Here is a 72,089-nt window from a genome sequence, read left to right on the forward strand (position 1 = left end):
CTATAAAGAAGACGTGATCTTTTAAAACCTCTCATTAATTTCTCGATAGAAAATACTATGTAAAATCTTACAATACCAATACATAGTTAACGTTATGAACATATAATATAGGTAGTGGTTAAGACAAAAAAAACGTTAACGGTAGCATGAGTTATATTAAAGTTCACATCAATAAAGACGTTTAAAATTAGGTATTTAATTACGACTTACGTGTAACAGTAAAAGGTTTACAAAAATTTAAAGTGTTGTCACGTAACAATCAATAATCAAAAAATAATCCTGTATAACTAAAAATAATAAGAAATATATAAGAAAGTATAATATAACAAAGTAACAAAATACAGCGAGATCAGTAAGTTATAAATTTTTCCTTAATTTTTGGTCCTTGTGGCCAAATCATTAATGGAGTAAATATGTCTTTATTATTTCGGTTTCACGTGAAATGTCTTTTATCGCAGCTTAGCCGTCTTTTGTATTTTTACCCGAGATGAAACAAACATTTTGCCCTTCTCACATAAAGGAATTAGTGTTGGCAATAAACATTATCCAGGTTCCCTTTTATAATCAAAACCGTAAAAGCTTTATGTATAATAAAGCTAAACCAGTCTAGTTTATTAGATCTCAGATGTATATTGCATTTTTTTGAAAATACGGTGAACTTTCGCATTAAAACTTTAAAAATGACTTAACATAGTATCTTTTAATTCATAGAGTATAAAAAAAGCTGTAATTTTGGAATGAAATGCTTATCAGGTACAATGTTGATGAATCATAATATAAAATAAGTAACTATCAATTTAATTTTTTTGTTATTTTACCCTTTATGTAAAAATTAATAATATCGCTACGATAGTTAATAAACACAAACTGTGGGGTTTCCAGACAAGAAATCCTTTGTTCCACGTATCATGATGAACCGCAGCTTGATTTTCACCTGATAAAAAAAATCATCATTGAAATTTATTGAGATTTTAAAATAACAAAAATATCAAAAGTGTGGAACCTACTGACGTACCTTCTAATACTTTAGTGTAAACAAGGTGTAAAAACAAAGGTGTGATATCAATCATCATACATTTCTATTAAAAGTAGTTTGATCTTACACAATATAAATTGTTAACTTTTGATGTTGAAAAAAAGCAACAGCTTAGCTTCTTGCCAACTACTTCCCAATCTGCTTTCAGAATTTAAAGTTTATAAGATAATTTAGAAAATATAGAATAGAAAATTTAAAGTTTTATAAATTTAACTATAAATTGTGTTGTGTGGTTGAAAAGAATACAAAGTTAGAAAAGATGACGTACCAATCAAAACATGTACGTTGACGGTAACTTGCGAATGGTTGAGTAAATGACATGTGTAAGTCCCGGAGTCGTTCTGCGACGCTGATGTTACACTAATGGTGGCGCTGCAAAATGAGTAGAATCACGTATATTGAATCCAATCTTTCTTACATAATATAAAAATTAGCTCCCACTGTTGATACGCTTAGGTCTTTTAAACTAAATAAAGAATTCTAAAACAGTTTTCAGGAATAGATAGAGTGAGTCAAGATAAAGTTTTATATGTGGTAAATATACATATACTAGGAAAAATAGCAAAAAAAATCAAACATTTCTTATGAGATATCGTAACAAACACATTTTCGTGCGCTTAAATTGTAAACTCTGCTTTAACCTTACGACGTACATTTAATTGTTGTACCACGAATTTTATTGTTAATTATTCACTCCAAACTGCTCCACATAGGTATCAACATTGTACCCATGCAAAACCGGGTATATTATAAATGAAAACATGTGTCTTTTCCTTATATTCGTCCCTTCCTAACTGCACCAATATTAATGAAATTTATGTATAATATAGAGTATGTTTCATCCCGGAAAAACACACATTAACCATTCTTGCAGGGTTAAAATATATTCTTTGTCACCTATGCAGTTACGTTAGCTTAGTTGCTAAATTAACTTCGTATTTAGTCTTGTATCCTGTTTAGGAACTAAGGATACGTTTTAGCCCTGAAAAACAAACGGATTTCAAAAAACTTCAAGATTTACAGACAACTTGGTTTGTTACTTATTTGCTACATATTCAACTACGATATGATCCAAAGTAAAGTCCCCGTAAAAGGCTTTCAATATCAGCACATTCAGACAGAAAAAAAAGAAAACTAAACCGCTATGAAATTATTATCCGTTCATAAGACCACCATTGTTACGACTTATCGATTTCAGTGCCACGTCTCCCGGCTTCCATATCGAATGACTTTCACAACCCAGATTCCTTTGATATTCATTTCTCTATTATCTATCAAGGGAGTGAATCATTGATTTTTATCATCCTCTAATGATTACATACTACTATGTATAGGACACGACGTATGAATAGCAACGTATTTGTTTTTTCTAATGGGATGAGGCTGGTTTGTTTTTGGTAAAGAGAGTAAATTTGTAGCACTTTTTCATTTTTTTTAACTGAGTGGTCATAGTCTCTTTCGTTTTGAGTATGGACAGATATTTGTGTTATTGATTTAGGATTTTTAAATTTTCAAGACAGTATTCTTATTGGATGACAATAAATCTTTTTCTTATTTTATTTCACTCAATGGTCTGAATAAAATGATATGTTTTATTATAATACGAGAGTATTTAAATATATCAATTTCCACGGCTTATATGAAAAGAAGAGACCCACTCGCAAGCAGCGTAAGGAGTGCAAGATCAGAATGTAGAAGGTACGAGGTACCAAGAAATCGAAGGTCGGAGCAGCTGCTTAAAAGTGATGTGTCCGTTTGTAATTATATAAAAATTTAATTTCTTACCTCATATTACGCCATGAAACAGAATCAACAAAGTCCTTTCCTTGTTTTTTCCAAGTAAGTCCGTAAACATTGTTCACCACAGCTCTTGTGACCGGCTTAAGAGTAGTTAGTTCTGTTGTAGTTGTCCACTCTGTGCTCTTAGCCGTCGTACTTATGCTAACTGTTGACGTAATCGTCGTAGTCTCTACACTCCAACTTTTGTTCAACATTAAATCTATTCTATTGAATATTGTGCTCATTTTAGTAGTCAATTCCGTTGTAGTCGTTAAAGGCGTTGTTGTGGTTGGCATCGCTTTAGTAGTCGCCGTTGATTTAGTGGGTAGTGATGAAACGTATTCCTCTGATATAACGCAGGAAAGCTTTATGGAACTGCCGGCTTTATAGAACCTATCTTTTACGTCGTGTGTTTTATCGCCATTTATAGTTAATACGGGAGCTGTAAAGAGTAACGGTTTAAGTATGAGCATGACTTAACTCTTTGAAATGCTTAGAGATAAATGTAGGTAGGTTTATCTTGTTTTAGTGGGAAAAAACAGCGTATCCATACTAATTTAATGACGATTTTTTGTAAACTTATATTTAATACTTTATTTAAAAATTACTCAACTGGTTATATCGTTTTTTTTCTGGAAAGCTAATTGTAATTGATTTTTATGTTACAATATTTTAGTCTCTAACATACTCACATCCTTATCAAATCGACTGTATACATAACCCAAAACCATTTTAAAATGAATAAAGTTTTGTCATATATTAAATACATTATTCAAAGATAATGACATATCCAAATAGAAATATTGAAACGACTCTTTGGTATTTATATGCCTTTTTGATAATGGTTATTAAGAAAGTTATACCTTACATAAAAATGATTGCTCAATTGAAATAAATGTAAAATTTATTTCTTTATTCCTATAGGCAATTTATTAAAGCATTCATGCAGATACAGACTCAAACAATTACATCGTAAAGCGTTTATCCCTTACAATATTGTTGCCTTCAGCATTTAATCACTCCACGCTTCCATTTTGTATGTCGCAATTTTCCTTGTATGGCCGCTCGTTGTGCTCATCGCTTCATATATTTTTCATAAAAAGCAAATACATAATCGTTTTGCGACATGAATTTCATCCACTTTTGTGATTAATTCACATAAACGCTTTAAATGTAAAAATGGTTCAAGAATACATCTTTTACTTTACCAAACAATATTTATTACTTGGTTTGAGCCGTATGTTTTATGAAGGTAATCCAAGAAAGTAATTTCGGAGGCTGAGAAGCAATATGTGATTCTTTAAAATGTTTGGCTTCCCAGGAAATGATTTCGAGTACGCTGATCCTTTTTAAAACTTTCTTTGTTAGGACGACCTGACTATAAAAAATTGATTAATTAGCCTACTTCCTAAATGCCTATGAATTCTAAGAAGGTACTATATTTTTACACAACTCAAAGAAAATAATGTTCTTGTTTAGTCAGATGACAGTAGATCCAACCAATGTCTTACGCTTTAGCAGTAGATACAAGCTGCGTTTAAATGCGGAAGTCAATGATAAACAATTAAAATTTTAGTTTGATTTCCTAATACGCTAGTAACCAGACAAATCTGTTGAATTGTATATTGTACTATAATATATTTTATGTATTTTATATACAACACCTCAATAATTCTTCCACGAAGACTCTACAAGTGCTCTTAACCCGGAGTATCAGGAGATGTCGAATTTACAATGTACGCAAAGGGACTCACAATTCATTCAATTACTAATAGACATTTGTCCCGTTCTCGCGGGTTATACCAAATAAAGCATAGTTGTTCATAGATTGAGACTTGAAAATATAAATAGCAGTATACTTACATAGCACGCTAAAATTAGCATATATAATTCTCGGTGGATGTGTAGATATTTGGCACATATAAAGACCCGCGTCGGACCACTTTACTGGGTTAATACTAAGTCTCCAGTTATTTGGGTATTGAAATTTAACAGCTACCCGGTTATCTCCGGCGTAGGGTGCAGGGCCAACAGTGAGGAGCTGAGCCGTGTCTGTTGTATTCCTCAGCCACATGACCTGGTTGGCAGAAAATAAGCAATATTACGTAAATTAATGACAACTTTATATTAAGTAGTAGTAGTCGTTACTTCGCACGACTTGATATATATATCAGGTATATATATGAACATAAATAAACACACAACACACGAAGTGTAAACAGGTGGTATGAGCGGCAATTTCTCGAGGAATGTCACTAGCCACTTGTTCTTTGTAACTATTTGCAGGCAAACAAGATAGTGCAGAAATCGCGACTGTGAAAGAGTCTTATTTTCAATTGTAGAATTTACATTCTTGATGCTCCGGTGTCACGCATAGTGTATAACAGGTATTTCATTTTAAATGTACAAGAACTTTGTTTGTTTGCAAACGGAAAAAACGTGACACTGTGAAATGTATGCTAACAGACAATTACGCTTTTATTAAGCATTTATTACAATCACTTACACATTTATTAAAAGTCACAGATAATTAGTAAAAGTAGTGTGTTCACTTTTACATATAATAATAAATCTTTATTTGGAACAGTTACAATGGCACTTTAAATACTAGCAAGGGTGGCGCTGCAATAGTAAAAACTGTGCTACATGTACCACCGCCCACCTCCGAGTTATGTTACACTAATTATAGTCTCTAAATATAGGTATTTAGTCATAGAATAGATATTTAGCTTTTTATTGATTTTGTTATATATATATAGGGAGCTAAGAATGAATGTCGTGGTTAAAAAAGGATGTTCTAGGCTTATAAATGATACGGCAAACAATGTCGCTTCTGATGTCAAATAATATTTTCGTTGAAACCTTGCTAACCGACTGCCGACTAGTTGCAAAATTCCAAATTCAAAATTCATTTATTTCAAGTAGGCCTAATATAAACACTTTTGAAACGTCAAGTCTGTCTGTGTGTAGTGACTCTACCACCGGTTCCTTCCGAACCGGTGGTAGAGTCACTGCAGATTTTACCGAGACGAAGCCGGCAAAAGGAGTGCAGGGAGTAAACGAGATGCAGGGAGTTGCTAGATGCATGTGGCATACAACCGTGGAATTAGAAATTCTCTATAAAAGACATATGTGGATGTCCAATGGCATGATGATGATAATAAATCAGAATGCATAAATAATAAGTTTTTTAACTATATACGTATTATATAACTACGATTCAAAATTCTTTACGTAATAGTGTGAAATTATTAACGATTAAAACTTTGCAAGGCAAGTGCCAAATGCAGGCGGGAAATATAAAACAGACTCGCAGTTTTTATTTGCGTAGCCTCCCAGCATGATGAGTCTATTAACCGGCATTGTAAAAGGTTGAGGTTTTATGTTCAACTGTATGTTTTTTAATGTTTGTTGACAGATTTCTCAATCTATTGTAGACCAGTTTCAAAAATATTCTATTGTTAGAAAGGATATCACAGGATATCTCAAGGTTGACGCAATTTAAATAAATAAATATACAATAAATATACTACGACAATACACACATCGCCACCTTGCCCCAAGGAAGCGTAGCTTGTGTTATGGGTACTAAGATGACTGATGAATATTTTTAGGAATTATATATAAATAAATACTTAGAAAATACATATAAACACCCAGACACTGAAAAACACTTATGCTCATCACACAAACATTTTCCAGTTGTAGGAATCGAACCCACGGCCTTGGACTCAGAAAGCAGGGTCGCTGCCCACTGCGCCAGTCGGCCGTCAAAGTCACCAAAACACTATCTGATAAGATCACGTTAAAATCGAGGGACATTCTCCAGTTACGCAGTCATGTTCACTGCAGAATGTATTTGTTGAACTTTCAAATCAAATAAAGTCTATGAATGATTGAGGAGTTTAAAGCAGACATGTTACTGTTTTATAACAAGCACTATGGATTACAGATACATATACAATAAACAGAATAACCAGTTGATTGAATTGATAATTTCGTGCCAAACTTTCAATTCTTGCAAAACTTAAATTTAACAAATTAACTAGATCTTTTGTTTACTTTACTTATGTGTTTTGATATATACTGCTGTATTTTAGACGGATACGGCAATAAAAAAAAGCTCAGTCAGGTTTGGCTAGTAAATAATAATCATGAATATATATAACACTCGCAGAGATCTGTCATAGGAGGACTCACGGTTTTGTCTTTGAGCATTACGACTCGGCAATTCAATAGAGCTTCTGATCCGACATGCGCCGTCGCTGTAGTAATGTTCCTCTCCTCAAAATACGGGCCCCAGTGCCGTTCGTAGTGGTGATATTCTTGATATGGCGCATAGTGACGGGAATCCGCGACCTTATCTATACAACAAAATAGTCAAAGTTAAAGACATTTTGATGCGTACATATATTTTTTGAAATGGCTGTGAGATTATGGCAATAACTCTATTATATATAAACATATAAACTTAAAACTAAAGCTATGAGGACTCGAAATTTGCCTTGTTCTTAGAATAAGTCCTCAATAAAAGCCGGATGTTCATTTTTTTTATGATCATCTCGCATTATCTTTATATATTTTATCCTTAGTTACACGTGTTTGTACGCGTGTTTATAAAATATTGTGCGGCTATTTCAATTGATTACTGGATGGTTTAAAAATACAATTAGATCCGATAAGTGAGCTACCGGAAAGGATGACCTATGCCGGATCCGCTAGTACAACATATAACATATATATGATTCTACCTATTAGGTAAAATAGTTTTTCAATGCAAGCCTGTGGTCTAGTTCCCTACGGCATAATAATTTTCACACCTCACGTATCACGTTTTGTGACTTGAGTTTTGACACCTCTTCAAATGACTTTAAATATTTACGTCACAAATATTTGAGGTTAGGAATATAGGCGATATGAATCTATAAAAAGAATAGCACAGAATAGATCATTGTAATTTTTTGTAGTATATTTATACATCTATGTAGGAGACAAAACTATATTAAACATAGAACGTGATATAAAACTAAGTATAAAATAACATAACTCTGCATCCATAAAATCTGTCGTACCTTTATAAACCAAACTGCTGACATTTTAAAATTTAGACCTTGATATTTAAGGGAGTGGAAATTATTTTTCACTGTTCGACAGCGCCTTTTTTTTTTACTTACTTTGAAGCTTAATTACTATTCAGGTCATCGATATTGCTAAAAAAAGAGCTTAATAGACTCTTTTGGCGCAAAAGATTTTAAAATTTTGGTTAAATTTCATTTTTATTTTTGTTTATTATCATAGACATTTTTTTCCATAAAAATCTTGATTGATGTGTCCATTAATTTGTAAAAACTTCTAATTATCTTTCTACTAAATACACATTTTTTACCATGAATTTAACTTAGAAAATTCAAAACAGCCTCATAAACAATAACCGATGAACCTTCGTATTTTCATCAATCTACGCAACATTGGCGAAGTAAATGCTGGCGTGTGGGCGTAAAAGAGTTTTTTATCGAAAAGAAGTAAAATAACAGGTTTTTTGGACGTTTTCTCTCACTTTTTTACAAAGACAATTTTTTTTTAGATCGGCAATTTTGTATTAAGTTATATATGGTAATGAAAGTATGTGAAAAATTACGAGCATTTTAATAATATATTTAACATCCAAGGTACATTTATATTAGTAATTATAGTGAGTTCTCTAATTTTAGCAGCGCATAAAATAGGCGAAGTTTGTTTAGTTGATGAGGCTACTTGGGTAAATATTTTACCGTGAAACTACTCAGCTAGTCAATATAGCTTTTCTGTAAATCGCGACATTTGTGTTCTTATATTTGAAAGCTGTTTTAAAATATTTTTTAACAAATAATACATACATGATAAAAGAAAACTGTTTTGTTAAAATCCTCAATATCAACCTCCTTAACTTTTAACTTTAAATTAACCAATATTAGATTTTTTTATTCGTATTTAAGACGTAAAAGCAATAAATCATTTCACAAAAACTGTTTGTGTTTATCCTTTCAAATATCAGGCTATTTTAGATGCTTAAGATCTTATCAGACTACCACTACTAGTCAATCCTAAAGATATTTATCATAAATTAGAAAAACATGGCATTGTTATTTTGATTCAGTACGTTATTGTTTTTATTGTTTGAAAGCGATGTATCTTGCTAGTAATTTATTCCAAAAGATACGCTGGCGTACCATGCTATTTGGCATACAAAAAGGTTTGCGAAATCGATACTCACTGTGTAACAAATGATCGCTCCCGTCAGTTGCCTCTAGCTTAATATTTTCCCGCAGCTTCTTGGTAATGTTCTTAAATATTTCCCTGGACAGAGCGAGCCCGTCCTTTTCATCGCTCCGACGTGTTCGGATGCCGTTTGTGTGATAATCTTCCGGTATCAGTAGCGGTTCTAGGAATAACATTTATATACATTTTATACGAAATTTACACACCTCTTTATAATATTCCTCGCTCGACCCGTACTATCATCTGGGTATATATATATCTACTTACTATGGTTACTACACTTCGCAAGAAACTCACTTTGGCATTCATACTAATAGTTATTGATTTTTAGGTATAATAATCCATATACCAATAATCCTTTGCATTATTTTAAGTAATAAGAAACTCTAAACAGATGTTCTTATTGAATTATTTCGTAAAATAGTGTATTTTTGTAAAAAACACGAGATGTATATCCTCTAAATATACAGCCGCATCAACAGGCTTTATGCCAAAAGGCACGACAAACCATGGCTGTGCTGTAAAAGAAGGGCAAACTAGCAAAGCAATAGTTTCGAATCCATACTCCATTCATCCATCCATCCTCCATCCATCCATCCATCCTCCATTCATCGATCCATCCTCCATCTCCATCCATAATACAAACTAATATTATAATTGCGAAAGTTTATCTGTTTGTTTGTTTATTCCCGATGTTTATCTCAACCTTTGTTGTTAAAACTTCAGTCTCGTTTTTTGGGGGCAGGGAGTCGGTAACCCGTTGATAACCTTATACACTGGAAAAGTACGCGGATAACATTCTTGGGGCCAAATATTGCCATTCTTAATTACTATGTATTTCGCATGCAATACATAGGACAATTTTGATCCCAAATTATTTATTTTTTATCCAAATTGCACTTTTTTATAAAAGACATTACAGAACTTACTCGAGGAGTCATTTACAAGAAAGACGAATCTAATGACACTCTCGCCTCGGCATTTATCTTGTTATGAATAGATATTAAAATCATATTTCTAGATTCAAAAAGTTACTTGTGGTTTTGAATAAATAAGAGGATTTGAGCTAATCCCCCAAGTGCTGTCTTCAACGATTATGTCCTGACTGAACGAGAATAACTGGTATTTTATGCGACTATTATCTGTTATTATTCTGTTCCTTGCAACTTTAATGTATTTTTTACGGCACTTTTACACTTTTTAATGTCGAGCTTAATTTTATTTATCTTTTTCAGATATTATATCTGTTGTAATTATACAATAAAATATGGAGTAAAACGTGTTGTTCAGTAAAATGTTTACTTCGATTTTAATATCATTTCAAGCAAAACGTTTTTATCGATATTTTAATGTGATATTCGAAAAATGTAGAACGAAAGCTGCACATTATTAGGAAAATCGTGCTCTTTAATTAAGAAATAAATATACTACGACAATACAACATCGGCATCCAGCCCCGAAGTAAGCGTAGCATGTGTTATGTGTGTTATGGGTACTACGATAACTGATGAATATTTTTATAAATAATATATAAAAATACTTGTAATATACAGATAAAAACCCAGACACTAACAAACATTTTCAATCATCACACAAACTTTTGCCACTTGTGGGAATCGAACCCACAGACTTGGACTCCGAAAGCAGGTTTGCTGCCCACTGCAGTGTAGACACATTTTTTGGCACAATTTTTTGCCTAAATAAATTTCATTTTTAATTTTTTTTCCCAATCCAGGAATTTTTGTTTTCGAATCAGATACTTCATTATTGGTTACGGGTCAGCTACTATCTTTTTATGTTATTTCGAGATAACTTAGCATTGGAGTAAATATTGGCGTAACTGATTAGTTCCTTTTTCGTTTTGTCAGAGATATACCACGTGGACGTTTGCGAGTTCTAAGTAACATTAAAAGTCACTAAGCTGCAAGTTAGGGGTCTGGCAACAACTGCGAACCAGTTTAATTACAGAACAGCGACCACAAAATATACAATTAACAGTAACTGTTTATTATTAACCTCCTTCAGTTCAAGACACGTTCCTTTGATAAAGCTTCCTTTATAATTATTACAATAGCCGTGTGGCCTTAATTTTACCTTAAAATTAAGGCCACATTTACCTTAATCTTGGAGTAGAATTTCTACCCATAATATTTTTAAGTAAATGACTGATAATAAAACTATACTATTTTTTAATGCTACGTTAATGTTGATTTTATAAATTTAAAAAATCAGAACCTTTCGTTCGGTTTCGGAAAGTTTCAGAACTTTTTTTTTTTAATTATTAAAATTAATCTTTTATTAGTGTTTTTACCTCCAAGTGTAGGTTAAAACACTAATAAAAATTATAAAAAAGTTAATATTGATATATTTTTCTGATTATAATTTTTAGTTTTGGAGTAATTAAACAAACTATTCAATCAAAAGTATTACTTTGTTAAACATAAAACTTTATTTAAGTACCGCTATCTACCGATATTCTTGTTCCAGACAATAATTTTGCGAGAGGATTGTTGAGGTGTTGTTGTCAAAGAAGAAGCCTCATTCGAATTACTCCTGACAAGTTCTGTTCGTTCAATTATTGTTTGTCAAAGTTACAAAAGTTCGACAGAACAAAGCCCGCTGGGTACATAATTGGGGTTACCGGCCCCACATTAGCAGTGGACAGCGTTTTAGCAAAGTCTAAAAAGCATTAAAAGTTTCTGAAGTTACGAGTCCGTTGCGGTCTTCGGATATTACGTTAGCCTAATTACAAAAAGCCAACAACTAAAGGTTTTTTGTTTTATTGATATCTTTAAACGATAGCCTATCTCTGTCCTACTGCTGTACACAGGATATAGAGGTTTTTAATCTTCGACCCGCCAGTATTTTTCTAATTTTTATCTATACTATCATTTAATTTATCTAATGGGAGTTAAGTTGTCCCGTTTTAGCTCTGAAAACATTTACAGTTTAATATTTTAAGTAATTGTTTTCTAATTTTCTAATTTTTATTAGTATTTTTACCTACACTCCTAAATAAATATACTACGACGGCACACAAATCGCCATCTAGCCCCAAAGTAAGCGTAGCTTGTGTTATGGGTACTACGATGACTGATGGATATTTTTATAAACAGAATACATAAATACTTATAATATACAGATAAACACTAAAAGTTTTTTTATTATTTAAATACGTCTAAGAAGGCATTTTTATATAATATACATTTTTACATTGTATTGAGATTATAGCGATAACAATAACTCTTAGGTCTCCCCCAACCTAAGAAGCCCAAAAAATAGCCAAGTATTCTTATTGTTCATACCATTGTCACTTATAACTTTCGTATTAGAGGAATAATCATTGTTATAAATTTAATATGGATATATAAATTAAACTCTGGCTATAGCGACCTTTTTATTTGCATTTTAAATGTATTGTTTTCCGACTAGTTTAGTAACTGCCTCATTGAAATAATGGTAATCATTTTTAGACCAACATACCATGACGGCCTGTTGACTCCCGTGTCTGGTAGAGCACATTCAACGTTTGCTCCCGCTATTATCATTATTAATATAAGAAAATTATTAAAAAAATCCCTTTCACATACACTGAAACTTACAACATACTACAACTAAACAATAGTTGTGTATAGACCTCCACGTGGACAGTTTGGGTAAGCAGTGCGTGCAATCTAAAGACTAGCGTTGGGATACAATCCCAATTAATTATAAAAGATAAGGCAGCCTCAGAAGCGTTGTAGCCTATTTGAGACCTATTCGCACATTATTTAAATGTATAAAGTTTGGAAAGCGGAAGTTGGTATGCCCATTTCAGATCGTTTCATCGTGCAATTCGAACGAGAAAGCTTCGCACATATCCAAATGATTAATAAACGTATCAAATAACATAACATTGTTTGGAGTAAAAAAGAGTTTATTCTCACCTGACGCAGTATGTAAGCAGCATAATGCTAGACACACAAAGTAGAGGCCGCCCCACTGCATATTAGACCGGACATCACAGGCGTTGACGCATCACGCCGCTCACCTTAAAAACAAAGGTCACATGTTAAATAGGAGCAGATCTACTTTTCCGAAATCTACGATGTACAATTATGCTGTAGTTAAATGATACAACTCGCTGTTTCCTACGTCTTCGTCCGCGATTTGTGTTTTAAAATTTGATATTGTACTCAATTTCACCAAGATAAGCTTACCGGTCAAACCATGCATGGGTAACAAATACTATTTTTTGAATCCCACGTTTTTTTGACCAGCAGATTTTTAAAAATATTACAAAACGTCCAGGATACAGGCTACATACATAATTTCATCAAGGTTGATTCAACAGCTAAGCCGAACATAAGTAACAAACAAACAGACAGACTTTAGCAAACATAAAACAAATATTAGTATGAATTTATTATGCAAAGTTGTGTTATGTTTCAAGTAAAGGTTGGCGTATAATAAAATATGAATCCAGTTAGTTATATAACTTATGATATTAAAGCGAAAGTTCACTGACTGATTCGTCATGAAATCTCAGGAACTAAAAGAAGGTTCCTTCTAGGTGCCAGCTAATAAATGATTAAGGGGGTTAAATCGGGGTTGGAACTTTATATGATGCCGATTTCCACGTATTTTAATGAATTTGAATTAAAATACGTGGAAATCGGCATTCGGTCGGCGTTCGGACGGTAAAATAGGGAATAAAAGTTTTTGTTAAGTCTACAATCCTGAAATATCGTACATACGTTTCTTATATAGCATAAACATCAGTTTAGAAAATATTTTAAACTATTTATCTGATCTTAAGGATATTCGTCGTTTGCTTTCTTTCTTGAGAAGGGCATTTCTTCTAATTTCAGGGCAAATTAAAATTTCATCGTGGACGAAGTCGCGATCCACAGCTAGTAATTTTGTATAGGGTATAACACACTTTTATAGAACTTTTATTTGTATTTGAAATCGCCAAATAGAAAATACATCGCGAATCTATTTCGCGGGACATATTGTGCACCAACCGCACTCTCACAATATCTTATCGAAGCTATTGTACTGGTAAGCGGTAATAGTCTAGTGGGTGGGACTTCGCTTTACTTTCTGGGGACCAAGTTCGATCCCAGGCCACTAAAGTTCCTGTTAAGTGCGTTTTAAGAATTAATCATCACTTGCTTCAACGGTGAGTGAAAAAATCGAGAGGAAACATGCATGCCTGAGAGTTGTCCATAATGTTTTCTCAAAATCATGTTAAGTCCACCAATCCGTGCATGGCCAGCGTGATGGACTATTGTCTAGACCCTTAACATCCTGGTCAGGTCCGGTAATGGGTTGATGATGATGATTGTATTGGTCGTAAAATGTTTGACAGAATTAAATAATGCGACAGACCAAACTAATGCATTGTGATTTGGTCTCCTTATTAAATTTTTATGTTCCATCATTAGTAAATTAAACAGTACCTTTTGATTTTTTTTAACACCACAGAACTTAAACAAGTAACAAAATATTATTTAAAAAAAAGAAAACCCCGTGGAAAAATAAATTGTTTGTCGCCTGTGAAATATACCGTTAACATAGTGTGTTGCAACATATGCATCGTTGGTTTATAATTTTAATTTAAAACGCTCAAATTAATAAATTATTCAAAATTCAAAACATATCTTATATAGTATATAAATTCAATATTTTAATCTCGTGACCTCCCCCTCCCTTTAATACCACAACGCTCTCTACTCGCTAGCCACTCTCGCTCGCTCTACACTGCGGCATGAACTATTGAACACACGTGACAATAATATTTTGTACAATAAATTTAGCACATACTTCTTTAAAGCACATATTTTAAATTAGATTCTTAGTATATGAACATGTTGGTAAATCAATGTCTCAGGTGATAGAGTTAAAATGATGTATATGTGTAATACACTGCTGAGAACAACCAATGCGTCTGAGTTATTGAAATATATAAACCAATACAATAGGATTTATTGCAATAAACATATTAGTGTTCCACATTATTAAAATAATTAAAAATTTCAAACATCACTGCACTATTTACAGTTTTTATAGATCAGGCATTGCTACATATAGTTTGGTTGGTTACAAAATCTTTTTAAAACTTATGTCAACATTTTCAACAACGTATTATAGAATCACTTGGAAAGTTATAGTAGTTTTATTCAAAATAAAAATATTTTGTTATTCATCCTAACTACACCTGCGTTTGTATCTTTAAGTCTACCATTATGTGGTGATTCTACTACCACGCAGACCGTTTTTGACCGCAGATACTGAAGATAAGAAGCCAACAAGAAATTAAACCGTAGCTCATTTCCAACATTTTTAAGAGCGTTAACGGTTTATGGTAACCATAAATGATGTTAGCTGCACAAAACTGTACCTACCACGGTAATAGCTAATAGTAAAATTAATGCCAAAATAAACATATTCCCCTTGTGTACAATATACAGAACGTGTTTGTAGAATCTTGCTCATATTTCATTTTATGTTGCGTTCGTGTATAAAATAGTTCATCAAATAATTAATTATAATAGTTAATAATTAATTATTTGCACATGCACGTATATGCAAAACTACGTTTTCATATAGCCCAGTTTTTTTTAACTTCAATCAGCTTTTCATGATAAATATACTCATTCTCCTAAGTACTATTTTATTATTTAAGAATTAAGCTACTGTTAAAGCTCCCATTCCAAGAGAACATTAAGTTAAGACTGGAGTAGGTTTTTTTATTGCAATGTATGAGAATCAGAACAATTTCTTTTAACTTCGTCGACACAAGGTAGTTTAATATTTACAGTATTAACGTGTATGTACATAGGTACACACGCACCTTCATTAGCCTACGTCTACGAACAAATTGAGTTTGCCAACTTAGATTACTCCCGACGGGATTTTGTAAATATATTTATATTTCATGAGTGTAATTTGTAGGGATATGGTTCGTTTGAGTTGATGCAGGTCGTAACTTCTAGCTGTAAGATAAAATCTACTATTAACAACTTGGTTAAAAGTTGTTAATAGTAGATTTTATCTTACCATTATCCCTTTCTGCTCACTGCTGGGAAACTACCTCTACTCTGAAAGTTCAGAACGCGCAGGCGTTTTTTTAATGACAACCTGTTGGCGCAGTGGGCAGAGACCCTGCTTTCCGCGTCCAAGGCCGTGGGTTCGATTCCCACAACTGGAAAAATGTTTGTATGATGAACGTGAATGTTTTACAGTGTCTGGGTGTTTATCTGTATATTATAAGTATTTATGTGTATTATATAAAAGTACTCATATAAAAGTACTCATTAGCTATCCTAGTACCCAAAACACAAGCTACGTTTACTTTGGGGCTAGATGGCGATGTGTGTATTGTCGTATTATATTTATTTATTTATATTTATTTAATGCATCCGTCACAGGTTTGGGTTTTCTACTACTCTTAACTACGAACCGGTTATATTGTAGGTGCTTTTAATTATCAGGCGTTGGTAATAATGACTATCAGAATCGATAGCGTAGAGAACATTTAGAGTAATTTAGTATTTATGGTTTGCGTAAGTACAATCATATGTTTAATTTCCTTTCTAAGTTAGGTTGGCTCAAAATACGCTTTGGCTGAGATATGCACGTTTTTTCTTATATATATAGAATTCTTAAAGATCCTTGTTCTCCTAAATACCTAGAATACCGTTTGAACCTGCTGTACGACTTTTGAGCTAACTCGCAAGATGGAAGCCATCGTTCGTCATACTTGGCTTCCCTAAACATAACTCGACGCTAAAAAAATTAACCGTGGAACGCCATTCGCGAAAATATACGAAAACCACCGTAATTAAATGTAACCACCGTTATTGTTAAATCTCTTGTACAAAAACACTTTTAAAACCATGAGAATTCTTTTTTTAAGTTATGTTGGGTTACGTCAAACATCTCTTCTATACATTTTCTCGACTTGACGTCTGATTGAAGCAGTGGGCAGCGACTCTGCTTTCTGAGTCCAAGGCCGTTGCAAAATGTTTGTGCGGTGAACATGAATGTTTTTCAGTGTCTGGTTGTTTATCTGTATATTATAAGTAATATATTTATTTAAATTATCAGAACAACAAGAAAAAAACAAATATATAGATTTATTATTGTTTAATATCGATATAGATTGAACTTGGCCACTAAGAACCTATATAAATCATTATCATTCTAAGAGGAGACTTAAGTGGGCAGTAATGGATTAGATATTCAATAGAAAAATGTAAATAATCACCTTCCTATCTTCACCTAAGGAAATATTGTCAATAGGTACAATATGCAAAATATCACGTCTTCGTTTTATTTTTTTATTGAAGTTCGTCTAAGCAAACGCAACAATTTAATAAGAACTCATCTTAAATTCCGTCTTCCGATTTCAATCCGAATAGCATAATTTATCTTTGTACCGTATTTTCCTATACTTTTATAAGAAAATTGTTTGCTTTTTGTTTTGCTTGTTACGGATCTTTAACAAATTTATTTGGAAACAAAATGACAATACGTAAAACCTAGAGTTTATTAGGTGCATGTAAGAACAGTAAAGGTAGTATTTCGCCGTCATAAAAAAAAAATGGCCCGTGTTAAAAGTGGATATTTGTTTATAATTTTGTGCATTTAGCAACACAACCAGAAATCTCAGAGTCAATGGCATTCAAGATACCTATGCTATACCTAGAATATCTTCTTGAAATCAAATAAAAAATGAGGAGATCCGCGGAAGAAGCGGAGTTGCAAAACTTAAGTGAAAGTAGATGGGCCACATAGCTATAAGGTCCAAGGTTAAGAGTTTCGAACTATATACTGTTATGATTATGTTATGGTGACGGCCGATTGGCGTAGTGGGCAGCGACCCTGCTTTCTGAGTCCAAGGCGGTGGGTTTGATTCCCACAACTGGACAATATTTGTGTGATGAACAGGAATATTTTCCAGTGTCTGGGTGTTTATCAATATATTATAAGTATTCATGTATATTATTCATAAAGCTTATTCATTAGTAATGCATAAAGCTGTTGTCATGTTATTGATAACGCAGTTTGTAAATTAATTCATTGCTCAGTTTTCAACAAGGTGCGGTGAAACGCGAGTTATATCGTTGGCAATTAAAAAAATATCAATATTCGAGATTCAGTTTTGAGCGGGAATCTACGTAAGTAAATAAAGATGGCCGTAATCCACAATATGGTTGGAAAACCCTAAATTACTCGTCAAAACTGCGCATCCTTCATTTTTCTCGTAAGTTCTTTAAAAACGGAAGAATTCCTACAATACAGTTGGTAGTTATAAGGGTAGGTACAAAACTACGAGAAAATCTATTTGAATAATCATGAAGGAATAATGATACATTTAATGAAAGTGCCTTACCAAACAAAAATTATTTCTAAACCTCGGCATATGAATATTATTTTACCTTAACAAAATATGAAACTAGTTTGATATTAAAAACAGAATTGAACTCGAAGCTTCGTGGTAATTTAAACTTTTCCCGGTACTCAGATCTGTTTTCCTTTCTACTAAAAAAAAACATTAAATAACTCCCAATACCTATAAAGCTATTTCTGTATTTCAAGAAGTTAATATTGAAGTCTTATTTGTTTGAAGAACTATTTTAGAGTTGGGAATTAAAATTATATTTATTTATTTTATAAAACAAGTATACATGAATATATAAAATTTCTTGGCAGCGATTAGGCCGCCAATTGTACAACTAGTATTTCAGTATTTCGTTTTATGTTATTGTATGTGTTTGTTTATGTTCAATAAAGTATAGTTTCGTTATTTACTGCTTACAGCTTTTTTTTACTGCTTACTTTGGGGCTAGATGGCGATGTATGCATTGTCGTAGTATATATACGAGTATATACTTTTTTTTATCAAGTCACACGAAATATTCTTAATGCCAATTTGAGAAAGGAATGAACAAGGGACCGCCAGTGTTATAATTACACAACTAGCTGATTCCTGAGGTCTCATAAGGCTTAACTAAGAGTTGAAACGTATTTTTATGCTATTCTGAAAAACGCCTACCAATCCTCGAGTCACGACCTCAGCCACACGCACTTAGCAAACTGTGCGATCAAAGGCCACAGAATTGAAACGAACTTTTTTGTACTTTGCATCATCTCCTAAACTATTATTTCCATAAGATTTTTGTCTTAATGATGTATTTTTCTTAGGAAGAAATAATATTCTATGCCTACAAATGACGATTGAAAAGCAAGCTTTCATTTCAAAACTAAATTTCGATATGAAATGCGTCATTTTGGCTTGTTTTGTATTTTATAGGTTTATAGGTACTTTGAAGTTGTATAATAATATTGGTCTTTAGTTGGTGTCTTAACACCAACTAAAGACCAATATTTAATTGTGTTACCTATCACTGTGCTATATATATATATATATATAAAGCAGCTATTTAGCGCTCCTTCTTGTGGCTTGCGTTAGAAATACCAATATTGGAGACCAAAATCTTTTAATAATTACTGAAATAAAATATCGTCTTATATCATTCACTGACAATAAAGCTTTATCTCTATAAAGCTACATTGTCAGTAGTACGAAGGATTTATAAAATAGGAAATGTAGTTTTTGAGTTTATCCATTATTTTCGAATATACAAAAAAACTAATCTTTCCTTATTTATATTAATTTAGATGAATAAAGATTAGTGTAGAAAAAACAAATAAACGATCCCTCGATTATGATTACTATAAATATTTAAATCTGATTCGGTATGATGAAATAACAATTCACATACAAGGTATTTTGAGTTCGTTAAAATTTACTCAGTTATTTTACTATAGTATCCCATAATGATCTTCACAAGCCTATGGGAACATTATGGAGAAGTCTCAGGCATACAGGTTTTCTTACGATGTTTTCCTTTACTTTTAGAGCAAGTGATAATTAATTGCTCAGAACGCACATAACTTAGAAAAGTTAAAGGTGTGCACCGGGATTCAAAGTCAGGCCCCCAAAAGTTAAACCAAAGTCCAAATCACTAGGTTATCATCGCCCATAAAAATCATTGAATAAGTAAGTTAACAATGCGTTATGGTTCATCCACTTCTGAAACTTATGACCGAGCAATGTTCACTGTTGCAAATACAAAAGTATTTAGTTTTCGAATGTATCAAAATAAAAAGCTAGTAACTTTTATACCAAATATTTTGGACAGCTTTTTAGCTCAAACGCGTTCACGATACTAAAATGATTGGCTGCGGTACGTGCCACTTGTTTGCCCTTTATGATCTAATATTTATCTTAACTGTGCGGCCGTTTGCCAAAATAACGTTATTGTTTTTATATTCTGTATAGATTGCTTTTCTATAATAATAGGTTACACTTGAAATGGAGGAGTGGAGTTACACTTGGAATTTTGAGGAGTTCAACTATCTATGAATGTTTATGCATACAGACAGGCAAAAGGGCAACTATTAATTCAATCTAGATTTAAAAAAAGGGAAAAATCGTTTTCACCGTTAGAAGGACACATAGCCTTATTATCATTCATCTGTTGATACTTAAAAGGTTCGACAAAATTTACTTATGTGTACATTTATTTGATTTATTAAATACTAATTTCTAATGTCCTGATTACATCAAATATCCAGTTACTTGTATCCAAAGTTCAGAACTACCGTATCGATATCGTTACATAACGTTTCATATAGTCAGTTAAATCTATAAACAAGAACGTTTCTCAATAAATCCCATTTAATTAAAAGGATTTTTAAAATAACACTTTGCCATTAAACAAAAAAAAGCTTGCGACCCATTATTTCACACAATGGAATGTAATAATATTTGTTATAAATGCGAAAAGGTCTGAATGTAATTCGCAACTTAGAACCGTGAAAGTCAAAAGAAAAGTTAAAATAACAATGGCAAGTCGAAACTAGGGGAGAAGTTAACTTATAAATTGGGGCTTAACTAAAGTATAATGCTCTCAGCTTTTAAGAAAACATTGTAAAAATTCAAACGACCGGCCGGAGGTAACATTTTGAATAATGAATGTTGAGAGTAATGCGACTAAGGCTTCCTATAAAATAAAGCAGGATTACTGTTTTCCACTTACTTTTCACAAAAGCATTTCATTTTTATTTTCTAAATTTTACTTTCGATCTTCAAAGATGATTACGGCTAAATTTTGTAAAATTATCACTTAATCATCATATTAACCTATTATCGGCCCATCACAGGCCACGGATCTCCTCCCACAATGAGAAGGGTTTAGGCCGTACTCTGCCTCGCTGGGAAATAGTGAACTTAACATGCCTTTGAAAACATTATGGACAGCTCAAAAGTATGCAGGTCTACTCACGATGTTTGTCGTCCCTGTTAAAGCAAGTGATATTTCATTGCTTATAACGCCCATAACTTTAGAGGTGCGTGTCGGGGCTCCAACTTGGCCCCCCGAAAGTGAAGCCGAATTTCCAACCAGTAGCCTACCACTGTTCAATAATTATACAATATTATATTTTAGTAAAACTATTTAATCAATAAATTAAAAAAACGTAGAACAAATCGAGTATAGCAATGACACAGAAAAAGCTATTACATTAAATTTAAAGATAACAGAGACCAGTTTTCACCCACTTATAATTACAACCATCTTATTACTGCTATTTACATTGGGCTAATGGAAACTCCGACATTTAGACCCTAATGGTACCCTTCTATTCAGTTACGATATTACATTTATGCCATCGCCATTTAAGAGCAGGATAATGTTAGCCATTAGGCGCTATTCCGATCGTATTGCCGTTCGCGACGAAGCTAGGGTCAATGAAAAACAATGATTATGATATTGATAATAAAAATCACGCTATTAAATTGCGGAATAGCGAGGCAAATGCTTGGTGCGTTAGATGCTGATCTATGGGTGATTATGTGTCTCACGAAAGGCTATCGACATGCATTAATCTTGCAATCTTTGTGTTTTTTTGTATGCAAAAGTGACGTTTGACAGCAATGATTGCGAGATTTGCGCCTGTCGCAAACCTGTTTTGAGATACATAATCACTCTGGTATTTATGTAGACGTCAACAGACTGGTTGGCCATCTTGTGAGGTGTTTACTTTTATCTGGTAAGAGGCTTCGGCCATGGTTGGCTACCACCGTATCGTCAAAGCCATGCCGCCATGCAATTTAGTGATCTGTTACGTTGCTGCGTAGAAACATAGGCATAATATAGTTGCCCAGATTAGCCCACTACTATCTTAGCCTGCATCATGGCTTAACATCAGGTAAGAAGGGCTAACTCGTAGTCGAAAAAAAATTAAATAAATCTCCGCTGACACAATATAAAATATGACATAATAAATTTTTCAGAGCATGTTAATAAAACCTATCGCCGAAGAAGGATCTTGTGTAAGTCACCGCAAACTAGTTTTAGAACCAAATAAAGGCGGTGACTCGTAGAGAAATATATTGGAATTGGAGTCAAGGCAGTGTGAAAGTAGATAAGAAGCAAATCACATGTTTTGCCTGTTCAAGTTTAAATCAATTCTCGCATCGGTGGTTCAGAACCATTTACGAATCTGTAACAAAATCATATAAGTATGTATATTATGCTGTTTCAAAACAAGATACATACTTCAGACACGTTTTTGTACGTAATAATTTAAGTGAAAACTGTTCGATAATGTAATCATTGTTTGTTTCCCAGTTACTGAAGAATTTATTTTTCTAGAACATTGAATGTTCTAGAATTAGTTTCACTTCTTCAATTTATTTTTATCATCATCATTAGCCTCATACCTGTTCCGTAGCTGTGCTCGGGCCTCCTAAATCCCTCTTGATTATAATAGAGAAGGGTAGTTCTTACCAACAGGCTGACAGTTTTCATACCAATTTTAAATTTCTATTTATTCGAAATGATACTCAAAAATCCTTTCTTTGCGGAGTGTGTTATATTCCTATATAACACAGGACGAATTCCGCTAAGAAAGGATTTTAAAAAGGCTAAGAAGGTCACTGACTTACTGACTGATCTATTAGCTCACAGATCTCTGTGCTAATAGATCAGTCAGTAAGTCAGTGCCTTTTTGTTTTCTACCTATATACAAGATCAAAAGCGGTGATAGCCTAGTCGGTAAGGCTTCACCTTTACTTTCGTGGAGACCGGGTTCGAGCCCCGGCACGCACAACTGCCACCACTGCCACTGCCACTGCTCCACTGCCACCACTGGCTGTTCGGAGTTATAAGCGTTTTTAATTTATGCAATTTAAATATCACTTGTTTAAACGTTGAAGGAAAACATCGTGAGGAAATCTGCATGCCTAAGAGGTATTCATAATGTTCTCAACGGCGTGTGAAGTCTACCAATCAGCACTTAGCCAGCATGGTGGACTTAGGCCTAAACCCTACTATTCTGAGAGGAGATCCGTGCCCTGTAGTGGACCGTTAATCAGTTGACGACCGGTGATCACTATACAAAATCACGATAAATAATAACAACGCGTTTGGAATTGGTTTGGAAATAAGTATTTCGTAACACCAAATTTAATTGATGTTTAATAACATGTGATTAAAAAAAATGACAACGAGTGAAACGCACGTCTAATGATAATAATTTTGATAGGTCTGGTGCCAATGTTAGAATGTAAAGAAAAAATAAAACAATGTAAATCTCACTGTGCCGCGCGCAGCTTTTTGCTTTATATAATAATGAACAAAGCTTGAAATTACTGTTAGGCAAATCTTGCTAGAAATACTCTTAAATTCACGACAATATATGTGTTTTTAAAGATAACAACCGCGTCGACTGAAAATATTTCGGGTATTTCTAAAGGAGCTCTCAGTATGCTTATATTAAACAAAATATAAGTACATGCCTTTGTATGAGCACACGAGAATTTCAACGGCTTAGCATGTTTATTCAGAGGTATGTAAAGCTGACTGATTGTCTGAAGGGATTATGTTAAAGAGTTTTTTTATTCACTTTATGATATGGGTACCATTCAGCATATAATCGTTATACAGCTTTTTCAACATCCTGTAAATTGTTCTCTGCAAGTCGCAATGCTGGGCAACGGTTTCTTCTGTCTCATAAGAGACAGGGCTTAAGATTAAAGCCCCATCACACAGTTCCAATATGGTTTCAAATGTCGGAGATTATAACTGGAACTGTCGACTTAACGCGTTTTCCTAGGAAGGCATAGGGGTTGATACCTCTAATTTCCTGGCTGAGATTTTTTTAACAGAGAAATGTTGAACAACGCCTAAGTCAGGAATGGAATCGAAACCGAAAAACCGAACAATGGATCAAAATATATCATCACATCAAAATATATAACTCTATAGAATGTATCTAACTGTAATGTGGTAATCGTAGTGTGAAGTAATTTTTAAACTGCATTGATGTGACCGAATGAAAAATTGCAGGAGAGCAGATATCGCTAACGCCAGCGATCAGTTATAAATATAAAATATATCTTCATAGAAAGAGCTGAATTGTATTTTATTTTTTATAGCAATGTGAAAGGTCTTATCTCTAATTCCTTTCTCCCATGAAAGAAAAGAGATCAGTGCTGCCCAACCGAAACCATAAAGTGGAAGGCGAAGATATCAATTTATTGGATATGTTATTGTCGCAGGCAACGAAATACATATTCATACGTTCGTTAACAACCACAAACATCACATATTTCTAAATCCACACGAAATAAAATGGAAAAGTCAGTGTTTTATTTGAGCGTTAAAAATTGTTTAACTACACAGTTCTTTCCGTTTTTTATTTGCAAAAAGCTTTGAACAGTAAAAAATTGCCCAACCATTGTTTGTAAATTGGAGAATTTCACTCACGGTTATAACACTCACTGAGTTTTTCATATTGTTTTCAAAACGCTCAAGTTTCAACAATAACAGCCAGTCAATTGGCCTAATTGAAACAGGTCTTTTTGTTTTCGCATTTTAAATGCCCTTGTGTGTTTGTTATGCAGCACAAACATTTTCATTGCTTTAAGAAAATGTATCTTTACATCAAAGTGATTTATAGATTTCAATCTAGAAGTTGTATTATAATTATAGACAGTTAGATAGTTGGTTTAGTAAAGGTGACATGATTTACCTTTCTTTACTGTATGAATATAAGCAATTTAAAGCAGTTACGAATGTCGTAATGACCACTAGTTATATTACTTTTATAATTGGAACTTATATGTACTAAATGTACTTCAGTATCTATAAGAAAAAAGGAATAATTTAGCTAGATTTAATATAAATAGAAAAATTGGTTGCCAAAGTGATCCGACTAGATCATCTTACTTTTAGTATATCGAATTTTCCGTTCTAATTTATTCAAGCTACCAAGTTTCCTTGCTCACTAGTTCATTGTTATATGATACTCAAAGTGCGGGGAGCTGAAGTATTGCTTCATGGTGCAGAATCGATAGTATCAATAGCACACGAGGCAGCGAGTTGTCAAGAACTGTAAACAATTATTGAGAACAACAATTTACCAATGAGTCACTTTAGCAATTGATCTCTGCCACTTTGTTGCCGGTGAAATACGGTGCACGGAAAATAAAATCTTCAAGCTTCAGGAACTGTGATTGGAAACACTTTGATATCCACCATACTAATTACAAATAATGGACAACTTTATTTGTAATTAATAGGATTAAATATCTAAATTATTTCTACCGAATATGGAATGGAAAGAGCTTTAAAGAACTTTGTAAAAAAAGTAGTTAAATTGTGTTAGATAATAGTTTTTAACAATATTAGGTATACAGTCTCATTTATCAAAAAAAATAGGTAGCAAGTATATAATATATCTAAGGGAAGAAGTCTTATTATTTTTTAACCAGAATTTTAATAAAGATTATCCTTTTTAAAACAAAAAAATACTAAAAATGCCTGATCAATAAGAAATGAGTCAAGACACCTGGAAACAATTATTTAAAACTTCCACCTTTTTTTGCCAGTAGATTTACTATTTACTACGGATACATTTCATTTTAATACTTGATGCATCTTTGTATACTGCGTCTTTGCCTTATATGTAAGCATTTCCAGTTTCCACACAGAGCGACCAAATAAGATCGGCCGACGACATCGACTTCACGCTTATATTTCGCTTGAGCACTCCTACAGCCAGGCCACATTTCACTTGCTTGACAGTTGAGCGTATAAAAAGAGGTCACATGTATATAATGTGTTATTTTATGGAAAATAAACTCATACGCAAATGAAAATTGATTTTATTCAAGTTGGTTTGCTTTTGAAATCTATCTCATTTAAAATCAAAATTTCGAGGGTTTAAAATACGTCCTGGTCTAGGAAGTTGTCCACAACAATATTAGCAGAGTATATATAATTATACCCTAATATAATAGTATTTAGCTATTTACAGCAACGTTTAACATTTAACGTTTATTTATTCCTTTGGTTTTAATAATATTATTCTTTAAGCTTACGTTTTATGTAAATGTTAACATATTGAGAGACATCTCCAGATTTCATTCGGTAGTTCATTGTAAAATAGTATTTGAATTAGTTTGACCTAGCAATCGGCTGATGATATAAATTCTCTGAGCTTTAGAGCGTAATTCTAGTATCTCGTCTATTCAAGTGAGTAATGTAGACAGTGACCCCAAATTTTGCTCCTTTGTCCGATACCTTTGTCACGAATATTGTTTGCGTTCCACAGCCAAATATCTCACTTTCTTTTACAATATCAGACTGCTATGGTGCATAACATTTTTAATTTTGCCTGTTTTCATACACGAGGCTGCAAAATGGAAATATGCAATCTTTTCATTATAACCGGCCTTATAGGTAACTAAAATGGGCTGTATTTTTTGAATAAATATCGGATAGCTGGCAGGTGGAAAATTAAATTTCGGTAATATTGGCAAAATTTGCATACACTCTTTGGTGTACTTGTCTCTGAAAAATATATTTGATTTCCTTCAAACTACACGGCATTTTAAAAGTGCATTTTATTTGTTCCGTTACAAGTTAGTCTTTGACTGCAATCTCAACTGGTGTTCAGTGAGTAGAAAGGTATTATAGATAGAAGGTTTTTTTTTTGGGTAGGGTGGGTCCCCAAAGTCTCCCACCAGAACATACCAGAAATAATTAAGGATTTATACATTCCGAATTGCCTCTGACGGATCGAACCATAGCAAAACGTGGATTGGATTGGATTGGACGTGGTTGCCGGTGTCACTTAGCACTTACGCCTTACGCACCAGGACGCGGCACGGTGCAGGATGTGTTCTATGCATACCCTGCAAAGTGTTGCTTTATTTATCAGGTAGGCCATCTACTTGTTGCGTTAATTATTAATGTAGCGACAAAGTCGCATTGTGCAGGCCTAATTCAAAATAAAAATTGAGAAATAGGCGTGGTTCACCCGCGTGAAACAGTGACTAAGTAAAAGCCCACCAACCTAAATTTAAGCAGTGCGATGGGTGAGCTCTCAATCCCTTTCTAAGCTGAGAAAAAAGCCCGCACCTATTCATAGAGTCATTAATAGACTGAGGGTGAAAAGTCATACAGCCAAACAAGATGAAGTTATCAGAGTAAAAGCAAGCGTTTTGGCTAACATTGAATTAATGGGAAATACATAGAAAGAACTTTCAACGACGAACTCAATTTTAGTACTACAGCTATTTGTCCTACTTTAAGCTTAATAGACAATCATCAATCAACAACATTTTCACAAATACGAAGGCAAAATTAATTTGTTAACTCAAACGACGCGCTTTGGGTACGCTTCAACTGCTTTCATTCATGTAAGAGCTCTTTTCAAGCAATGTAAATGTTAAACTGTTTTCCTTTCGTGATGTTCGTCTGATGATAAATCTGATTCTAATTTTTATGGTTTGGTACCAAAATGCTTTTATAAAACGATATGTTGGATCTCAAGCCCATAGACCAAGTGAGGCAGGCCTGATAGTTTACTAATAAAAATATTGACTAGGCCCTATAGATAAACAACCAAAAAAAAAACTTAAGACGAATATTTTTTTCTGTTTTTACCCTGCACACTGACATTATTTAGAAATTATTAAGTAACTACAAACCTTTTTCTTCTCAAGCACTCCTTAAGCGATCATCGGTTATCGGTCTTGTCGGGCACCAAATTTAAGTTCCTATTTTATATAGTACTATAGATATCATAATGTGAATCTAATGCCAACGTGTGTTTTGAAAAAATAAAAATATTCATCAGCTATCTCAGTACCCACAACAAAGCTACGCTTACTTAGGGGCTAGATGGCGATGTGTGTATTGTCATAGTATATTAATTTAATTTATTTATTTAATGAAGATGTTAGTTGTCACTAATTTCAGAGAGATGTGTATTTTTTTCCATACTATGTGTGCGACAATTGTCGAGCGAGCGATGTCGAATCAGTGTAAGTCATTATATTTGTACTTTTAGTGGGGTTGTACAATTGTACTGAAATCCATTACCCCTATAGGTAGTATGTGCGACGAATGGCGACGTCCGTTTCACTCGCCGTAGCTTGTCAGATTCTCTATCTGAGCGGAGCTCTCTAGAAGGGTCCCATATCCTTATCATTACGATCATTGTTGTTTTTGTTTTGGAATCTTCATTACTGGTAATGAAGATTCCAAAACATAATTTGTGGTAAAATATATAAACACAATTAATAATTAATACAATGTATAAACATTGTTTTAAATCCATGAAGATTTAAAGTAACAGAAACACTTACTTTAATTTACAATTATTGACTTTATGAATTCTGAAAGCATTCTCTTAATAGAACCGACTGCAGAGATAACCCTGTAGAAGATAGTAAATGGAATTGACTGGAAGATAACGATTGAACTTTAATTTAAAGGAAAGTAATACGATCCAATCTATATAAAGACGTACTTGGAAAGTCATCGCTTGGAAAAGGATCGTTTTTGCTAGAATAATTTACTATTCCTTTTGCTTAATAACTTTGGAGCATGTGATTGAGCTTTAATTTACAGAGAAAGGAGGTGAGCTAATTTATCATGAATACGTGTTTAGAACTCACTCCTTTGACGTACCATCTATGAGTTTGCACCTTAATTAAAAAAGAGGTCTCCGATCGAATTCCTAAATTTTTTAAGTAGGCACATATTCTTAAAAGGTGTACCTACGTTTTGCCGCGAGACTACGGAATCCTTACAAGATATTCTTGTAAGTATTTCTTTTGAGGACTTCCCTGGCGCAGCGTTGAGCACGGTGGTTAGAAGATGGAAGTCTCAGGTTTGAGTCCGGCAGGGGCAATTTGGGTATTGGTCGTATGGTGCTCTCAACAAATGGGAAGCTTCAACCGTGGATCGTTACCATCCTACATGCCGCTAAGAGACTAAGCGTTCTTGCACGATATCGCGTAGAAACTGATTAGGGGTAAGTGCCTTAGCCCAGACTTAGACTGCATCATCACTTACCAGCAGGTGAATACAAGGGCAAACTTGTATTGGAATAAAAAAAAGTAACAATCATGAAGAACTATTGTCTAGACGAATCCATTATTAACTCTTCTTACTTTTTTAAATGTTTTCTATAATACATAATAGAGTATAATATTACGTTACAATCGTGTTCGCTCGCCTAGAAGATGTCAAATTTCTCTTGGTTAAGGGGTATCCATATTTTGGTACAAGGGATAATGGGTATTCCAGATCTTGGATGTGCGTTTTAAAAACGAGCAATTAAATACAAAGCGAATCGTATATGTCCATGGAATATTATATATATCAGCATATTATATGGTGGGCTATTTTTTGTATTTATATCTTAACTACCCAATCGATTATACCTATTAAATTTTATCTTTATCAACTTGGTACCCGAGAAAGTAAATAAGGTACGCGACGTCATCATAAATTCAATATGGCGGATCCGCTTAGGCGGGAGACACAATTTGAGATGGCAATTAAGTACAACAGTTGGGATCGAAGTATGAGAGAGTGAGGTGACCTAGTGGTTACAATGTAATACCTAATTGAATTTCACCTAAAGACCTCCTCTCACGAATGTAACAGTGCAGTGAGATGTTAATATTATAAAGCCCGATAAAGCTTACACTGACTGGCCTGAGTTCCTAAGGCCTGAGAATTTAAAGGAAAATTATTAATCAAATAAAGTATTTTATTATTTAAATATTAAATCGTGGAAGGCAAGGTATTTCCTTTTCTAAATCATCAACAGAGGTATGGACTCCATCAGATTGTGCATAAACCATTTTGCAAAACAATAACTACTATAAAATAATGTGCAGATAGCCGGGCATTTCTTAGAGCCCCGGTTTATGGGCTAGTGAACTGTAGGCAATATTAGAACTCCCTGGCTAGCATGCCTTAAGCCTGCTCAAACTAACTCACTTACTTGCTATAGAGAAATGCAGATTCTGTCAAAAAGCGGTGGAAACACTACGGCATGCTCATCGTAAAATCAAAGAAAGTAAAAAATGAGGAGGTTAAATCTGGCTAAACCAGTGATGCTCTAGGGGCAACCAATTTTTGTCCATAGGTACTAGATCAGAATAGATTAGCAGGTAACGGTTCACCTACCTCAATATATAAATGTAATATATAATATATATCCCATGCCTTTAATCAGTATCTACGCAGCTTCGTACCGAAACGCTTAATCACTTAGCAGCACGTCTTTGTCCGTCCGTAACTACTAACTAGCTACGGTCAGAGCCTCCCATTTGACTAGACCAAAGAGAAAACTGGGAAAATATCAATAGTTAGTTTCATAACTTGGATTTATCAAATAAATTTGGCTAGTGTTTCTTTAAACGGTAACATATGCTGCCAACATGTAATGCCATTAAATCATCAGCCTCATAACAATAAAGACCATAAACTCGTAATATATATTCATAGTCGTTATTGTGTCATTATTTTATATCCGATCCACAATACATCGTACAGTAACTAAATCCGCAATACTAAATTGCCATTTATTTGGTTTACACTAAAACCACTAGATTACGATTGTATTGGCAATAGAGACGAACGCTCGTATAAAATAAGGCTATTGTTAGGGCGTTATCCGGAATGTAGTCACATTTTTTTCCCGTACGCCAATCTCGCATTTCGTATTGCAGTCGGAAATAGCTGAATCACTCTATTTTTTTGGCAATGATAAAAATGTTTATATTATTTCATGTTTGAAATAGTTTCATTCCTATGTTTAACTAATTGTTATTAAGATAGAAAAGTTACGTGTTAAATTTCAAGTATTTGATTGTAAAAATAAAATTTTTACGCTAATAATAATTGAGAGTGGGATTTCAAACTCATGTTCGAAAAAGGCATCTTTATATAGGAAAGATATAAAGTAGAGAGAATTAGAAAGACAGGATTCCCTTTTGGCATCATAGACCACGTTACGCTTGTGCGGTTTGTGTGGACAATAAAGAAAAAGCAATACAGTTAATTCATTCATTTTTTCCTGATATTCATACATTTTTACAATAGACTGGTGTCAATGATTCTTATAAATGGAAAACCCCAAAATGTTAAACTTAGATTTTTATTGAGTTCAGATTTTATAAATGCCTGTAGATTAAACAGCATGATTGGTCCAGTTTCCCACTAGACCAGGTTCAACTGCAAATCACAAGTTCCTAGGTTTGATTCTCAGGTCAGTCAACATTTGTTGTTAAATACCAGCTCACTAGGTACCAGCCTGAGGTAATCTTCAAAGCCCACTTAACCAGCATTGATGTAGCGTAGTGCTCTAAAGTCGTTACGGACGTCAATATTTTGCTGATTATGATGAATTTTTTCTTGTATTATATTGTGCTTATTTATAAAACATTACTGCTAAAGAAAGCATTTGACATATAAACTATAATACAATGCAGGTATAGTATCTAGCATGACAAATGTTCATGAGTCCTGAGCTCTGCATTGTTTAGTGTCTAGACGCGATGTTTCATCTCATCTTCTCCAGAGAGCGCTATCTCAGAATTGCTTTGTAACAATGCTCATTATTTTTAAAGCGTGTTTAATTTTTGCAGCATTTTTCTCACGTAATTATATTTCCGACAACTGAAGCGAAACAAATTTCTAGCGTCTTTTGCTTATCATGACATCATGAAGCACACTCTGATAGTTAGTAAAGTGGCTGATTCAAAATTTTAGTATGTCCGAAAAAAATACTGGTGGACCTATAACATATTATAATCCATTTTTTCTTTCTAGGATAGCACTTCATTTCCTTTTTGTCAAAAACCCAAGAAAAACTGGACCTCAAGGATAATTCAGCCTTTCAAGCCTCAAAGGACCAATTTTTTTATAAGTAATAATTTGCGGACCAAGCAGATATTCCACGTGGTGGTAAGCGGAAGACCAAAGCTTGGAAACAGAGCAAAGCTTCGCAGTGTAATCAAGGTAAAGTCTACAATGTGACGTCCTGTGGTCATCAACCTGAGGCGAATGTGTTAAGCCTCATGGGCCTGTAATTACACTAGTTACCAACCAGCTAGACAGAAATTCTACTTGGCGGTATTAATAAAGGATTCGTCGGCCGATTACCACAGTGGACAGCGACCCTGCTTTCTAATTCCAAGGCCGTGGGTTCGATTCTACAACTGGAAAATGTTTATATGATGAAAATGAATGTTTTTCAGAGTCTGCGTGTTTATCTGTATATTATAAGTATTTATGTATATTGTTCATAAACATATTCGTCATTCATTTTAGTACCCATAACACAAGCTACGCTTACTTTGGGGCTAGTTAACGATGTGTGTATGTGTTATCCTAGTATATTTATTTATTATTTATTTATTTAAAAAACCTCTACTACAATAACAAACAACATAGGCCATAGAATCTGCTTGATGTTAAATAGTATAAAATCTTCACATATATTTTCTAAACGCATAACAAAAGTAAAGGATAAAACTGACCAAATCACAGTCGGGTTAATGAAACCGAGAATAAATGTTACAGTCCGCAAAAACGTTTCAGTGACAAACAAAATAAATGAAAACTTTTCATGAATGTAGTTAAGTTAAATTTTTGTACCAAGGTTTCTTGGCCAAGGAGATGTTTTGTTATTCGTTCGTTTAAATAGGTCGCTTAAAAATACGTAAACATGGAAAAACAGACTAAAGCTTTTGTAGAAACTTGCACATAGTCTAAAAACTAAATTCTGTTTATTTGCTCCTTTAACGTTTTAGGAAATACTAAGAATGAATTTAAAAATTGCATTTTCTTCGGGCTTTGACGTAGGCCTAGTTATTTCAAATCTTTACCAATCAAAATATCACTTACTTCAACGGTGAAGAAAAACATCGTGAGGAAACTGAATGTCTAAGAATTCTTTATGATATTCTCAAAGGCGTGTTGAGTCCACCAATCCGTACGTGGTGGGCTAGCGTGGTGGACTACGGACTAATCCCTTGTTTTTGTGGGACGAAACCCGAGCAATGCTGATATGATGATTCAAATTTGTAATGTGTTCGTAATTAAAATCTTGATGTCACGTACAAGTCTGGTATTTCAAAAATAAAAATTATTACCGTCTATACGATTAATTTAGAAACTGAACATGCATTAAAGCCACAATCCAGGAAGAATTTCTGATATGGGCATCTTATTAACCTAACTGTTAGAGAAAGGCAGATTAATAGCTCCTAGAAGTCCACTTAGAGTAGTGTAAATATATGAAAGATGTAACATAAAAAACCATTCTATAAGAAAAAAGTTTTTAAATCTGCTTTAGCATTTAGTATATAACAAAGAAAAAATTCGGAAACACTTCTCATTTAATATATTGAACTCAAAATGATATTTTAAAAGAATATTGATGAATCTTTGTCCGTTTGGCTATCTGTCCATGTTCATATGCAAAACTCGCCTTATAATACCAGTTTAACAATAAGAAAATAATACATTTATTCAAAATACTACTTCCGTAGCTAAAACCTTGAAAGATCTCAGGTTGTTTTGTTGTTCGTTAAGTGAACTAGGTCGCTTCGCGTTGTTAAAATCACGCTAAATAGTACCTAAACGATGTAAAATGAATGAGCTTTTAACAAAATCTTGCAAGAGATTTTACGCTGTGAATTTCGACACTTTTCTAAGCGAAAATTATGTGCCACTAGTGGGTGGTAATTAGGTCAATTACGCGCCATTTTAAAGTTGTGCTTTGGAGATGGTACTTGCCGTCAGGATAGTAACCTCAGCTTGGGTATAGTACGTGTCACGTATAAAGAGAGTCGATAAGCCTATTTAGCTAAACAAAGCTTATGCGGTCAGGAGGCACTCGTTAACAGCGAAGTTCTGGACCTTGCATTGACCGTCGCGTCGGGAACAGTCATATTTGTCATCATGTCAACAACTAAGTTGGTCAGTTGTCTAATTTCGATTTTTTATTTTATTTGACTTTGTTCCGTCTTTTACAACTTATTTGGAAGCAGTTTTTATTTCCTTTCTAGCCTTTTTATGCCATACCTATAAGTATTTATTGTAGTAAATACATCTTATTTAATTTATTATCATTTATCTATATGTTTGTTATTTAAATACTATTTTGTGTACATCCTAACCCTTGTTCTTAAATGTATGTATGTCCTTTGGTAGGTTGCCTGGTAGAGATCGATTTTAAGCGTAATTGTGTCTTTACTTACTTTCAATTGTGTTTTTTAATTGCTTCTTATTTGGAGTACAATAAAGTGTATTTGATTTTATTTTGATTTTAACTGCAGGTCATATATTTTCTTTACTTTACGACTTTTACTCCTAAACTCCTAGCGTAAGGCGGAGAGCAGTGGCGGTTGGAGATCTTCGCTCCAAAAAAATATGGAATACCATGCGGTACCGCGTTTATTTTAAAAAGGTTGTTTTCACCAAAGGAAAATTTCTCACTGAATGACTCATAAGCACTCTTAGATCTAGAAATTTTCACAGAACTGAGAATATTTCCAAAATCTTTACGGTTGACGGATTAGAGTTTTCAGATTGAAGATTTCTTAATTTCGCAACTAAAATTACTAGATAACTATAATTTTACTCTAAATTTGGTATGGAATTTAGTTATCACTAAAAATTATCATAAGATTTTACTGGAATCCCTGAGGGAAAGGATTAAACACCTAGCGTACTATGCATGGGATAATTTGATTTTGCAGAGAACCAGACATTTTACGAAGAGTAATGTAACTTTGTTACCAAAGACCAGCATGGATGACGACGAAAAATATTTTCATACTAGCTTCTAGCCGCGACTTCATCTGCCTGGATTTCAGAATTGGGTCTAAAGCTTTGCTCGTAAACAATTTTAATCTTACCATTGAGAACTATTTGAGAGATCGGTATAGAAATTTAATGTCCTTTTCATAGCATAGTTAACATGCATACCAAATGTCAAAGTTGTCTGCCCGCGGGTTAGCTCGCAAATCATTTTCTCTCGGGAACTTCTTAAGGAATAGGATACAAGGTCACCTATGTCCTTTTCCATGTCAAAGGCTACATGCATGCCAAATTTCATCCAAATCTGTTCAGCCGTTTTTGCGTGATTGAGTAACAAACATTTACACTTTGACATTTATAATATCACAATAGTAGAATTAGTATATGAACATGTATTTAAACAAAAATCATCAGAAATCAGCAAATCCAAACAAAGAGCTAGAGTTTGTTAGATAAGATAGCCTTGCAATTTGTTACACTAAAGCAGCAGTAGGCAGAGCACAAAGCCGAAGATGGCTTCTATTGCGATCCCACCCCTTGCTTAGGTCCCAACATATTATAAGAATAGAAGACCGTAACAGAAAACACTTTAATTGGTAGAGCCACTTCCGCAAGGTAGTCGAACGAATATGTGCAGGAAGTTGCTTGAATACACGTAGCGCAATAATGTGAAGTGTGGTCTATAAATATAGTTTATGCTCATCCGCCAAAACAACGACAGACATTCGACTTAATATTAAAAACAACACGCAAGAATTTCAGCGCACTTTTTACATGAATCGACTTATAATCTACAACACACTTGAAGCAAAATCTTCTTAAAATATTTTACTGCTTATGAATTTTTTTGAGATTTGTTTTGCACACCGCAGTTTTTTGCAGTGTGTGTAAAAACATTTAATAAATAAGCTATACGTGTATATGAGTGTTGTTCAATACTGACTAAGCGTACTTTAATGACATATAGCGCCTAGAAATATCATGCCCTCGATTAATATTTATGTTACTTTTTATACCGGGAAAACACTACAGTAGTAAATCCCATGTGGTCGTATTCGCGGGCAGAAACTATTTATCGCCATAATATTTAAATTGTTGTTATTAAAACAATCCTTTAGAACTGAAGCATTATTACTGAAAATATGTATGAACTAAATTTATTATATTTAATCATGTATTGTATACAGAGTTATTCATTTATGTATTGTTTACGATTGTTTATTCTGTTCTGTATACGGTTATTTATTTAAAATCTGTTGCGTCATTAAAATATTAATGACTTGCGGGAAACGAACGTAGTATTAAAAGGTGTGCCCGATGGTCGTTAGCATAATTATTATTGTCAATTAAACGTTAGCAGGCTTGCCCAGTGTAGTTTTTGTTTTATCACTAAATATATAAGCATAGAAATACCACTCTATTACAAAAATATAAATTTTTGGACTATAATTTAATAGGGGCATCACCGTTTACTCATAATAACATGATATCTCTGATCTTCGTAATTAATCGGATAAAGTTTATAAGAAGTTATGCTCAGCCAATACTGATTGAAAGACAATATTGTTAACCTACAGAATAAAAGAAAAACTACCGATAGAAATAATTCAATTAATAATAGCATATGCCTCTTTTAATGTCCTGGCATTTATTGCACTAGACTATATTATAAGTGTGTCTTACTGCTAGGCAAACTTTTGAACTACAGCAGAGAGAGATTAAAGTTAAGACGCTGCTCCATTGGGGGTTGGCGAGCGAAAGATAATATAAACTACGAGATAATGTTTCAATACACGCATGCACGATTTAGAACCCGCAGTGCGTTTGTTTGCGTTTATTGAGTAAAGAAAATTTTCTGAGTTTACTAGGAACATTTTGCATCTAGATGCCGCTTTATCTACATAAACCATTCAAACCGTTTTAAAATTATGTAATTATAGTTTACAACAAAATAAATTAGTGTAGCAAATAAGCAAAAGGTATTTATTTTTACATAATAGCACGATCAAAAACGGCAAAATAACCGTAAAAATAATCTTTAACTTGTGAGTAATTTTAACAATAAGCTTTAAAAAATATGCATTAAATTATCATTCGTAAAACATGGTAGATAAAATGCTCTGAGAATGTAAAAAGATTTTTATACAACGCTAGATTTTACTACAGTTTCCGTGTATTAAAAATCTTAACAAGAAAGCTGTTTGCAGTTGCAATAAAATTGCACAATTATTATTTGGTCGCAAATTCGTTTTACCACTAATCCTATTTCAATGCATAAATTGTTTACTTTATGTGGCGCACGCTACGGTTTATCTGCAATGTATTAATTATATGTGTTACCATAAAAGATTCAACCGTCGGATTAGGAAGTGGATACCAGGATTGAATAAGTGCCAACAGTTATATTTTTCTCGTGTTCAGTTACGCTAAAGTGATGTAGGTTACCCAATTAGTTGGCGAGATGGCCAGAGTCGAGGGCTCTCTGACAAAACTATACGTTACAAGAACGTGTAATTGTGCAATTAGCACGTTGCGCTTATAAAATGTGACACTATTATTTATTGCTCTATGACTGCAAATGGAAAATAAAGTGTTTCAGCATTATCTGAAAATTTAGGCAAAGAGGTTTCTTATTATTGTCTGTAGGATTTCTTTGCGATAAAAAAAAACCTTGTTTTCTCATTTTTTAAACTAGTTTTTAATAGTTTTCCGTATAATGAACTTAAAAGGAAAGTTAGAGCAAACTTTGTAATATACCAAAATATATTGTTTTTATAAATATGTATTTATTTTATATTTAAATAGTCGACTAACTGTCGACTCAATCATCAGGCTCTAGAATCATATTCCTTTTTGCATACTGGATGTGGTCTATTCAATGATTTTCTATTTTTCAATATGACAATAGCGCACAATATTATTCAAAAAATCATATTTTTATTATTTGTATAATAACGATTTATTTTAACGACACTGAATATAAATACTTTACTGGCTATGAAAGAAATTTTTTAGGTACTAAAATTTTGCAATGCTAAAAATATTGCAAAATATAGAAATACAATTTCAATTTATATTATACAAGAATTCTATTATGACATGCTTCATTTCTATGAATTAAAATTGAATTAAAGGCGAAATCAATACACATTTACCATTATTTTATATATTTACTTTAATATTAACTTTAACTTTGCCTTTGTTAAGAATAAGAAAGAAGGTCTTTACTTATAAATCATCTTGCAAATAATTTTCTGATTTACAAGGATTGGTTCAGGAACTGATCATGTTCTTTAACTTTTGATTAAATATAGAGATATACCGGGTACAGGTGATATATAAGCGCTTGTTAAATAGCTATTTATATTAAATAACCTTATTCATGCAGAAAATAACGTGCGTCCGTTGCAAGTTGCTACATGAAAGACTGAAAAACAACGATTCATAGGAAATAAATGCGTAATCGTCGATCAGTTGGTCACTAATTAGGAATAACTTGTTTCAATAAAAAGCCTATGACAGTCCACTGCTAGATCGAAGGCCTCTCCCATCGGAAGGGGTTTGCCCATTATCACCACGCTGGGCAGATGTGTTGGTGATCGCAGACAGATCTGCTGCCCGTTCTACATTATATTCCCTTTGTCACCTCGTATAACACCCGCGGAAAGAGGATATGACAACTTTATTCTGATCTTCTGTTACCACACGGCATGTACAGCATAACTTGTTTATAATAATATAATAAGGATAAGAAATATACTTCTTGACAAAAATAAATAAGAATTAATTTTTGTCAAGGATCAAATATAGTATTTCAATCAATATTAATTTTTTTTTAGCATTAAAACACAAATTGGAAAGTGCTTTGTGACTCTCGAACATTTTGTTACTGACTGATATTATAACAAAAACAGTAGTAACTCGTTTAGATAACTAAAAAAATTCGGCCTATAATATAATTTTGACTTTCAGTCATATTCGTTTTTATTACCAATTCTATCTTAAATCTCAAAGCACGTTACTGATAGGTAGTAATGATGCAGCTGAAGTTGGGACCCGCTATCCTGAAAGAGGTCGTGAATAATAATGAACCGTGACTAGTTTATGTGATTCCCGCTTGTCGGTGGAAAATCTAATGCAAATAAAATCCTTATCCCCGAAAAGGGTAGCGGATTTTGAGTAAATAAAGGTAGAGTAGTTGATCTAATGCAAATAAAATGGTTGGGAATCCGCGAAAAGGCTTAGTTTGAATAGGGTGAGGTGTCGGCTAAATTCGTATGACGACGGACGTTCCACGTTTGATTACAATCTTGAGTAGGGCTTCTAAGTAAAAAACGTTTAGATAGCAAAAAATAAAATGAATGCCAGTCTATATTTTACCAGTAGAAAAGTTTCAACATTCCAATCCATACGCGTTTTTTTAGTATTGTAGCAATTTCAAGCTAAGTCAGTTAGAGGTAAAAAAGATATTCAAATGGATACAATACGCATAAAAAAAATCTGAGCGAACGGTTAAAATAATACCTTAAGCCTCGTGCCACTTGTATGCGGCGGCTCGATGGCACTCGTTTAATGTCGTCTGTCCACCCGCATTTTCCTGTACGAAGTTTGTGTGATAAAGGCTATAATACCGTGACTAAATTTCTACAAAAACCTAACGTCTTATATTCAGCAGTGGATGTACCTGGTTTAAGCGTATGACGATGTTATGACGATGGTCGTCGCAAAAAAAATAACACGCATATTTACTGATATTTCATAAATTTCAGTTGAAATCGTACTACTACTACGTCTACTACTATAAAAAAGTTTTTTCATATCCGTAACCCTAAGATAGTAAGTGATGATGCAGTCTAAGAAGGTAGCGAGCTACACTGTTAGGAGTATGACAGTTTTTTTAAAGCTACTCTTTTAATCGGTTTCTACACGACATCTTAACGAAACGCTAAATCGTTTTTCCACCAAACCGAATTTCATCTGGTCAGGTTTATTAAAATAAAAACAGCCAAACAGTTCAATGCCGAAATGTAGCTAGCAACCCTAGCACCATTCCACGCCGGCATAATTTGCTTAGAAATAAAGTTTAATATTTTTATTTGAGCTTTTTGTTTAATTACTATTTCAGTTAGTGCACTTCATATGTATAACGTGTTGAAAGTTAATAATGTAGCATAGAGTGAAATACGCCCAGCTCATTATTTACTAACTCCGCCTAAAAAGAAATATGATTCCGAAAATAAAATACAAATTTCCCTTGAGACTTATCAACTGACACCGATTTTTGTAGCAAATATATAAACGTCTTATAATTACCTCGCGCATATTTTATCCCCCATTAATTTGTCAGCAAACTATCATTTAAATGTCGTCAAGATAGTAAAGTGAACACAAAAGTTGCCAAATAACATAACACGAAAATAGTTTTTAAAATACTCACATTTTTAACACAACACAGCACATATAAAACGGTTTTACACACGCACTGTACACTGCACTCCACTACGAACGTCTAGTGTAGATAGGTAGGTTCTATAACACTGTTCTAAGGTCGAGCTCCCTCACCGAGAGGCTGCGTGGTACTGAGTCGGGAGCGAGCGGGAGCGGTAGTGACGTACCCCGTCAACCACGTACGTTTACACTGCGTACGAATTATTTAAGTTATTTTGCGGTGCACAACTGCTAATATTTACCTCAGCTATGTTAATTATACGACCAAATCATATTATTTTTGTTTATTCATTTGTCGGGATATTGGATAGAAGCAGGCGTTACTTTGCGAAAATCCATGATAAATTATGAAAATTAAGCTTAATATTCCGCGAAAAGCAGGAGAATCTGTATTTTATGATTTCTTCAATCCTTTTACTCTACACGAAACAGATTTTCGGCAATGTACCCTCTACGCACGTTTCTAAGTTTCTAGATAATTTTTAAGTAGTTTTAATTAAGTACTTGTTCTTAGCAATTATTCATTATATAGTCAACATCGAGGATAGGAGCGAAACGTGATTGAAGAAATTATAAATTACACCCAGTGGTATACAAAAGCTTAATTAAGGATAAGCATTGTAAGAGTTATAAAACCTACCCTTAAGTATTTACAACTCGTACTGTAGATTTTCTTTATTTTATATAATCTGCATACCCTGTGCATACCCTCTATGAATTCCTCCGTGAAAAATTTAAAGAAATAAGTATCCTTACGGTAGCCTCACAATATATTTATAGCAATATATAGTATTTGTAAGACAACATATTAGTCTTTATAAACAAAAAGTGGATATAAACAGTCGAATTACAAGAAATGGTCATAAATTAGTGACATCTGCATATCGTCTGCGAAAGGTGCAGAAGTCATTTGTGGGACTGAGTATACGCTTTTATAATATGATTCCTAAGGTAATTTTGGACCTACCAATGCATAAGTTTAAAGAATGTGTTAAAACACATTTATTACAGCGAGGTTATTATACAATTGATGAATTTCTTAATGACAAGGTTGCTTGGAAGCATCTAGCTCCGCTTTCATCTATCACAGGATAGAAAAATTCGAACCGGTGGTAGAGTCACTAAACACAGACAGACTTGACGTTTCAAAAGTGCTTATATTAGGCCTACTTGAAATAAATGAATTTTGAATATTGAATTATGCACTCTACTGATACAGATTCTGCTGCTATTCGTAGAGTATGTTATAAGCAAATTAAGCTTAATTTTCATAATATATTAGTTTGCCGATCATCGTCAATAGCCCATAACAGTCCACTGCTGAACAAATCATGCTGGACTGGAAGAGTATGTCCATAATAACCACGACGAGACGGGTTAGGATCGCAGTAGATGGTAGTAGTAACACAGAGGAGGAGAGCCCGTTCTCCGTTTTATTCTCTCAGTCGCGTCGTACGACAGCCAGAAGAGGAAGCGTGCTGACAACTGTAGTCTGCTCGGCTGTCACCACACGGCACACATGTCATAACCATACTAATAAAACCAACCATAATAACAACCGTACTAATATTATAAATATCAAAGTGCGTTTCATGGTTTTACCTTCTGACGTGTTTTTTGGTGTAATAACCGGAGAATGAAATCGGTTATCTTTTACCGACAAAATATAAATCAATGACAGTTTAGCTACCTCGCGGTATTTTCTCGCGCAACTATTTGAAACATTTTTTCAATTAAGCTATTTATGAACGTCTTACATTGTATGTTTTATAAATATAATAATAACAATTATATTAATGTTCAAAAACCAAAAAACAAAAATTAATAATTAAAATGAGGTAAAGTTTATGTTACAGCCCTAAAATTACATGTTTAATAAAATTTAGTGCGAAAGCATTACTTAATTAATTGTTATATTATTAATTATAAATTAGGAGATTGGTTATATACATCCCCTCGTTTTACAGAACTCATGAAGTAATTTGGCTAGGCTATTATTAATGGTACGTTGTTCGCAACAATGATGACTCATCTATATATCAAAATGTTAAATCTAACACGAGAATATTTTTTATTTTCATTATTAATATTTTCAAAACGCAAAGAATAGCGTTAAAAAGTCACTTTTTTGTCTAACGCTTTATCTTCGAGAAATTAACCCATTATAGCTATTTCTAGATTCAAAATATTTATAAATTTATGACAATTAATTTAAAAAATACGCTTTCTTTTTAGTTATGCTACCCTTGTCAAAAATTAACGACGTGATAAAATCATTAAAACAGCGTGAATCCTCATAAAGTAAACAAAAAAATCTTTATGAGCTTTACCTATTACTAGCCTTAATTTAAGTTACTCATTGCCATTACGATCTAGCCTATTTACATGGCTCAAATAGGCTAGATCGTAATGACAATGACTAACTAACTAAAATTTTACTTGAACTTCTAGTTTTATTTTGTTATAACTTAGATAAACTCAAATGACTTACCCCATTCTCTAACACTTTGATTAAAAGTTCACTTTGTTGACGTGAACTTTTACATCATCATCATCACTGCACTTCCCCAGCTCAAAGAGTTTTTGCCTTTATAGGCTTTTCAAGATATATTTGTTATTTATTTACATATTCAAAGCACCGCCATCAGAATCACACTTAGTACATTGACATATGGTTATAGTCTAATGGTATTAGAAAAAACATATGACTCCACTTATAGGTATCTACGTGCTTAAAAACTATTCCAGTCGACGCAACATGAATATGGACTCTATAACACGAAAAGAAAATGTAAAAAGGAAAAAAAATTAAAAGGGAAACTTAATATACAAAACTATACAAAAGGCAAAAAAAGCAAACTATAAACAGTTCTATATTAATTATTTTAAAAAGATAGAAAGAGCAATATTTATTGACTAAACAAACAAAATAAGACTAGCTTAGTAATCAAGAAGCTTTCAGCTCTCATGGTTGACATGTTTATAAAATCTTTCCAGAGGTTCCGGCCGACCAAGTGCTGAGACAAGCCCAGAGAAAGAAGAAGAAGACAATCTTTCCTGGGAAGCTTCACGGCAAACTAAAATATAAAAATTATTATAATAAAAGAAATACTCATTGAATCTTTATTAAATATTTCTTATTAAAGTTCAGATTAAGTACCTAAATAACTTATATCTAGGTGAAATTTTACGGATTTACTGCAGATGTTATAATTCCAGTCCATCCATAAAATACATTTTCCAAGAATATATGTTACAGTTACGTCGAGTCGAGTTACTTTGATTAAAAAAATTGGTCTAGTGTGAGAGAACGCATAAAATGTCAAGTGTCATACAAAACAACACGGAAAACTTTAAGCAGTAAACCAAAATCAAGACTTATTCGAACGTTTTTGCGGTTTAATTATCTCCGCTTGTTCAAAATAGACCCAGAAGGAGCTAAGACAAAATACCTAGACGTTTTATCTTATCATTTATATTCCGTAAATTCGTTGATCTTCGAAATTATGGTAATTTTGTTTATATTTTACATATTATCTACGATTAATTTGATTACTTTTCACTAGCATTTGGAGACAAAGCCGAATATGCAAATTGCATCAAGCAATTTCTAAGAAAGGTAGACTTACTCGTACTAACGAAAGTTTGTTAGTCCGCAATTTTTTTTTGTTTAAATTACTGAAGAAAGTAGTATATAATAACTGAACCTTATTTTTTGTGATCACGTTTTGTGGCACTTTTAATTAGCAACGTAAGCCAACTTATAAGCAGAAACATCACCATATTAAAAGCAAATGTCAGCAACTTTTTAATTTCCTCTGAAACTTACTTTACTAATTAGCGCATTTCCAACTCATACAGTGTGTTGGTCAAGTTTATTTTAAATAAAGAATATTGGTACTATTTTTTCACAGAATTTATAAAAAAATTCGAAAAAAGCAACATTTTACTTCTTTTCAGCTGTTATGATTATTAACGAAAATGTACCACAATTAATTGAATATATAACATACATCGGTAATTTTTCATGAAAGTCATTGAATCAGGCAGGTACACTTTAAAATCTTTTTCAGATTCGAAATCAGGCCAATTCAATTGACCTATAAGGCATTTCAAAGATCAGACGATGCTTATGAAAGCCTAGTCAATCGTTATTTAAAGCAATGTGGACATGTCTGAGGTGAAAGATTCTTTCGATATGTCAAGTACTTTTTCTTTTGAATGTGTGAGAAAGACTATATACAGGTACCACTTGTACTTTGATGAACGTATGCTAAAATAAGTAAATATATGAGGCCTAGGGGTTTTTGTGTATACCCTAAACCTATACACAGGTACTAATAGGTAGAGATCGCTTGTAAGCGATAAATAAGGCCGACTAGTGTACGTGCCAAATATTTTTATAAATTTTTTTTTTGGAATACAATGAAGTGTATTAAATAAAAAACAAATCCTGTGCAATTTATTCACACACGGCAGAAGTGTAACTTCTGAAACCTACGAGATATTGAGGTGGATGTAGAGTATCAGAACTATTAGGATAAATGTAAGGTTTATTATTTAGTTTCCATGGTAACTAGAATAGGTAAAAAATGTATAATGTTTTCTATCTCACTGTGTCCTATACATTTATGTTTTGGTTTCTTTATCTAGATAATATTCGCATTCCTCGGTAACTTAAATAAGGGAACAAAATGTGTAACGTATTCTATCTCATTTCCTCTCCGGCTGAATCCTATACGAATCATAGACGTTTTTGTGTTTTTTTCTCTAGGGACTTATTTTTTCGTTTCATCGAATTTGAAATCTCAACGATTCTAAAGAAGTTTCGCTTCAAAATAAAATAGCATATCACTAATTAAAAGCACTTGATCTAATACTCGATTAAAAGAAATGAAACATTCTTAAAAAAGTTAACAACCTGGGAAATATTATTCTTACCATGTTATTGTATTATCTCGGAAAAATCATTTAGCTCTACACACAGTTATTTGTGACCAGATTTCACTTTAAATAAAAACACAGCTGATGATAATATGGTTGCCATGTGTATAAAAGTAGAAAAATAGAAGCTTTATTGCACATACAAATAGAAAGCTAGGTTAACAAAGCAAACGATAATACGAATTATATGCGCAAAGGCGGCCTTATCGCTTGAAGCGATCTCCTCCGGACAACCTTTGGTTATAGAAACATATTACATAAAACGGAAATTAAATGAAGTATTTATCAAGTTAAAGAATAAAATAATTCCATTATTATAAATACTATAATACCCCATCATCTCACCGTTGTAACAGCCGTGTTTAGCCGTCGTAGATTTATATCTTGGCATATCAATTTGCTTTCAATTTGTCTATCACAGTTTACAAAGGGATAAATAAAAGGGGACATTCAATCAAAGCTGCCAAGAAGCACTAATAAAAAGGAATCCTACTTGATTCTCCGTCCCTTTGAAGTGAAACCGCAATTGAGGATGCTAAACTATTACACGTATATTTCAAGTTGTCAAAACCCTTGACTGTAAATCTAGTAATATCATCATCGCTGCCTATATAATAATACTTTAATAATTATCTGAAGATATCTATTTCATTTACTATCTTCTCTAATTTAAAGCTTTAGCTGATAATATGCTTTCACTGCCCCTCTTGCCCTGATTCCACAATCGACATGGGGTCGACACAATAAATCTTCACTTTTTAAGACGCATATTTTTATGAACTATTTTTCAGGTGGCAACACATGCTTCACGTCATCCAATGGCATTTTTTTTGTTGTTAATATTATAACCACCACTCGATTCAATTATTGAAATTTGCCAAACCAAAGAAGCTTTGGTGACATTGCAATAAAATGGTAAGATGGATTTGGTCATATAAAAGAGTCAGAACGTAGAAATAGGATCTTTACTATAGTTATTGCAAGTTAACTGCTTGGGCATGTTGTCTTGATGGTTAATCGGTCATGAAATTGTAATGAGGTATGATTATCGGGTCAGCATTTACTGGTTCCAAAAACTTCTAAGCATTAAAGTTTTATTCATGGACTAACTAATACTATCGATTGCATTTCTATTAGTTAATATCTAAATTATTACATACTAAAATTTCTCTAGTTTTCTATATATCTGATTGCCTACATCAACAAAGCTTTCATCTTTAAACTTAAATTTTAAATTCAAAAACATATCAGCGCCACCATTATAAAAGTACTATGTATTAATACGAATACACTATAAATCTTCAAATTTAGATTGGCGGTGTCCAGCAATTTATTGTGGTAGCATATCATTAAATGAGTCTAAAAGACTTTTATAACTGTGGCCAAATATAATTTTGAAAAGCCTATATCAGCTAGCATAGAAAGCTATATCAAAATGTAACATTATATACCTCACATAATAATACTATGTAAAATAGTATAAAGTTTAGTCGTTCAACGGGGTCCCTGGAGAGGAAACGTGAGACATCTTTCGCTCTATATTTTATCTTTTCTATTCCACACCTGCTTTAACTTTGACAAAAAATCACATGGACTACTTTACAAAATAATGTTTATATCCTTTTAACAAAGTAGTCTAGAAACATAAACAAGTTTTACGTAAGCATTACGTCGTATGTACCAATTCTCGAGCTCCTAACGACATTGTGAAACAAGGGTACGCGATATATCTCTTTGAAAAAAGGCCGTCTTTCTTTGTAAGATGTTACCCACAACTCACGCGTTCGTCTTTTTATTTTTTTTAACAAAAAAACATTGACCTTTGTAAAATACATGGCAGTTCAAATAAGACATCTTCCGATCCCTTTCAACAAATAAAGTAAAATCAGAAATTAAATAAAGGTTTATTTAGGAAGAGTTTGTATAAAATAAAATGACCTTTTTTAATTAAATTCAAATTCAAATTAAAAATGTTTTATTCGTGTAGACCTTATTACAGGCACTTATGAAGCGTTCCATACATTTAACATTAGTGTAACACTAATGTTAGTGATGGTGATAACTGCATTCGTTAACTTAAAACTAAAGCTAGGAGGATTCCAAATGCGCCCTGGCCTTAAAGCAGGTCTTGTTATCTTCTAACAAGACACACCACAAACTTAGCCAGGTTTTTTTTGGTTATCACCATCCCACAGTCTAGTTAATGTTAAGCTATGAAATTAGAGCAATTTTGTCCGACAATGCAGCATTTCTGACAAATTACATATTTTCGTCCTCTAAGGGTCCTGCATACGACAAATTGAACGACCGTATCTTATTTGCTACTTACAGCCTACCCAAATTATAAGCAACCAAAAACTAAAATGTCGGGATGGAATTTCACACTTAGTGATACGCAACATAAGCGAGGAAGCAAAGCGGTTCTTGCGCTTTAGTGGCATGTTTATCACATATTTATTTTATTTTTCATTCCTCGCGGCGCCGTGTTCGCAACGTTGATGATTTTGAGCAAAAACATAAAAAAATATTTAACAAATTTGAGCTGAAAGTGTTGGGGCGAACATTCGTTTGCTGCTACATCACAAATTTTATTTTCTGTGACACAGTTTCAAACTTTATTCCGTTTTGCACTCGTATTTTAGGTTGCATTAAGGTGACCTTATTTTCATTTGGTTTGTATTTAAGGAAATAACCTCCTAGCACCTCGAAAGCAGATAAATTCTTTAAATCTCGTAGTCGGAGATAAACTCTCATATTTTCACATATTTCAAAAAGAATTGTTAAGAAAAAAATATAAACCTAGGAATTTTCATATCATTAAAATATGTAAACAGTAAAACATGCATTCGTATATGAGAGATGAGCAAGATTTTGCAAACCAACTTTTATCTCTGTATATAAAGCCAAAAATATTATTTTTAACGTCAAGTTACTTTCTTTACTTAAGTTAGCTGCTTTTCCCAAAGCTATTAACCACTACTTTGGAGTACGTCTTTCAGTTTCTGAATTGGAACGGGCTTGGCATCAACATCAACTGCGAGTTCATAACTCAGCTTCGGTTGGCCAACGATGTAGTCATAATGGCAGAGACTCGGGGACACCTTAATGCGATGCTTAATGAACAAGCAAAGCTTCTCAACAGGTGGGCCTTCATATAAACATGAGCAAGACAAAATCTCTCATGTTCCGCTCCTCCCAGTAATAGTTGTGAGCTCTGTACTCGAAATTGTAGACGAATAGAATGATCTAGGACACAAGATACAATTAGGTAGGTCCAATTGCGAGAAAGAGGTGAACCGCCGAATTACTCGGATAGGCAGCGTTCGGTAAACTTCGTGACATATTTTCGTCCAAACTCTCTCAGTGCCTGAAGACTTAAGTCTTCGAACGGTGTGTGTTGCCAATGAGAACTTACGGATCTGAAACGAGGTCGCTTTCTATGGACCTCATAAGAAGGCTCACTCAGCGGACGATGGAGAGAGCTATGCTAGAATTATCTCTACTTGGTCATATCGGAAATGAGGAGAGCCGTAGAAGAACTAGAGTTACCGTCATAGCTCAGCTTGTCCCGAAGCTGTTGCAATGGGCGGAGCACAGAACCGTTGGACGTTGGGGTCCTAAGGTGCTGGAGTGGCAACCCCGCATCGGTAAGCGCAGCATAGGATGGCCCCCAACGAAACAGACGACATCAGGCGAGTTGCTGGGAGCCGCTGCAGGCAACCGGCCCAGGACCATGGATTGTGGAACTCCTTCAAAGATCTATATCCAGCAGTGGTCAATCAATTAGTTGAATGGATGATGATGACGAAGATGATGATGATGAACTAAATTATATACAGTGTATTGATATGCTTCAAATTACATACATCGGAAACTACAATGGTATTCAAGCTTGCCTGCAGAGCGCTAGAAAGCTATTAGATTTTAGAACCATCCATCAATTCTGTCATTTTGCACGGCTAAATCAATTGTAAAAGTAACTGAGTGATTCTCCATCGACAGTGGCTTTAACGAACACAATATATCCATTAAAAACTTCAAAAATACAAATTTTAGCCGGTTTAAATTTTTAAAACCGTTTCATTTTAAATTGTTATTGTTATATATTTTTTTACGACAACACATCGCCATCTAGCCCCAAAGTAAGCTTAGCGTGTGTATGAGTAATAAAATGAATGATGAATATTTTTATAAAAACTTATAATCAACAACCTGACACTGAAAAAGATTCATGTGCGTATATCGTATAAACATTTTCAGTTGTATTTTTTTACTAGTTGTAAGTAAGGAAAACTAGAAGGCAGATATGATCTAGCTATTTACTCTTCATAAAAAAAACATCTTAGAACCGTTTACTAATATATTATAAAAATATATACTGTTTAAAAAGCTGTTAAAAGTACCACATTCCTGGACATTGACCTTGATCAAATAGTAAAATTGAAAGGAAAAATAACATAAATACCTTTAGATTTAAGAGGGACAGTTTATTTAAATGTGTAGGCATCCTCCAAGCAAAGTTTTGAGGGAACACATTCGAAAAAGATTATTTCATAATTTATCAATCTACGGCAGATATAATCTGCCCTTAATCAAAAAATATTTTAGAACAATAGTGCTCATCAGTTTATTGATATAATATCATAAAATATAACAATACTGTTTAAAAATGTGTTCAAAGTGCAATATTCTTGGACATAAGTCCAAATAATATACAATGATTGTTTTAAAAAATCTTGCATGTTATGGTATATATGTTAATCAAAAAAGTAAGATGTAATACAATCTGTAGCAATTTAAATAGTTTATACCTAAAAATATTGAGCTTTTTTTAAGAACCCATTTGTGGTATGTACTTGGTTTAAGAAAATTCAAGTTTTCAAAAATCGAAGCTAAAAAAACGCAAACACTCACATTAATAATAAACTTAACGCAACTCTTATATTTATAATTAATAAGAGTTGCGATACCTTCATTGGATTTATCGTAACATCAGTGTCTGGCATTAATGATCCGTAGAATTTTTTTTGAGACTAAAATTATTAACGTCGACTTACTTGTATAGCGCTCGAGTTTTTCGATTTGTAAGAAATGATTGACGTTCCCTCTTGCTGAAATTAGGCGTATCATTAGTTGAAACCTCTATTTAATTGGGTAAATATAATTGGAAGAGATGCTCTTGAATATATACTTGATCTCATTAAGTATTCCGATCTGAAAATTAGATTGACTTTATACTTTGAATAGTCGTAAAGGGCGATAAATAATAATTAGCAATTATTGTTGTGTTGAAAAAAATCATTGCTGTTTCATTCTTTTCGCATGCGTTTACTCGCATTTACTCGCAGATTTTTTACAGTAACAATTTTAAGATGGTCATATTGACTCACTAAATAAATCTCAGTTTCTGTTTGTATATAGTCAATATAAGTTGCAAATAATGAAGATACTATAGTGTAATGATATTAAAAGTAATTTAATGGGTCCGTTATGAATATGCGTTAACAAAAAGAATTAAAGCTGTTATTATAATTAAAATTTTGGAGATGGTCGAAAGTTCTGGGTAGTGTATTTTTTGTGTGAGTATTCTGGCATTTCGAAGACCGCCATGGCGCCACGTTGAGTGCTATAAATTTAAGTAGGAGTTCCCATGTTCGAGTCTCGGCAGCCGACGAAGACGTGCTACTAAGTGATTTACTTTTCCAGCGCGATATTTACTGGATACTCATGGAAAAATTATTTGAAATTTAAATTAAAAAACTAACACACACACACGCATAAATACATACACATAGAGCCAGGTCGAACTTATAACACTCGCTCGTTGCACCGTTGCACCGAGGTTTAAATAAGGACCAATGCACATATGCACGATGGTACTTATTATTAACACTACGTTTCTGTTTGGCATTGATAACCAGCTCAATCAAATCAGTATATCAAATGTCCGTGCTTATAATTTGATCATCAATATATTTTCTTTGTAAAGAAATATCTGACATGTATACCAATAAAAATCACCAACATGAAAGTATTAAACTGTGTTCTACTTAACAATAAGTGACAGAAGATTGCCACACCGAAACTCGCCGACTCCTCGAATTTCAAATTGTATTTATCTGTCAAAAGATATTTCTCTACTTCGCGAACCGCAAGACATCAATCTGAGTCTACGATATTGAAATGTATTTCAAAGTAAGAAGAAAAATATTACGAAGAGAAAAATGTAGAGATATTATTTTAATTTTCTTTATTGTACTTAGTATTTATATTAATGGTATAAATGAAATATTTTGCTGTCTCTATCTTTGTAGATGTCAATAAGAAAGGTTAATAAATAATTTACTAACAAAGAACTAGGAACACTGTGAGAAAAATACTATTACCCAATACCACATATTTTTTATAGTTAGTAGTATTTATATTATTTAGTAAGCGAAAAAATAGTTTATCTCGTTTACTGTGTCGTTGTCGGTGGCTTTGAGGTGATGCTTCAGTTAGTTCAACTTACAATATTGTGGTATATAATATTATTGCTGTTATTCTGGCTTGTTTTTATCCTCTTCCTAATCCTGAAATAGACATCGTTATTACATATTATACTGAAAAACTGCGTCACATTAAATGTGATCTTTGAATCAGCTTTGATAGCATTCCCACAACAGCACCACTTGCCGGGTCCCATTGGACCCAGCGTATTGGTTTATACAAAAACACCGCGACAGGATGATTTGGCTTGTTAGTAAACAAATACCAAGTAAATATCAAGTAATAAATTGTTTTGCAGTAAGTAAAGATCAAGGCAAATCCATTTTTTTTTGTTAAACACTAAAAAAGGATTGTATAACATTTGCATATCAAACTGAGGAAGCTAGACAAAAGAAAACTTCGTGCATTAAACCAGCGAAACTTTCCTATTAAATCAATGCAACATTGCACGATAGCGACAAGACAAGCTCAAATTACCTGCTATGTTTCAAAGCGGGCAGCTGTCAGTTGTTGCCATCGAGATGGTTGTTGCTAACTAGGACATTTCTTGTCGCCATTTCCTTCACAGTTCTCTATCCAGTTTGTTAAGCAACATAATCTGTGATGCTATTCTGTAAAACGCTGAACTCGTCGTTGAGTTCACTGAAAATTGCCAAAAATAACGTTCAACACATTGAGATTCAAATGCCAATAAAATCACTTTGTTACATTGCAAGCCGTGAAAACAAGAAATATCCATTTTGAGAACAGCCGCGTTTCATTACACAACAATCTATGTCGCGTTGCTAATTGATAATAAAATATATTTTACCTCGCCTGTAAATATATGTAAGAAAAAATACATTTTTCAAATATTATTTTTCGGCCGTGTTTTATAGTAGGTACGTGTCTTAGTCTATCGGATTTCTTGCAGAATAACACTCCTTAGTAGTAGGTAAATACTTAAAGATCTTTACAAAGTTTAGCGGTTTCGTAAACTTCGGAAATAGTTTGCTTTGAGATGTATTAGTGGTCGAAATATTCAACCTCAGCATAATACAGGTAAATATTTGTGGAACAGTTTAGCTTTTCATTACTGGTTTCCTAATAATTGTATTCCACATAAGTATTTTTGAAGTACGATCCCACTTTGCTTGAATATTATTAATCATAATATCTTTCATGTCGGTTACCTTCTCAGTTATATCTTAATACTGAAATAAGTAAAATTCCCAGCCTCACCGGCATTGCCTTCGTAGACCTACGGCTTATAGTACCCCTACTTATCTGAATCGGAACTCGTAAAATCTACCTAGTTTATTACGTTACCTTTTAAGCCTTGTTTTATTTTGCAAAAGAACAAAGAATTGATTCATCAATCATCGTTACTGAAGTAGCCTATAGAATACGTAGTGAAACTAATGATCCAATAGAAATGAAAACAAAGCCTCTTTCTAGGCTACTAAAAGTTCGAATACAGTAAACCTATATATTACTAAATACAACCTACCAGCGACGTTAAGGTAAAATGGACACTTATTCATTATCGGTTGACATTATTGGTTCACGAGTGTTTATTCAAATGGTTCGTGATTGTCTAGATTCAGTTGCGTGAATGAATATACACAATGCTATATTGAAACAACTACAAAACAATCGCATACCATGATTATCGTGTCAAGTTTAAATATATGGCTTTAAAATACATACACGCAAACTGTTTTGTTTGTTTATATATTTTATCCGATGGGAGGCTTTCGCCGGAGCTAGTTATCTGACGTGCCATTAATGTATCGTCGAGGTAAGATGCAGCATATAAACCAATAGGGGGATGGGTTTAGTATAACTGCTATATCCCTGCAGATTAGCTACCTCTAGCATCTTAGACAGATTTATTTCTTATCACCAGGGGCTTGTAGGGGGATAATAAAAAGGATTACAGCTATCGCTTTTGGCACATCAAACTGTGACTCTTTTTTTTTGTAGAGTAAATAAACAAATAGAAAAAAGATGTAGAATTATTGCGTCTACTAAATCTGGCTATTCTTTTCTAGTTAAAATAAGTGTTTACGTTCGTAAGTGCAAGCATTGTCGCTGAAGAAAATTACCTGAATGTGTGGTGTGGTGTGGTCTACCAGTCAACCTCATTCTATTTTTTTAGCCCACGCATGTAACGTTCCGAAACCGGAGCATTCTCAGGAGATGTTGGCTTTGCAATGAATAATTGTTAAACAAAAAAAGGAACATTGTCGTAGATCTTTTTGGTATGATACGGACAGACCATATAGATTCTCCTACTTTTCGTGGAGTATAGCAAATTAAGCTTAATTTATATAATATATCATGGAATTCCGCAACGTAACGCCTGCTTCTATCCAATACATTTTAATTAGACTATTTGGTAAATTTAATAAAAAAAGTGGTTGTACGCAGCAATCTCTGAAAATTTGGGTTGGAAAATACCAATTTCCTAAATTCAGGCATCCCCGATGATTAATATTATTAGCGTCATCATGTGGACTAAAGGGTAAAAAAATAACTAATTGTATCACGTTTTTATAAGTCTATTAAATTATGAAAACAAAACCATTAGTTTATGCAATGTGTCAAAATGGAGTATCGAATTACTTGGTGACACTACAAAAATTGTTCACGTATTTTTCGCTATGGTTATTATTTTCGATGATTCTCTATATACGTGACATCAACGTAATAGGGTGCGCGCAGATCATATAATTTGCGAAAAAAGCTCTCCCTTGTCTGAATGTCTCTGTGAAGTTATGAAATTTATGGGTGGATTTCAGATGGATTATTACTGTATAATAACTAGAAGGCTCTCGTATAGAATCTAAATTCTTGTAAAGTTCTTGTCAACACGTTTCTACACGTCTGATTGTCGTCACATCGTCTAAAAACACGTGTGTTTTTAATCGAGGATTAAAATTAAAAAAAATTACAAAACTGCTTTTTTTACCAGCACTCCCTAACAACCTGGCATCTACAAATAACTAAGGCTGTTGTAAATGCATATCAAACCTACCTTCATACTAGTAACCAACCCATTGCTGTAGTGTAAAACTGAAGCATTATACTTTTATTCAATGTTGGACATGGTCTGGAGGCAAATGAGGTCAGGGCATTGCGAAGCTTTATAAACGTGATGCTCACTGAATCATATACAAAACTTAATTTCTACGACCCGTTGACGTTGGCCGATTATGAGTAGTAACGTGATGTAAACAAGCCTATAGCAATCATCAAGAATAAGGCTATCGAATTCAAAAGAAAAACTTCAAATCTGTTATTGACAATAAAAGTAATAGTCAGAATTGTCTTCATTTGTCAGTCCTAAAAATTTAAGATGTATAATCTGCAAACAGTACAATATCACAAGTGTTACTGGCATTGTGTGGCAGATCATTTTTATTCAACGAAAAAGAAAATAGAAGGATTGAGCCCTGTGGGACACCCATTAAGGTTGATGTACCCTTTAACTTTATGTCTTTTAGGAATACCCTTTGTGATCTATCACTAAGATAATATGCAATTAAATTAACAACGAAAAGTATGTCGCTTCACTTGGTGGGATCAAATAGGTTTACATTGTTGAGGAATGATTTGTAAAACTATACACTTTACATGTGCAGTGTAAACCAGCTTTAACCTGTGGTGCCTACTGAAGTCGTTGGTGTGAACCTACCTAAAGTAGGTCAATGCAATATTATGCGGATATACGTATAGGAACTCTACAAGTTCTCGTTTGCGGTGTCGTACCCATCTACAGCGGAAACTGCCATGTCTCACTTCGGCGTGATCTTTAGTGAATGTGGCAACATGACACGTCCGCAGGTAAGATCGATACGTCTTATACCTACGGTTGGGGATTATGGAAATTATTTGAGGAATGCATCGCTGCCATAACTTAATTGGTTGGGTACCTTAACAATTTTGTTATAGCCACAGTGCCACAAAATTGACAGTGAATTTGACTACCTTTCTGGTCTGGAAATTGTGAACGTTTTGGTCTTATAAGTTGAAAGGTCCGAGTTTAAATATCAAACTGCAGTGGCAATTTGGGTATTCATAATTACTGTATTATCTTTGGTCTGGTCTAGTGGAAGGTTTTAGCCTAGATTAGTTACCGACAAAGACGTGTCACCGAGCTATTTACCGATACCATCAAATCCAATGTGACAAAACACGAACAGCAAAACCCTAAACAGTTAACTATTAGCTACATCATCATCTCGTAGGCAATAAATGTGTATATATGCTTGTAAAATTCAATATTCTCTAGTAATGGTATTTGTATGGAAAAATTATTAAAAGTAGTACGCGGATGTTGTCTCGGGAAACGCTTTTTTTGAATAATAAAATTGAATGATCTCGAAGAATGATAAAAATTTAAAGATTTAATTTTTGTTTGCTGTTTTGTTCAAACCTATTTTGATTTATTCATTATATAAAAATACATTTTTCAATCTGTTAAATGTTTATTATCTTGCAAATATCTAAGTATCAAAAAGATATTTTAGCAAAACATTTCCCTTTTAGATTTTTTTCCCAATAAACTTAAAAATGTGCCAATGATGTACAGTTTTATTATGTGCCGTGCTATTATAAAACTAGGCTTGCATTAATAACAAATAGTTGTGTCTACTGCACGCCATCAAATAGTCCAATTAATTATTATGTTAGTGTCCACTGCCCGTTCCTTGCATTAGTTCTACTCCCACCGGAGATTATCGTTCATTGCAATCTATTGTTGTACCGAAGCTTGAGATCCGTTATAGTTGTATCCATATCTAAGTTTATCTAATATTAATTCTCTCACAAAGCACTAACTTTAGCTTACAAAACTTAAAAGGACCGGGCTCTTCGTATGAACCCGAGGGTAACAACATTTTTTTAAATTTGTATCTGCGTGTCTGTGATGTACCATTATATTAAATACCATAATTTATTTACTCACTTCATAAATATCCCAGCACTCTTCTTGGTTGGCGATCGGAATATGGGTTGGCGGGCTTAGATAATAATGATCAAAAAAGCACGCAACTCCGAAAAGTGAGAGGTGCGGGGCAGGGATCGAGCTCAGTCCGCCCAAAAGGAAGTCGGAGCCCTAATTAATAGGCTATCACCGCTAACCAGGCTATCGCCGTTTCACTAAGCTACCCGATACCCGAAACGATTATGGTATAGAAAATATAGTTCGAAAGTTATTTGGAAGATTTGACCCGAACACTAACACCATCCAAACACTAAAAATCGATATACCTCAAAACTGTCATACGCGGAGACCGTAAATGGCATTTCGGAAGTTGGTTGGGAAATGTATGCAGTCAAAGCTGCGCAGAGCGGGGTTTGCGATTGACTTTGCTTGTACTTGGCAAAACAGCAATATTGAATTCAACATCTATTTACTCGTGGCAGCTTAAGAACCTGCTATTAGAGTAATAACTTCTTATTCTTGCCGTTATCCCATGTTATGTGCGTTCGACACATGTATTCTTTAAACTAGAAGACTTGTTGTTTTGGTTTCAGCTTACTTTTTATGATCTTACTAACTAATTTAGAAATAGATTTGTTGGTGGAAAGCCACCTTTTGATTCAAAAGGTTAAGGTTGTAATCTTTTTTAAAAGCAAACTTAGTAACCCTGAGCATCCGCGCGATTTATGTAGTACCCTTTCAGAAAAGTATTTCTATTATTAGAATTTTTAGAATAATAATGCAAATTATTCAACACAGGCTTGGCAAGAATCTGAACCTCCTTCAGCTCATTATTCAGGGGAAAATATCCGGCGTAAAAACACCTGGCCGAAGAAGAGCATCGTGGCTGATGATCGTGGTTCGGGAAAAGTACCCCATTGTTGTTCTGTGCAGCTGCGTCCAAGGATAGCCTTAAAAGTTGCCAACGTCCGATAAGAGACGGCACTGCAAGAATAAAAAGAAGAAATAATTCAATTTATTTTCACTTTAGAAGACTATGTATTAATATATATTTTCTACCTAAAACATAAATAAAAACAGTGGAAGTTAAGTAATAGTAAAAATATTGATATATATTCTGAAGTATATTTTTGTCGAACTCAATGGTGAACACTGCAGTAGTCTCATAAATGGCAGGTATCGGATTCGATAGCTGACAGCTCAACAACGATATTTATAATTTCCCATTTTTCTAGTCTGCACAGGTGTGAATCTTCGGCGGAGGCTAGTTATCACTCTTTAAAAGAGACGTGCCGTCTAGCGATTTAATGTTTAGGTAAGATACTGTGTGCAAACCGATTGGAGGTAATGGGTTTTTTTAATACACGTGCTATCTCCTGACCCCCGTTACAGTCCTAGACTGCATAATCACATATAACCACTCGATAAAATAACAGTAAAGGGCTAAATCATAGTATAATAAATAATATGAATGCAGTGCTTTTTATAAAGTTGTTTGGAACAATTGTAAAGTAAAATGAAAGACTCTGAAGGATTTACAATTCATTTTGCTGGAGATACAAAAATTGAATTGTTACGCTGTTTCTGTTTATCATTTCTGCTCTTAACAGATTCATCGGCCTGCGCTAGCAACGAACCTCAAAGCAAGAATATCGCTTGCGGTTTTAGCAAAATATATATTTTTTTCGTTATAAGTGATATTTCTAAAGTTGGATGTGATACGTGTTTCGTGAAATATATAGGTCTCTGGGGCCTTAACAAGTAATTTTGTAGGGAAAACAATTTTTTAGGATCAAAGAGGTTCATGGAAATGTGATATATATTTTTACTTTTAAATAATGCAGTAAAATTTATGTATAGTTCTGTATTTCGCAAAGCAAAGCAGCAAAATTGTATTAGCATCGAATTCCACCGTTTCGACTTTTAGATATTCGATTTGCACTATGAAAGACTATCCATATCCAAATTACTTGAAACAAGGTGAAAGTTTTTGATAACAGTACAATTCCTCAAATTGGAGCTGTTGAAAAAATTATTTGTGTACTATACATTACATTTTGAAGTTCGTAACAGTTTATTTTACGTATTTTTTTTTTTACCAAAAAGTACTATAATTATAAATGCATAAGTACAAGTTTATTTGTTTTTTATTTTTTTTCTATCATGAAATTCACCACAGTAAAATGTACCAAGTTCATAGAACATTTTTTATCCTTTAAAATCAAAAATTAAAAAAAAACACATCAAACGAACAAACATGGATGAAATCGCAGTCAAAAGCAACATGAAAGATAATTTTCATTTTCTCGTTTAACATTTAATAAAAAGTAAGAGATATTATACAACAATTAATTTTCTTTTCTTGTGGCAGAAAAGCTGGATCAATCTTTGTGCAAAGGATCAACTTAGCTATTTGGCACAAAAGGCAGTCAGCATTCATGGCACCGTAATACACATGGCACAGTAAAGTTATTTGTGAAGGTTATATTAATAAGGTTATATTAATAAGTTATTAATAAGTTTTTTGTGATATTTTTCTACAAAAACAGTATATAATAAAATATTTAAATTTATAATGAAAACATTTAAAATTAAAGATAAATTATTAATATTCTACGTTTGTTTTAAATATATCACTAGTTTAAAAAGCTGTGTCTAAGGTGAATACTTTACAAAATGAAAGTATCACATTTCAAGAGAAAAACAGAAGTCAACGATCGATGACCTCATCGTGAGGCCTCTATTAGGCCGCTGGGACAAATGAATCGTAAAGTTTGCATCGGAGACTTGTATGTGCTAGAAATAAGAAAATATTTAAAGCGTCTCCATTACTTACCAATAGTTGAAAAACGATTTATCGTAAGAAATTCCAGAAACCGAAAAGTAGCGATTTTTTAACCAACGAAAACATATCCGAAGAAGTTTGAGGCCGTAAAACATATGCGAAAACCTAAAAAAACCAAGTCTGTCTTCAAGTTATAATAGGACAGTTTGTGCCGATCGCGCAAAAGGCAATAAGAAGAATAAACAATTTATAAATAAGTGAATATTAAAACAAAGAAACAAATCTAAATATTGGGTTACAAGAGAATTGTGCACAGCAAACACAATAAAGAAAGGAAACGACATAGCCACTAATGGCAGCGCTAGGACACTCACTATATTGTCACAAATAATAATGCGAGCTAAAATTTAGTTCCTATCACTGTTGTGTAGAAAATACCACATTTATATATACAATTAAGCATAATAAATATAAAAGAGTGATAATTGTATTCATTTATTAAAATACTGTTAATTATTGATATTAATTTATGAATATTATTTAGATTCCAGATGCCAAGAGAGCAGGAATTTTGAACAAGTGTTATTAAATTGTGTTGCTCTTGCTTGGTTTTAAAGCTAAATCGATGTCGGCAAACTAGACTAGACCAGGCCCCAGCCTCCCACTTGATGAGACCGGAGAAAATTGTGAAATTAAAACCTCCACTCATAAGACGACAGTGCTTACTTACAACTATGCCAGGGAGATCGTCAAAAGGTGGCCTATGGTATATTTAGAAATAACTTCATGAAGCAGAACAGTTATAGTTATTATATGTACTGTTTTTACTAAATAAATAAATAATTGACTTTAAAGAAAAAATAATAACTAGGAATGCAGGCTAATCATATGGTAATAATTTCTGTCAGGAAAATTAAAAACGAGTAAAATATGACAAAAAATGAACTGCTATAAAAATGTATAATGTTTATAAACATATTCATGAATAAACCCGATTACCTTCTCAAAAAGAGCAATACATAAATAGAAAAGTTATATTATCATGCCTATACATACTCTTTGTTATGCCAAACTAAAAGATGGGTGTAAACTGTGTGTGTAAATTTATTCTATGTCAATCTCAAATCCCGCTGACCCAAGTATTTAAACTTAGGACAGAACCAGACAAAATCTCCGTAAAAACGCGGTCTCTGACTGGTCCACTATCGTATTCATTGGACGAAACTTTAAAGCTTTAACATAATGCTATGTAAAAACATTGTGATTTTAATAAAAATTTCCTGGTATTAACGGAACGTACTGTAAAAAATGCTATAAGAATGCACCGAGGGAGACATGGATATAGACGATATGATAAAATTTATTTTATTCATCGATCGGATCGCGTATAATGCAGCGTCCTGCATTATTTTTCATCCGATATCCTACGCTTGGACTTCTTTATTAAATAGTGCCCATATATGCCATATTATTTAGAATATTAGGTATAAATTCTTTGTTCACCTTTATTTAAAATTTAATAAAAGCCTACGCTCAATATTTTATACTTTACTAACTGCAGAGAATCCTTTACACTCTGAGTACATTTTCTCACATCTCGTGTCTTCAGAGCCGATCCCATTACGCTAATGTCACGAACAGGGTGAATCGTCAAAATAAAATCCATTTACGTCGTAAAAACTCTCGTTAGGTACGCTTGAACCAGCCGTTTAGAGAGATTATCGATTAAGATTAGACTTGATGCCTGAATTAAGTTCCAATGCCACTTCTAATTTTAGTTACTGATGCACACACATAAACACTTAACAAAGATATGATTTATGTTTTGAAATAAAAAAAAGTTTTTGTCTGGTTGGAAAGAAGTACCTTTTAACAAGTTTAGATTATAATGTTTATAACGGAATCTTAACCTTACAATATGTGTTTTGCCTTCCTTTATACCTGTCTGAATAAATAATGACGCGACCATTTTACACTTAATTTCTACCTTAAAATCTTTAAGGCTTCAAAATACGGAAAGAAAGTTTGTAAAGGAAAATTTTACGTATTATTAATATAATGCGGAGAAAGTCGCGGGTATCACTTAAAGCGATCTCCTCCAGACAACCTTCAACTGAACCAAAATGGGACAATGGAACAAATTTGGTACAAAATACTCGTATATGACATACGTATGTTACTTATTTAAAGACTTGTTTTATACACACAGGTACATGATATATTATAGAAACAATTCTGCTGATACATAAGCTGATGCGTGTCGGAAGCTGAAACGTGACAAAAGGTCTCAATGGGCATAAAAACTTTTTTCGGTCACACTAAGCTTGCGTCGGTTTTATCATGTCTATATCAAAAGCTTGAAATGATATTAAATACAATATTCTCGTATATAATATATCAACATTTATGATGAACAAGAATTAAAATTTGCCATATCATGTGGCTACCACACAACAACGATTATCAACATCATCATTTTAACCTTTGGCAAATTGGATGTCCACAGCTGGATATAGGTATTTTTAAGGAGTGTTGTCTGTGTAAGAGGCTTTGGCCGTGGCTAGTACTACACTACCAACAAAGACGTGCCTGGTTTCTCACCAGGGTATGCAAACAGCAGGAAAGTTGCATAAAACGGCAAAAATCCTCCCCTTATACCAGTTAAAATAAATTTTAGGGTAGGCATTTCTTTCGTGCATGAAGTGAACGCCACTGACTATCATACTCCTTAACAGTTTAGCCCGCTACCATCTAAGATTGCATCACTTACCACCTGGTGAGTTAGCAGTCAAGGACTAACTTGTAGTAAAATAAAAATATAATAAAAAAAGAGTCTCAAACTGAGTCCTAGGTTTCCCGCGACTCGTTTCACATCGTCTGTCTATCTTGTCAATGGGACGTCAAGGGATTCCAGTATCTAAAGATCCCAAAGTACATCATAGCTCTGCCCTGCTTATTACTACTGAAGTATTATTGAGCTTCTTCAGTTTTTCTAGTTCTTCTACGAATTTTCTGATATCTGACTTGATAACTTAGATATACTCTGAGCCGCCCTCCATCACTAGCTGAACACACTGTTTGAAGTCTTAAATCACTAAGACATTTTGGACAAAAGGATGAAGTCGAAGATAGGGTGGGGTACGTACAATGGACGGTTCAGACCAACCAAGTACGGAGACAGGCCCAGGAAATGAAAGAAAAGGGTAGCGTTCAAATAACACGACAACGCAAAATCTTATTCGAGGCGGGTAAATAGTTATTTTAGTTGTAATATTTTAGTAGAAGCTTTTTTTTATAGAGCTCGTCCTGGGAAGTACTCTGGCTAAGCTTGGTTCTGACGCCAAGCAGCATTACTGAGTCAACACTCTATGACTCATGGTTGCTCGAATTATCAATAATAACTTTGAAAAGTTATTTTTACTTTAATAGCGTAATGTAGTAAAAATGTAGTTCGTCGTAATTTTTGCTAGTGGCCGTAGCATAAGCACATACTTTTTATTACAAATATCACAAAGGCTAGTCAATTTTGTTTCAAAGTTTGTAGAGTGCAAAACCTCACACTGGAAATACAGGGTAACATTGTTTTCCCTAATGTTCCCATATATCGCCGTCCGCTTTTAAACCACATAAAAGAGCCCTAAATGAAAACGCATTTATCACGTTTTTCTATGTCTTTTTACCTTATATGTGTTTTTCGTGTTTCATGGTTTGACCGTATAAAGAACTTTATTTACAAAAGGCATATCTTATTGTATACTAGAGATTAAAAGCTACTTTTCCCGCGTACAGTTTCTAAGTGTCACTTTTCATTATATACTCTCATCCGCTATTCTAGAACGTTGAAAGGCTTGTGGAGCTAGTTTTTTTTAAAACTATTTTCTCACTCTTTCTGCTCATTATAAAGAGTAACTTATATATTAATAATTATGCTTACTCACAGGGATTAATTTGGTTGTCCATCTGCCGGAAAAGATAAGTTTAATGCCGTTGAATCTTATAAGCAAGTGCACGCTCGAAGACTGTGGGAGGAGATAAAGATTTTGTCCTTCCCTTGTGGTGAAAATGTTTGCTGTCCATGCTGGTCATGCATGAAGTGAATATTCAACAGGAAAAGCAAACTGCAAGAGGTTAGTAAAAATTAGGTAACCTGAATTTTGGAATAAAGATAGATTATATACCCTGGATTAATTCCAAAATGTACGGTTCCCGCAGGATTCCTGATAATCAAAAGAATCGCGTACGAAGGTTCGCAAACTGTTTAACATTCAATAATTTATTTAACTAGCTATAACCATTATTTACAATTTATTTTGACAAATACGGCTGTCAGAGAAGTACTTGAGCAACCCATTATATTAACAAAGATAAACTTTAGCAAGTCTCAACTTAAGATTATTGCGAAATCTTCTATTCACAAACTCCACAGTAGCATGCATAATATATCTATTGCAGTGAAACATTTTAAACGAGGAACATTCCATTAGTCAAGCTAAATTCACAAACTATTGGCAAATTAGAAGTTAGTCATTTTACTAGTATAAGGATAAGTCTTCCAACTCTATAAACTTAAAGTTCTCAGGTTATTTACAGAAAGCAAATAGATGAAAAACTTTTCAAAGCCCTTTTCAGTTTCTTTGACGTTCACACAAACTGTGTAATGTAATTTTTACTTCACCTCTCAAAGTACCCACTGCGAGTAGTCGATTGATATTCCCTAGAAAGTTAATCTTAGTTACAGTTAGATGACTTAAAGTTTTAAGAAGAAGAAGTTTTTTCTTTATAATCTAAGGCAGCCTCGTTCGATTTTTCGATGTAACTATTACTAAAATTTTCTATGTATCGAACATTAAGTATTAATGTCATTTACTAAAGTATTCGATTTTGTTTGTTTGTATATTTGTTTGCCTGTAGCATCGTATTTCCAGAACGGATGAATTTAATTCGGTTTTTTGCCTGAAAGAAAAAAAAGGCGGGAGTGTTCTTAGATATGTTTTATGAAAAGCGGCTTAAGATGGCCAACATTTTGATTTGTAACTACTTGTACACAAATAGTCCTCATATGCAATTCCGTCCGTTCAAAGGCCGAGCGGTTTGGTAAGTCTGAGCAATCCTAAAGCAATCCGTGGAAGTATGAAGTTAATATTGAAGTGTTGATGCAGAACTTCTGCTTATTTCTAGACTACAACTTTGCATCCTCTGTGATACAATTTTAAACTTTATTCCGTTCTGAACTCATATTTTAAGTTGCAACGCGGGGACCTTATTTTATTTAGTTTGCGCTCGAAGAAATAAACTGCCTGTATCTTGGGAGTCACGAAAGTAGATAAGCAAATTTTTCTATTCGCAGTCTAGTAGGTGAAAATATTTTGGATACAAAAATGAACCGCCATTTTGCACCCACTCCTATTTAAGTTTAAGTTTTGTATCTGTTGTCTTACAACTTTCTAGTATGAAATAAAGGTGTTTACATACATTGACACAGCAATATACACGGAAACTCAGATAAACAGCTTTGTGATTAAAAACGTACGTTAAAGGCAGTGAAAACCCACATTATTCAATATCTGTTTAAACTGTATCTTCTTAAGTGAAGCCCAGTGGGTAGGACTCCGAATCTATTTGTGTGTTTTATAAGCAATTAAAATAACCCTTGCATTAACGGTAAAAGACAACATCGTGAAGAAAATTGCAAGCCTGAGAGGTTTCTATATTGTTCTCAAAGGTGTTTGCCAGCCTGGTAGTATTTCATGTGGTTTCAGTTCATCTTCTCATTATGGGATACCCGTGCCCTGTAGGCTGCCGGTATTAAATTGATATGTCGATGATCATGAAAGCAAGCAAGCTTGTGTGATTGATATATTGTATAAAAAACCTAGTACTGGTAAACCGGTGGAAAAACATTTAAGCACAGAAAAAATAGAAGTGAAGATCTGTACAAAGAACGTCCTTCGAAGAACGCAGAGGCTTTCTGTCACTTGGGTTGATGATGACGATGATAAACAAGTTTTTACGAAGCCGTGATTGTCTACTGTTTAGAACTTCGGCCTTCCTTTCGCAGGGAGGAGTCAGAGCAGAGTCAGAGTTGATCCTCGGTATGCACCTATTACCTTGGAGTTATAAGCATACTAAGCAATTCAATATGAGCAAAAAACATCGTTAGGAAATCTGCTTCCCTAAGAGTTCTCCATAGTGGCCTGCTTGTTGGACTATAGCTGCTTCACCCCTTCACATTCTTAAAGTAAATCCGTGTCTTAAAGTGGACCGATAATGAATTGATGTTGATGATATTTGTACAGTGCAGCTTTTAGTGCCAATAATGGTTGTTAGGAGATTATTCAGTCTAATGCGATACTTTTGAAATCCATGTAAGCTAATTTGTTTATAACTAAGAATTCATTAGTAGCTCAGTTTTGAGTTATTACTATCATACAAAGCCATTAAGCGATGTTGAATGAATTTAAGCACCATTTATCAATTTGGCCGTTCAAAACGGCAAAATCAATTGTGAATCCTGTCCAGTAGTTCAGTTTTGGTTGCACACATTTTCTATTCCAAAATACCGTTTGCGGTCTACGGCGACGACAGGTTTGAAGTAGGTTTATTCATTTAATGTTTTATTGAAAGTGTTTCGAATTTCGAAAACTAGTTTTTTATGTGGAAATGAATTTCATTTACGTTTTATGATGTATCCGTGTTCGAGTTTTTTCGCTTCATATCGAAATTTCGCTTCGCATCATTATTTTTCGGGTTGAAAAAAATACTAGCGAGGCATCTAGATAACTTGTTATCTAGATGCCTCGCGACTTGCTGTTTTCTGTGCAGAGTTATCTCCTTTATCTCCAACAATATTTATCATATCTTCATTAAAATAAGACAGAACATGCTTGATAGTATACACTTTCAAATAAAAAAAAGAATTATAAATATCGGTCGAAATTTAACGGAGCTATGAAGTAACATTGATAAAAAATTTCATCCCATTTCCCGGAGGAAACTTATTGTTAATGATGTTATGGGATACAAAGTATTCTATATGTTGACCCGGTATATCAGCTACCACTATACCAAATTTTATTTAAATTCGGTTAGTAGTTTTCACGTGATGCCGTTTCCGTTTTTCCGTTTCCATTGAAAAAATCCGTTTGGGACTTAGTGTCGATTATAAAGCATCCCCCGGTGAAAATTATCAAAATATATTAAATGTACAGAAATCTTCCAGTTACAGATTTATTATAAGTATAGATTATAATTAAGTACATAGACTATTTGTGTTTATGAATATATTATGCTAAATAATACATTTCTTTATAAAAAAATAAGTTTAATATCATGTTCACGATCATTTTCCAAGTTCTCTCTCTGGTTATCCCCAAATGCGTGATTCGTAAGTTTTCGCGATCTTACCCATTCATTGAGCAATATTATCGAACCAAAGCACGATTTATCAACTTTTGCTGCTTAAAGCTACAAAGTCAATTGTAAATCCCGAACAGTACTGCCGAGACCCCTAGTGTTGGCTGCACACATTTCCTATTCAACTTCCGGAACACCATTTGCGGTCTTCGTCGACGACAGTTTTGAAGTATATTAATCTTTTATTGAAAGAGTTCCGAATTTTTACTATTCTTCCATGTAGAAACAAATTCAATTTACTTTTTGCTGAATACGAGTACGATAAGATTTATACTTGGTAGTATTCGCATTGCAAGACTATTTTCGGTGATTCTGCAGATTATGAGAGTTAGGTCTGTAAAAAAGGACTTTCATCATTTTCGCATGTGTTTTTTGTAGCTTAAAACATTTCTTTAAACCGGTCCTAATTTTCGATCAAATTATAAAAGATATGTACTGAAATAAAATAGGTCAACGTACAAGACCGAACAGTTTGGCACATGTTTCAAAATTCAAGCCGCAATAAATTTCTTCAATAGCTGGTTCGTAATATCTCCTCACGTATGACCATGCTTGGTCAAGCTGCTAAAACTTGCACTATAAATTTTGATAAATCTTTAAAAAACTGCTTTTTAAATATACTTTGCTTGCATATTTTCAGAGATATTATAACTTCTCGCTTGCTTCTTGCTTACATTTTCTGTAAATTTTAGCATCTATAGCCAGTATAATATTTATCAAGATCTCGTCTTACAAGGAGCAGGGTTTAGGTTGGTAGCTTTACATGCCTTTCAGAACATTATGGTGAACTCTCAGGCATGCAGGTTACTTCCTAATGTCATCCTTCACCGTTAAAACAAGTGATATTCAATTGAAACGTACATAACTCTGAAAGTAAGAGGTGGGTATTAAACTACCAGGGTAACCGCGAAAGGAAGGCCAAAATAATAACGAAATCACCGCATAAAGTCAGTATGTACTGACAAAAAATATCCCATGTAAAAAAACATTAACAACTTACTATAAATAATTAAATATAAAGCCAAAATATATTTAACTTAATATTTGTTTAAGTCTGCCGCTTAGGATTTACATATTCACACAACATGTCGGAAACTAAGAAAAATGTTCGCTTTATCCTGGCAGCGTTTGGAAGCATTCCAGAATTTTTAGTTGAAGATCAACAAGGCATTAAAGTCCCTATATAAAAACAAATCTTAAATTTATCGGTGTAAAGGCCTCCCAGGAGTTTTATTATTTCCTTTCCTTTGCCAAATGTGTCACCTAATTTCACAAACAAAGAATGCTTGTTAAATTTGCGACTTTAATGTTTGCATTGTTTTTTTTACAAATAGAATCTCCTGTATTACAAATAAAATGTTTTGAGAAAGCTTGCTTATGTTATTTTGAAGATTGGTTTTTAAAAGTTGCCATTTATTTTAAAAGTGTTTAAAACCAAACGGTTGTTTTATTTTTCGTGCAAATCAATAAAAACTACTTCAACTTGGCTTTATCCTACCCTATGTGGAGTCAACGCAACATGTCTCTAGTCAAACTTGACGACATATTTGTTATTTTGTTTGTGGCATATTTTTTACGACTGACCGCCTATTTGACGTCGGAATTTCGGATCAAAGTGGTATTATTGTAATCCTCTGAATGACTCCCTGAGCAACCGCATGATACTATTTCGGAGCCACAGAATTAGAAACATGCAGAAACCGCGTACACGACTAATATTGAAGCATCGAAAACCACTCTACTTTAGAAGTGTTTCTCGAACGGGTCACTTCAATCCATTTAACCAAACAAACAGTAAGTAAGATTTCCGAAGAAATAAATATTCTTTGGAAATCAGTATCTACAAAGTCCAACCAAACCAAAACTTATGTCAATGTTGCTAAATCTCTTAATGTATTGATGGGTAGGTACCGTTTTCGTTTAATAGTTGGTACTAACACTCCAAACTAATCAATATTTCGAAGTAAGGATAACTACTTTATGATATGATACTGGCTATATATACACGTGAGAAAATTTTGAATAAGCAAGCAGCAAGAGAAATGCTTTAGTTAACTAATAAAAGTGTAAATTTGGTTTTAAGCCTGAATAGTTAACAACAGTAGTTTGCAATGTTATCCTTTGAGCTGAATCCTACTAATGTTAGATTAAATCCATTACCTAATCTGTGTCTTTTATTTATTATTTTGTCAACTACAGAGTAAAATCTTTAATTTGATGCCAAACTCACAATTTCTTTCCTTTGCATATTTTAGTCTGCTTATATCCGCTTTAACATGACCATTGGCTCAAAAAACATTAATACGTACTTATCACCATAAACTATAAACTATAAAATAATAATAATAATAATACTCGTACCTTTCCAAATTCGGCTGAAAAGTAAGAACAGTGCAGACGTAGGATAGTTATACACACATATAATATAATTGGTGCCGCATAAAGGTGAGCCCGCTACCTTGTTAGATTGCATTGAGATTGCATTAAAGGGCTAACTGTGTAGTGTCATAATACATACATTGTGATAATAATTTTAAGGATAACTGTATTATGTTCTGTAAAAATATCTTAAATTATCTGTTGAGACCATCATATCCGTATATTTTATATATCCTTGACTTCATTCATGTTTTTACTATGCACTGAGTTATATTAATCTTGCTTGTTCACTAACAGAAACATAAACTGCTTTCCAGCTTCCAACACAAGAATATAATTGTGGTAAGAGTTCGCCGATGCAGCCATTAGTATTCGCGTCATTTCCTTATTTTATAGCACACGTTGTTACGTTTTATAATGCAGATATAAAAAGTAAAATTATAAATATACTAAACTTTTTTATTATTTTATGTTTTTTTTTATTACAATGTAGATTAAAAATCATTAATGGCCTATATTAGTTACTGAACTAAAGGCCTCTCCTTACGGGAAGGATTTCTCATAATTAGTACAAAGCACGCTGCTGCCTTTTTTCCTTTATATTCCCTTAGTAGCCTCGTACTACACCTGTAGAATGAGGAGGGGTGGTAACAACCGTATTGTGATCTGCTGTCACCATACAGCACAATAAGGTTTAAAATATTATGTGTATTAGCTCCGATAGTAATGATTTTTTATGCGCTACACAAACAAGTTGGAAAGCTGCCTTCAAAAATTTCCTTTTCATCTGTAGCAAGTTAGATACTTATTTATGAGACCAGTTGCATTTACAGATTGTTTTTTTTTTTTTTTTAGTAGTTATTGACGGACAAAGCACGTGGCCCACGTGATGCTAAGAGGAAAACCATCGCCTATACTCTTAGCAATACTTCGTAGGGCATGTCCTGCAACGTGCCGCCCTGTCCGTCTACTTGAGGCGTAAGTTTTAAGCCTCATGAGGCTGTAATTTTATACAACCACGTCTTTAAGACTGAAGCTCTACTACTACGTCCTATGACAAAATAATATAATATCAGATAATAATCAGAAGGTCAGTTAGTAAGTTATCAATGTTTCTACTGAAAGCTATGACGTAGTTAATTTTCCTATCAAGTGTACACAATTATTATTAAAAAAAAATATATATTATTATGATAAGAGGAGTAATGTAAAATAACTGTGAAATGAACCGTCATTTCTGTTTTACTTTACCAACCAAAGGTATCGCTGTTGTGGCGCCCGTATCATATGAAAAATCATGAAACCGCATTCACATTGTTCCCAACCGGACCTGAAATGAAATAAATTTTACGATAGCGTCAATAACTTGACTCTTGCAATAAAACTATTGAGAACGGGTTTTTTATCATTACATTTCAATACACAGGTTTTTTATATTGCTTGGTTTATTTTGTAGTCTTTTTTTCTTACGTGTCTTTTTGTCACTTTTAGTGCAAAGTTTTCTTCTAAATTATTACGTACCTTCATAAAAAAATCTCATTTCACTTACTTATAAAAGAGTTTTTTTTATTTACTAATATAAAAATAGTAGCGGTGATTGCGCAGTGGGTAGGAGCTCGACTTCACTTTCGAGGGGGCCGCGTTCGAATCCCAGCACTCTAACTTTTCTGAGAGTAAAATATCACTTGCTTTAACGGTGAAGGAAAACATCGAGAGGAAACCTGCATGCCTGAGAGTTTATATTGTTCTGAAAGGTATGTGGAGTCCCACTAAGCCAGCGTGGTTGACTAAGGCTTTAACCCCTTTTCACTGTGGGAGGAGACACGGTCCCTGTGGTGGACCGGTAATCAGTTGATATGATGATGAAAAAGTAAGTAAAAAAATTAAATTTCTACATTTTCATTATAGGACCAAGTTAGAAAAAAATTAGTATAATAGTGGATTCTTTAATTTTTAAGCAAATATCCTACTTATAAATAATAGCTACTGACCGCGACATCTTCCGCTATTATTATTTTTTATTTTTTTAGTCCTGTCACAAAACCTTCTTGTTTCTTAGTCTTTAGTCCTCCATTTGCTTCCTAGCAATATAATTATGACTTGTTTTTTAGGATTGATATATTTAAAAGGACGGAGATTGATGAAAAGGCCATAAGTGTTAAAAAACTCTCCAATCCCCAAGGGTGGTTTACAGATCTCTCTTGTGCAGTACCTAGCATAGAGCGTATTAATGGAAAACGCAACACAATATCTACACAAGCGTCCTTAAATAGTGCAATTTTCTGTATTCATCGGTGTCATATGCATAGTGGCAAAGATTTTCAAATTATCATGCTAGCGAAGCAAGTGAACCTAGTATTGTATATCCCTATCCCTACTAATATTATAAATGTAAGTTTGTTTGTTACGCTCTCACGCAAAAACTACCTA

The 72,089-nt window shown here is 33.5% G+C and overlaps 1 protein-coding gene across 1 annotated transcript; it reads right to left on the reverse strand.

The window, feature by feature from the left end:
- Positions 1 to 818: 818 nt before the first annotated feature.
- On the reverse strand, positions 819 to 40,823 carry LOC120632707. The gene is made up of 8 exons (XM_039902681.1): positions 40,709 to 40,823; positions 13,000 to 13,103; positions 9,069 to 9,236; positions 7,016 to 7,179; positions 4,679 to 4,892; positions 2,822 to 3,257; positions 1,305 to 1,408; positions 819 to 934 (listed from the first exon to the last, which is right to left on the reverse strand). The coding sequence occupies exons 2-8, from the start codon at positions 13,058 to 13,060 to the stop codon at positions 822 to 824; spliced, it is 1,260 nt and encodes a 419-aa protein (XP_039758615.1). The 5' UTR covers positions 13,061 to 13,103; positions 40,709 to 40,823; the 3' UTR covers positions 819 to 821.
- Between the last annotated feature and the right edge of the window lie 31,266 nt (positions 40,824 to 72,089).

The sequence above is a fragment of the Pararge aegeria genome, chromosome 20, assembly GCF_905163445.1.
Source record: "Pararge aegeria chromosome 20, ilParAegt1.1, whole genome shotgun sequence".
Classification (NCBI taxonomy): domain Eukaryota; kingdom Metazoa; phylum Arthropoda; class Insecta; order Lepidoptera; family Nymphalidae; genus Pararge; species Pararge aegeria.

What these genes read in the sequence shown, in the direction of transcription:
- LOC120632707 (XM_039902681.1), bottom strand. Translation starts at nt 13,060, where the DNA reads ATGCAGTGGGGCGGCCTCTACTTTGTGTGTCTAGCATTATGCTGCTTA. An exon ending in TAATGCTCAAAGACAAAACC is followed by an intron (nt 4,893 to 7,015) that starts GTGAGTCCTCCT and finishes TCTGCCAACCAG; the next exon opens with GTCATGTGGCTGAGGAATAC. An exon ending in TGCTAATTTTAGCGTGCTAT is followed by an intron (nt 3,258 to 4,678) that starts GTAAGTATACTG and finishes TACTCTTTACAG; the next exon opens with CTCCCGTATTAACTATAAAT.